The sequence below is a fragment of the Hevea brasiliensis genome, chromosome 15 (assembly GCF_030052815.1).
Source record: "Hevea brasiliensis isolate MT/VB/25A 57/8 chromosome 15, ASM3005281v1, whole genome shotgun sequence".
Taxonomy (NCBI): domain Eukaryota; kingdom Viridiplantae; phylum Streptophyta; class Magnoliopsida; order Malpighiales; family Euphorbiaceae; genus Hevea; species Hevea brasiliensis.
Genome location: NC_079507.1, coordinates 6,675,117 through 6,747,205, shown reverse-complemented (window position 1 = coordinate 6,747,205; position 72,089 = coordinate 6,675,117).

Genomic DNA, 72,089 nt, shown 5'->3' with positions numbered 1-72,089 from the left:
CAATGAGGATAGAATCCCCATTTTCTCCAATTTTGCAATCCTATCTTCTGCAACATGACCTAACCTTAAGTGCCAAGTATATTTTGAACTTGAGTTGGTTTTCACCATGGCATTGCTTTCATTTAGATTGCTACACTCTGGCCAGTGGAAACACTTTCTTACTGGCAATGGAAACACTTTCCTATTGGCAGTGGAAACACTTTCCTTTGCCTCCATCAGCTTTAGTCTTACTTTTCTGTTTAGCTATTTTCTTGGAAGGAGAAGGAATCTGAGGTTTCTTTTTCTTATTGCCTTTCTTCTTGTTGGACTTTCCAGAAGAAGAAGATGCAACCAAAGCTACCTCTTTTCCTTTATTGCCTGGCATATTCTTTTGGGCAATAACCAACATGTTGAGTAATTCAGCTAAGGTGCATTCCTGTTTAGTCATATGGAAATTTGTCACAAAATTCCCAAAAGACTCGTGAAGGATCAAGGATCAAATCCGTTTGTAGTTGGAAATCCATGTTGAAGTCAAGATGTTCCAACTGCTCAATCAGCCGAATCATCTTGTGGACATGATCCCCAACATTCTGTCCCTCAGACATCCTCATACGGAATAACTGTTTAGATATCTCATACCTAGCATTCCTGCTGTGCTCACCATACAACTCTTGTAGGTGAAGGAGGATCTCACTAGCACTCTGCATGTTCTCATGTTGCTTCTGTAACTCATTACTCATGGAAGCAAGCATGTAACACTTAGCTCTCATATCATGCTCCTTCCACTTGTCCAAAGTATCATGTTCCTCTTGTGTGGCCTCTGGAGGTAAGGGACCAGGAACATTTGAATATAGAACATATCCTATATGTTCAAGGTTCAGGACAAGTTTCAAATTTCTTAGCCAATCGCATGCATTAGGTCTGTCAATCTGTTGTGATCAAGTATGCTTGCAAGGATATTGGATGGTGGTGGTTGTTTTGTGCTCATTTTTATCAGAAAATTAACTGCAGAAAATAACCAGATTAATTAGTAAATGTATCATGTAATTAACCAAAATGATTATGGTCTTTTAATCAAATTGGTCCTCCCACTAACTTAGCGAATCCTACACTTCCAAAGTAGAAAACGGAAATCCTAGTTGGATGGATTTCTAGTGGGTGATTGAATTCTTATAATTCTATTGATCATCCTCAGGTACATCCATTATTGGAATTACAATAAACTATAAGTGAGCAACTCTTTGCCCATCACATCTCATGTGAGGTTCAATCCTTTACCTAGCCCCTAATGCTCAAAATCTCAGGTACATCCATTATTGACTTATCTTGCATTAGTTAAGTTGATCCCATTGAGCCAATAATTATGCAAATAATTTTAATGTCCTCAGGTACATCCAATATTGGCCACTAAACCATTTACATATTTACAACATCTCATGCTTAACAATTATTCTTAAGAAAATCTCTTAAATTAATTGCATCTCATGCAACTATTTAAAATTTCTTAAAATAATTGCCCCAATGGAGGGCCTATGTTATAATTACTTTAATTATAGCATTTCCAACTTAATCATTTGTTTGGAAGATTTTATGGTCATTCTAATTACTATTAAGGTCTCACTTTGCACATTATCCATTTAGCATGCATATATCATATAATTGCATACATTCCCATACATCTCATGCATTCATGGATAAGCAGTAAATATGGTATGATCATGGACTTTCTAAGGGATTCAATTCTGAGCCACCAAGAATTGAATCAGGGCATTCCTAGGTGCATTTCATTCATTCATTTTACAAGAGTTGCTGAAGGAGTACATAATCAACACTTGATATTGAATTCCTCCCACTGGTCCCACCAATGCTCTTGACCTCCTTGAACTTCTTGCAATCCAATATTACATAGTAATCCTTGGCATACCAAAGCGAATTTACAAGAACTTAAATAAATGAAATTACAACCCAAAAATTATTACAAACTTAATAATACATGCCCAAAATAAATTAAAATAAATTAATTAATTTACAATCCCAAAGAAACATAAAAGAAATAAATCCAATCACATTGGTCTTTTATAGTCCATGATCATCCATCATGCATATCACTATTTAACAATTAAATAAAACATACATACTTATATTAAATTGAATATCTCATATTCAACTTAAAAATCCAGATTTGAATATGATTCAAATAAATTTAAAAATTCAGATTTGAATCTCATTCAAACAAATTTAAAAATTCAGATTTGAATCACATTCAAACAACTTCAAAAATTCAGATTTGAATCACATTCAAATATTTTTTAAAAAATCAGATTTGAATCACATTCAAATATTTTTAAAAAATCAGATCTGAATTTTATTGAATCAATTTTAAAAAATCAGATTTAAATATGATTCAAACAACTTTAAAAATTCAGATTTGAATCACATTCAAACATTTTTTTTAAAATTCTGATTTGAATCATAATTTAATTGTGTGATTAAAACAACTAATTAAACACTTTAATTAGTCAAAGAATAGGCCTTAGATCATACAACAATTGCAGAATTAAAAGCCAAACCTTGAATCACGCATGGAACCATTGTTGCCGCCACCATTGGTGGCTTCACCATGTGTGACGCCACACCTCTTAATCCAACCAGCAATGAATCAATCATCTTATGATCAAATCACACAATTAAATCATATAATCAACAATCTAAATGGCAAATATAGTGGCTCTGATACCAATTGAAGGCAGGCGTGAAAAACACAAGATTATACCATTGAATTCAAAAATTTTCACCTAGGGTCACAAGCACCATGCAAGATTTATTTTTATCTATTTGATTTCAATGATAAACAACATATTAAAACTCTTTTAATATGTTTTTGGATCTGTATTTGCCATTTAAGATTTTAAAATTAATTAGATTAATTTTAGAACCCTAGATTAAATCAAGAACGATTACACTAACCTCTTGATGTCTTTGCAGCGTGTCTGCGCCTTTGAGATTCGTCTTCAGGACACCAGATGTTGTCCCTCTAGCTTGTCCACACCAAGAACACCTATGGCAGCCCTTGAACAGCTTCTAAAGCCTTTTCTATTAATTAGAAATTCAAGTTCTGCCTTTTAAGAGATTAGAGATGCAAACAGGACACTAGAAACAATTTCTAGTGTTCTTAATTCAAGAGATTGATGGCTAATCTCTTTGAATTGATGAGAGATGAAGAGAAATAGCTGGAGGCTAAAAGTGGCGTGACATATGAGAGGAGAGGCTGCTGGTTATGTTTTCTTTTCATAACCACACTTAAATAGCTAGGTTAACACATTAAACCCTAGCCACATGTCACCTTTTGATTAGCTCTAGGTTTAAGTGACCCAATCACATTGTGCCAAGTGTCAAACCTATATTTAATCTTGATTTTAATCATCTTACATGATTAAAAAAAAACATTTGGCAAGCTTATGTGTTATGCCATGTGTCACCATCTCATGGTGCCACGTGTGACAATTTGAAATGACCATAATTCGCCTGTGTCTTAATTTTGAGTTCTTAACCCAAAATAATTATTTTCTTCTTCTAATTAATTTATATCAAATATAAATTAATTAATTAATCTCTATTAATTAATTTCTCATCAATTAAATTCATATTTAAACACTTTAAATATAAATTTAATTTATACTACACATCCAATAATCTAGATTTGGTTTCAAGTCATGCTAGGGACTTTGCAATTTAATTGCAAACCAAATCTATTTAATTAATCAATTAAACTCTTTAATTAATTAATTAAATCATATTTAAATAGGTGATAACTTGTGTATGTGTGTGACTTACTAGGCTCATCACTAATTGGCAATGAGACATGATATCAACTCTTAATATCATCGAACTCTTTCTTACCATAAATGATTTCTCTAAATCATTTTATGAACCTCATAGACCATGGTTAACACCTAGCATAGCATGCCATGGCCACCCAATTAGTAATAAGGTTTACCTTAAATGAACCTATAATCATATGTTACCATGCACTAGAATCTCTCTGTTACAAAATCCCAACTCAAGCTGGAGTCATGGTTTATGTCAAACTCCATTTGCTATGAATGTTATGTTCTCTTTTAATTCAGTTCTTGATTAAAAGATTTTCTCATCGAAACTCTTTTACGAATAAATCTATCTGTCTGGCCAGAACTTGAAACATCAAGAACAATTAAATGAACATAGGATTTTAACTCTATTTACTTAGAGGAACAGATTCTATCTTGATCAACACCTACCTCCATATATAACTAGCGTGAGCCAACACATGCCCATATACCCATACATAGTACAAGTATGAAAGCGAGATCAAACTCAAACTACCTATATACAAGATAAGCATGCTATCTCGGGTCTAAAGATTATATGCACTGATATGATTTATGACAAAACATTGACAAGAGTAAACTCCATGTGCTTGTCATAAGCGTCCAGTTGGCCTACTTATCATTTATAAGTGCCTATCAAGTTTGTTATATGGCATGAGACTCACCATTCCATCTTATTTATATCTCATATAAATAACTTGGGAACAAACATGAATACAATCTTTCTGGATAAGTCATGTCCTTATTATGAAGTATCCTCGATTGTGAACCTATTTATGATACTTTGTGCTAGAAATATTGTCACTCATATTCTTAACAACTTAAGAATAATATTTCTAACAAAATATCAATGGACCTTTTCTATTACACATAAATATATTATGTAAACGGAAAAGTGGAAATGCCTTTTATTAATAAAATATCTACAAGATACATACTAAATGATATGCTCTAGGGCATACTACTAACAATTCGGGCCAGAAAGCTACTTGGGAACGAGAGGAGGACATGAGGAGACAACACCCACAGCTGTTCAGAGATTAATACCAGGTAAAATTTCGAGACGAAATTTATTTAAGATTGGGAGAATTAAAATACCCTCGTTTGCATAGCCTGGTAGATCTCACTGTTCCGGTGATCGGTGTCGGTCCGGATAAGTAAGGGGATTAGAACCATACTTAAGATAACTAGAGAAGCCATAAACACAAATAATTAGTAATGTCCAATTAGTTAAGTATAAACACGAAAAACAGAACATAAGAAGTTAAACGAGCCAAGAGTCACAGCGATGGGTAACCTTCTCGGGAAGGACTGCGAAGTCGTTTTAAACTCAAATTTCGAACCGTAAAATGTGACGCTACGGTCCTTAGGACCCTTACGAACATAGTGGAAAAGAGAAAATCACGAAAAAGAATTGTTAAGCTAGTCAAATAATTAGGTCAGGGAGCCGGAAGAAATATTGAATTATTTGCAAACCGGGATGAACCGGCGAGGGGCAATTTGGTCAATTGACCCCGAGAGCTGACTCCTGACCTAACTGTCAAATAAAATCGGACAAAATAAAATTTCAGAATCGAGAATTAAATTAAAGAACTAATAGAAGAATAAATAGAAAAAAAAGGAGAAAATGATAAAGTAAAATGGTGATGACATCATGCATGATGCCATAAAAGTAATAATTAACATATTTAATTAAATGGATTTTTGCTCTTATTAAGACATAAAAAGACAAGAGAAAAGGAAAAAAAAAAAAAACAAAGGTCATCTTCTTCTTAGTGTTGCCGCCCCATCACTCCCACCTCTCTCTTTCATCCCTTTTCCACCATTAACAACCAATTCAAGCTTTTAAAAGCTTGATTTTATTCTATATATACCCTAACTCCCTTGAGTAAATTTTGTTCTTGGATCTTGACAAGTATCTTGTGCATAGAAAGGAAGAAGAAAGTGGAAGAATTGAAGTTTTGGGAATACTTCCTTAAAGGTTAGTCAAGAATCCTCTCAATTCTCCTTATATTCATGAATTGCACTTAAAGTGAACTAGTATTGATGAAAATAAAATAAAGACAACATATTTAGGAATATAGTGAAATTCAGCCAGCTTAGAGGTAACTTGAAATTGATGGATTTTGATACAATTAAAAAGGTAGGCAAGCTTGATTGAAGGTGTAGTTGAGGTTTATATAGTTTAATTGCATGAAATGAGCTAAACATGGAAATTATGGTTTTGGACATTAGGGTTTAGAGACAAAAAATGTGAGAAACTTATAAATGGTGTCTTTGACCTTATGTGAAGTGAGAAAAGGTCATTTGCGACCTAATTAAGTGTGCTAGAAGTGTTGGAATTAAAGTCAAATTCGGAGGGAGTGTGGTCATGCTGCTGGCAGCATAACCAAATCAACTTTGATGGACCGAAAATAAAATTTTACAAGTCCAATTGGTATGGGAGAAATTGGGACTGAAAATAGGCACTAAATGACACAATTTTCATTTGGGAAGCATGCCCAAAAAGTGACCAAAACCTACTGAACAAATTGACCAATGTTAGAAAATTGCAGGCTGCCCTGTATAAACTGACTAAATGAATAGTGTTGGTTCATTTGGTCATAACTCAAGCTTGGTAGGTCAAAATGTCCTGAAATTTTACCAGTGGTTAGATGAGATATAGACATAAAACTTTCTTGAAGAACACAAACCCAAATTATGCCCTTAACCCAATCAAATTACTGAACAAATTTGAACCACTGAATCTGCAGAATTGCCATATGAACAATAAAGTTTCAATGGCTATAACTCTCTCTAGAAAACTCCGATTTAAGCGAATCTTGAACCAATGGAAACCTAAGACATAGTAGAACATTACATATGAAGAAGATTAGACTAAATTATGGACTTAACTTGATCAAATTACTGAGCAAAATTAGATCAATAAATCTGCCATAACTAAAATCTGTAGCATGAACAGTAATCGTATTTTGGACATAACTTGAGCTAAAAAACTCTAATTGGAGTAATTCAAAAAGGAGAATAAACTTAAGGCATTAGGGAACATTTTCTATGAAGAAAGTTTTGCCAAATTCCAACAGTAAAGTGACCAATGGAATAGTGCAACTTAAGACTCCAAAACTGAAAATTGGTAATTTTGCATAAAAGACCTAAGTTTTGAGAAAATAACCAAAACCAACAAATTTAGTGACCAAAATGTGGTATGTGGGTGAAGTTGGAATTCCCATACCTATTAAGCCTTAGAAAGTCAACAATTTGACTTGAATAGTGTAGTGAATAGTAACCCAAAAACACAAAATTTCAAGAACATCGAGTTTAGCACGTTAGAGCTAGGTAAAAGTGAAGTTAAATTTATTTTTGGATTTATGCTAAGTTATGGTACTGAAACACTGTAAAATTGTGTGTTTCAGTTGAAAAGAATACCGAAAAAAACCCAAGGAACCGAGTCAAGGCCAACAGGCGACTCGCTTGAGGTTTGTGCATAACATCACTATGCTTTAAAATTCATTGATAAAGTGAATGAAATATGCATTTTACTTTTGCTTTGAATTGTTGAAAGTTTATTGTGACCTTATTTATGATGTTTTGATTTAAATTGTGAAAGTTATTGTGTATATTTGAAATGATAATGTTTAGCAAATTATTAAGATAAGTTTTGAAACCACAGTGTCATGACCATATATTTGAACACCTCAATAGCAGGACTAGTGGGGGTAATTAGTTTTGAATTTTGATTCCTTCTCTGGAGAAGTGTTGAGGTGTGCCAGTAGAAGAGGATGTGAATGGATATCCATATATTTGAGCTAGCTAGCCTTGTGATGTGATTTCTCTTTAGCCTCTGGCTATTGAGATTCTATTTGTTTCGAATGGCATGATCTAACTGTGGGTTTTATGAAATATGATTTGATACTTCAAAATGAAATTATTTGGGATTAAAATCTCATAATGCATGATTTGTATTTAATTCTCTTGTTCAGTCAAATTTTTGAATAAATGTGATTTAAGTTTTGCATAAAGATTATTTTAGTATGTTGTGCACCACTGAGTCCTAGTAATCAGCGATAGCTTTTATTGCTGTCGCAGATTTAGAGATTAGAGGAGCAGCAGACTGAGCTGCTGAGGTGTGAGGATCTATCAGCTTGAAGTTATCGAGTATAATTTATACCCTGACTGTAAATATTTCTTTTGATGTATGTATTGCACATAAATGTATGGACATGTAAATTCGGTCTTGAGCAGTTTGTACAAAGTTTGTATAAAGTTGTAACAAAATTTAGTTTGAATTTTCATACTGTAGATTTTGGTATGATGTATATATATATAGATTGTTGTCTTTAATGAATGGAAATGTTTTATTTTAATTTGAATGAGATTGATAGATATTATTTTACTGATGATTGAATTTTAGAAGTTGAGAAATATTGACTGTTGAATTTTGAAATTTGAGAAATTGTTGAGATTGATTGTGAAATTGAAGTAGTGGTTGAGAAAATTTATTGGAAGTGCTTTTTACAGGTATTTAAAGAACTGTTTTCTCAAAATATAAATGAAACTCTGTCAAAATTTTTATAAAATTTGCGAAAAAATAAAATGGCCCAAAAATATTAACTAGTCTTAAGTTTAACTAAATGTTTTAAATACCTATTAATAAATGCTCACCACTTGTTAAAAATAAAAAAAAATTGTTTTAAAATCCCTTGTAGGGTACTTAATGAGTTATCGATAGGTGAAGTTCGGTAGTTCATTAGGTATTCTATGGGATCATGTTATGCCTTACAGAGGGGTAAGGTGTGACAGCTTCCACTAACTTGGTGAAGTCTATGATCCCCAAGGCAGTGATCATTATCTTTATGTTATCATTTAGTCTCTCTTCAAATCTTTTACACCTTTCGGCCTCATTAGGGACTATCTCCCTTTCACAATGGCTCAGTCTGATAAATTCCTTTTCATACTCTGCCACTGTCAGCTGTCTCTACCTCAAGTTAATGAATTCTCTTCTTTTCACTTCTAGGTATACACTACCCACATACTTCTTCTTGAACTCTGAGAAGAAGAAGTCCCAAGTTATTAGTTCTGGCTGCACTTCACTAAACACTGTATCCCACCATTGATAGGCATCATCTTGCAGCAGAGATACAACAGCTTCTATGTCACACCCTACCCCTCTGTAAGGCATAACATGATCCCGTAGTATACCTAATGAATTACCAACTCCGTCTACTGATAATCCATTAAATACACTACAAGGGATTTTAAAAACTTTTCTTCTTTTACAGTGGTGAGCACTATTTACAGGTGTGAAAGACTTTGGTGAACTGAAGTGAAACAACTAACTCATTTGATTTATTTGGAGTATTCAGAAAATTTTGGCAAGGTGCCATTTGTATTTTGGACAAAACAGTTCTTCAGAAAACCTGTAAAAAGCACTTCAATATATTTTCAAATCTCAACTCCAACATTTTTATTAACACAACACATTTCTCAAGTCAAATCCACAGTGATTTTCAAAGACTAAGATACAAAAATATAACACAATTTTTACAAGCCAAATAACTCATAATTATTTTACAACTTTATTGTACAACTTAAATTTACAACTGCTCAAAACCAAGAACAAAATATACATACAGTGAATATACATTACAAGACAAAATGCCACATATGGTATACTCACTATACCCAAAATCTCTCATTGGCGTACTAGCGACCTAGTCTCACGCCTGTCTATCTCTCTACTGCGACAAAGAATAAAGCTATCATTTGAGACAATGTCTCAGTGGTGCACAACATTAAACAAATACAATTTTAAATCACAATTCATAAATCATATCATTAGTGGATACTTAAAACCATAGTTGATTTCAAGACAATGAATGTCATAAGGAATTTAAACTCCAATTCACAAATTATCAAAATTCATAATAACACAATTTAGTCAAATAGCTTAAGAATACCGTATTGCCAATTCATACACAATTTGATCAAATTATGAATAACACGATTTTTTCCAATCAATGACACAATTTGATCAAATAATGAATAATATCGTTTTGCAAATCAATAACACAATTCGATCAAATAATTGAATAATATCGTTTTGCAAATCAATAACACCATTCGATCAAATAATGGAGAATACAAAGGTTGCCAATCAATATCACAATTTAAGTCATGACACAATTTTTTCCATATATGCCGTGTTGTACACCACGACAAGACATACTCACCCCAATAATCGAAATCAATGAGGGAGGAAGCTAGCTATCTAATGAGTACTCATCCATACTCACCTCAGACTGGGAAGTCAAAGAGGGAGGAACATAATCATACTCACCCTGCATCGATAAGTCAAAGAGGAGGAATAATCACACTCACCCCATTAATGGAGGAGGAACATATTATCGATGTCATGCCAATTGTGAGTCAAAACAATTCCAAACATTTTATTCAAATGATCCGTAAGAATCCAATAAATTTCCATAGTTATTATTTCATTCAAAAAATTGAAACACTATTCGTAATTCACTTCAATTTCCACAAAATCTTTTTTAATTGCTTTTCAATCAATAAGTATCCATCAAATACCATTCAAACAATTTTTCACAGTTTCAAACCATTCACAATGTTTTTCAATCAATAAGTGTCCACCAAACACATTTCCACAATTTAAAACAATGATATGCAAATAGTCAATATTTATTTCCATTGAAAATAATTCAAAAGAAACATTTGTTGTGCACAAACACAATTTAAAACAATAATATACAAATAGTCAATATTTATTTCAATTGAAAATTCAAGAGAAATAGTTGTTGTGCACAAACCTCTGAGAGTTGTCTCTGGTTTTGACTCGGTGTTTCTTTCCTTTTCGAGTCCTTGTTAACTGAGAAACACAATTTGAAGTGTTTCAGTGCTAATTTAATTTGCCTCTAACGATGGTGTTTAGTAAATAATGCACTGAACTCAATTATTCACTTAATCACCTAATATACCGACCCTCGTTGCGTTTTAGGTAAATTAGGTTTTAGTGTCGTTAATATGTCACATTCGATAGGGTTTTAGGTTTGGTACGTTTTGCCAAACTCGTTTCCTTGTTTAGTGCATTTTAATGCAACTTTAAGGATTTCGGGATACTGGTTTGACCTAGCTGGACGCCTAGTTCCTCGGTTTTCGGCCGGTCAAAACTACAAACTTGTAGATCTATGTCTTATTGCACGCGGGCAAAATTTTAGGTCAATCCGAGTTAAGTAGACCAAGTTATGGTCATTACACTATTGCTGGTCAAATGGTATCAATTTAGGTCAATTTTTGGTCAATTTGGTCAACTCTGGTTCGGCCAGTTTTGGACCCGAACTTGTGCAAGCTTTTGACTTGCTTATGGTCATTTCTGGGCTTTGGTATCTTCATAAGACTTGTAGGTATGGGTCTTAACTATTCATGGTTAAAATTTCAGGTCAATTGGACCTGTTTTGAGTGAGTTATGGCCTAAACACTCACTGCTGCCCAAATGGTCAGTTTTTAGGTCTCAAGTGTACCTAATCCGAATTGGTCATTTTTCACATCACCTTGCAAGCAGAATTTTGGTATGTTCTCTCAATGAAAGTTGGCACATTTTGTGCCTAGTTTCACCTCCAATTGGTCTCATACCAATTGAGGTTACACATTTAAAGTTATAGGTCTATTTGCACACTGTCCTCTATGTGTCTTTCAAACCCCAATTCAAACACACATTTAACTTGCTCTACCTTAAATCCCCATACCCAATTCTGATGTTATACCATTCCATATTCATTTATCACTTCTTACTATGGTCAATTTGGACAGAATACAAACATTCTCAATACATCAATTACAACCCTAAACCACAAAGTCCAAATTTAGCAATATATGTACATAATTACACCTAATCATTACATATAATTTCCACTACTAATTTACATACACATTCATCAATTCTTCTATGTCAACATTCTGCCAATACTTCCATCAATACATACAATTATTCAAGGGTCCCCAAGCTGCCGAAAACCTTCTTCAACATCAAAGTGCCCTACAATTTACCAATTCCCATCCAAGTGCATAAATCACCATATATATGTGAAATAATCCTCTAGGATATTAAATCACCATGATCAACATTATTTCTCATCAATTATATGCATAAATATCTCATCAAAAACGTGACTCCATGGCTGTCCAAAATGAAAACAACAATAACTCTTCAAACTCAAAATTTTCCTTCACAAAACCAACACCCATAACATGCACACAAAACTTAACAAAGCTATCTTCAAAATTATGGACTTACCTTATGCTTGGAGCTTGTTAAACCTTGCTTAAACTTCTCAAATTTAGTATCAAACTCTTCCTTGTGATGAGTAGACAAAGTTTCATGAAGGAACCCAAGTGAATGGAGTTGAAATGGAGGGATGGATCAAGCTTGCATGAAAATGTCCATGGAGTTTCCTCTCCCTTCATTCACGGCAACTTTGGTACAATGGAGAAGATGAAGTTTCTGCCTTGGATAATGGATGTACACCTGCCCCACTATGTCTTTAGTTTATTCCTTTAGTGGCCCACTCACATTATTTAACCATATTATAAGTTTAATGTGTTATTTACACCATTTCCACTCCATTTTTGGCTATTTATTTTAGGTACCACTAAACAAATTTTTCATTTCATTTTCTAAGTGTAATATTATTTATTTTTAATGGAAATTTAGGTCAAAAGACAATTCGGGATGTCAAATGACCATAATGCCCCTGTTCGGGTGGCATTCCCAATTTTTCGGTAACACCGTATTTTGTCTGTTTTTCGATGTCTCACTTTTCTTTGTACTAATTATTTAATTTTTCTTTGATCTTTCTAATGATATTTATTCTTCAATAAGGGTCTATTTAAGTCTTAAAATGTTTTCCGTGGTTCCCGCATCCGTATTAGTCAACGGTCCACTCAGTGACTTCTCGGTCTGATCACCCATCGCTAGGTTTCCCGACTCACTTATTCGGTTACATTTCTTTGCTATGATTTTTCCTTTGTTTTTCTTGTATTTTCTTTTTTTGTATTTCATTATTTATGTCTCCTCTCTCATAACAAGGTGTGGTTCTAGGCATCCTAGCTGTCCGACAAAGACCGGTCACCAATGAGAACGCACTACCGAACTTAGGGGTGTTACAATTCTCCCCCCCTTAAATAAATTTCGTCCACGAAATTTTTACCCAGTAGCCATAGCTCAATTGGTAAGAGGCGAAGCAAACTCGTGAGGTGATAAGGGTTCGAATCCTAGCTCTGCAGGGCGAAGGGATTGAACTCCACCAAAGCGGACAGTACCGATTTGAGTCGCATCGCCGGCCTCTAGAGGGGTACGCCGGCAAGATGGCCACCCATAGAGGGGCTTGAGCTGGGGCCCACTAAGCCGGGGTGTGACATTCTAGGTTTTGCTCTAGAGTACAGTGGAGTTGTTTTAAAACCCTTCCTATTCTGTTCAACCAGTTTTTGGCTGCAACAGAATCATCTTCTCTCTTGCCAAAGAAATCCACTACTCCAAATTTTCTTAATCTTTCTAGATGTGATTTCTGTTGTGGAGGTGGTGGTGGTGGTGGCATTACCCCAGCCATTTGTCTGAAGAACTTGGCCATTTGCTAAAACATGGCCTATGGAGGATGAGCAGGCTTTGCTGGAGCTGGTGGAGTAGGTTCTCCCCTACCCCCAGTCTCAGCTGCTGTAGGTGGAGCATGACTCTCCTCTTCCACCTCAACTACCCTCTGTAACATGGGGTCCATATCCTAATCAAAATAACAAAGACAAACAGATCTGCATTAGTGTTACCTCGACTCTTACAAATGCAATGCATGGTATGGACTCAATCTAGACTTAGAAACGCCTAAACCGTGCTCTGATACCACTAAATGTGACACCCCTTACCCGTCTACAGCATAGCCGAGTAAGATATATCACACAGTGTACCGGAACACCATATTTTATTTCAATCATTTTTATTCTTCCTTAATTTATTTTTTTCATAGTTATGAAATACAATTTGTGAAATATAGTTTATTTAAGTCATTTATTAAAATTATAAATTTATTTGAGGTTTCACAAATTTTATAGAAAATCTGGTAGAGTACTGGCTAAAAATAGAGAAAACAGTTCTTCGGAACCTATAAAAAACACTTCCAGTATGTTTTCAATCATTCCCAAACTCCATTATATAATCAAAGTCTCAATATTTCTCAATAATACTTTTATTTCTCATGCATTCATTTCACATGATAATTATACACAAATCATAAATAAATACTCAATTTTTCATTTATAAACACAAATTCCAACTATTTACATTAATACCAAAATACAGTATATGAGTCTTAATTATACATGAGAAAATAAAAGCTTAATTACAAAATACCAAAATGGGACCTATTGTCCTACCAATGCACTGAAGTCTATGAGGTGACACGGACACTATGCAGAACTGTGGACGGCCTCACCCAGTCTATGGTCTACTGGGCTCTCTGTCAGTTTCTCTAGAACCTATGCGTGGCAAAAAGCAATGCGCTAAGCAATAATGCTTAGTGGTGCCAATAATAAAATAAAAAAGAACTAAAAGTAAATAAATATGCAGTGAATGTATTGATGTTTCATGCAGATAAATCTTTTATAATTATTTGCAGTCTTAATTATTTGGTACTTGTTATATTCATTTTTCATTAAATTTATCAAGTTCCATTTTCGATTGCCCAAGTAACTTATATTGGATGACTGAACTGGATAAACGAGTAAACTGGCACTGGGTATCAAGTACCTCGGGCCGTCACACCATCGGTCACATATGTATCTCCTTGTGCAAATGTAACCGCCGATAAGTCAGAATAAATATTAGGCACAAGGCCAAGTATCACCATAATTTCAAAATGGCTAAAAGCCATAAAATCACAGAATGGCATAATGCCATGTGCAGTACTGCTAACTGAACCCTATTGGCATGCCAACCTATCCAAACCAATCTTACTAGGTGGACTAGGACATGTTACACTTTTAAATTTTACAATTCTTGAGATTGAAGTTTAAGTGTTACTACTCATTTCATTAGTCAACTAAAATGTTGACTTTTGCATAGACAAGAGGTACATTAGTTCTAATATTCCCAACATACCACATTTTGCATTCTAAAGTTATTTGTATTGGTTGCCAATACCATTTCTTAGCTTAGTGTTAGTTATTCACAATTTTCATATTTCAAGCATTAAGATTACTGTTCCATTGGTCATTTGTATAATAGGAATTTGGCAAAATTGTCTTCATGAAAGTTGTTCCTTATTGTGTCTAGTTACATTTTTTTTTTTGAATCACTCCATTTGGAGTTTTTTATCTCAAGTTATGGCCTAAATACCATAACTGGCCGGATTGCAAATTTTCTAGATTTTCTGGACAAAACCAAATCTATAATGTTTTGTACACTGACTGCAGGTCACTTTTTGAACAATTTATGATCAAAATTTGGGTTTGGTTTCTTCATGAGAGTTGTAGGTCTATGTCTCAGATATCTGTTGGTAATATTTCAGGTCAATTGGACCTTTCTACCCTGAGTTATGACCAAATGAATAAAAACTATTTGTTTAGTTATTTTGTCTAGGCAGAATGCAAGTCACCCGGATTAGGGCAATTTTTAGGTCAACTTGGTTTGGTTTCCTGGGCAGGGTTTCTTCACCAAAATTGTGCCATTATGTGTCTAGTTTCATATCCAATTGGCCTTGCACCAATTGAACCTATAAAACTCCATTTACAGCTGCCCAAACCTGCTGGACTCATAATTAGTCCTGCAGGTCACCAAGGGCAGCATGCCTAAGGTCAACTTGGTTATCCTTACTCACTTCAATTCCACCTCAAGCACATTCAAATGGTCACTAATTGACCATTACAATGTTAATATACTACTACATGAGCAAACCTAATGTTGTTCAAATGTCCAAGTTTTCAAGTTCATTCATGCACTATACTTGCATTTCACTTACACAAACATGTTCAATCACTCATCTAATACTAAGGGCAGCCATGAACTACTTTGCTTCAAGTAAATTCATCAACCCTAACCAACCCTAAGCTGCTGAAATTATAGGGAATGAATACACAAATTTTATTTTGTTTTTGTTATATTTTCTACTTATCTCATGGTATTAAGCATGAAGTAAGTAAAAATAGTAAGAGTTTGGACACTAACCTCTTTGAGCGGAATTTCAATCTAACAAAACTTCCTTTTTCCTTCTTCTTTTGGCTACCTAGTGGTGATTTAAGATGTGAGGTTCAAGTTTAGTGTAGAGCTTGAGTCGTTTTATGGTGAGATTAAGTGGGGTGTGAAGCTTGGAAAGCTTTTTCATGGAGGTTGGGTTATGGGAGAGGGAGATGGCTGGAATGTTGAGGAAGAAGGTAGATGGATTTTTTTTTTTGACTCAATTATCCTCTTTTTAATTGGTTTTTAATAGCTTGTTCAAATGTGATTGGTGGGAGCACTTTTAATGACCTCATGGTGATGTCATAATTGACATTTTTTCTCATTTTCTTTTCTTTTCTTCTCTACTCATTTTCAATTTAATTTTTAGCAATATTTATTCATATTTTATGTCATAATAATTATTTACTTAACTGGACAAGTTGGCCAAAAATCATCTCTGAAGACGAAATGACCAAAATGCCCTCCGTTTGGCTTAACAGACTAAAATTGTATGTACCGATTGAAAATTTTTTCTAAGCATATTCTTGGCATTCTAATGCCATAGAATCCTCAATGACTGTTCTATGGAGTCCTAAAAATTACTTTTATGAATTTTCTCCCAGGTCTAGGGCTCCTAGTTGCGAGAGCCGTAACTTCCCACTGGGTTACCCATCGCTAGGGCACCGGCTCATTTAACTTGATTGTATTTTATTTCTAAAATTTTTTCTAAATTTTCTTATTAATATTTGAGTTAATTATGGTTCCTCACTTTAGTTTAAATATTTTTCCAGACGTTTTAACTGTCTGGATCGACACCGGTTACCAGAACAGTAGAATGTATGGAATTGCTACAGTGAGGGTGTTACAGTTTCTAAAGGACTATGATTGTGTGATTGATTATCACCCTGGGAAGGCAAATGTGGTAGGTGATGCATTGGGTAGGAAGCCTATAATGGCATTGAGATCCTTGAATGCTCTCCTGTCTTTAGCACAAGATGGGGCTATTTTGGCTAGGTTGCAAGTGAAGCCAAATTTGCTACAGCAAATACAGGAGGCACAAAAGCAGGATGAAAAGCTGATAACCATCATGGGCCGAATTAAAGAGGGGAAGGAGATAGGATATGAGCTGAGAGGAGATGGGTGCCTATACTATAAAGGGAGAATATGTGTACCAAATTATGAAGAATTGAAAAAGAACATTGAAAGAGGCACACAACAGTTTTCATGCTATACACCCTAGTAGTACAAAGATGTATCATGGGTTAAAAACACACTATTGGTGGCCGGGTATGAAGAAAGATATTGGTGACTATATGGCTAGATGTTTAACATGCCAGTAGGTTAAAGTTGAGCATCAGGTTCCATCGGGTTATTGCAACCCATATCCATACCAGAGTGAAAGTGGGATTGCATCACCATGGACTTTGTCACTAGATTGCCACTGACACAGAAGAAGCATGATACCATCTGGGTGATTATTGATAGACTAACAAAGTCAGCTCACTTCCTACCAGTTAGAGCCGACTATTCATTGGAGCATTTGGCAGAGATATGCATAGCTAAGATAATTCGACTGCATGGAGTATCGACATCGATCATATCTGATCAAGACCCGAGGTTTACTTTGACATTTTGGAAGAAGCTACAGGAGGCATTAGACACTCAACTGCATTACAGTACAGCTTTTCATCCTCAAATGGATGGACAGTCAGAATGAGTGATTTAGGTAACCTCAAAAGACTTGGTGAATGATTATGATTGTTAGAAGAATGATAGTGATGACATGAATTATATGATAGGTGCTTGAGGATATGCTTCGGAGTTGCATTATTGATTTTGAAGAAAGTTGGGAAAAGTATCTTCCGTTGGTGGAATTTGCATATAATAACAGTTACCAAGCAAGTATAAGGATGGGTCCTTATAAAGTGTTATATGGGAGGAGATGCAGGACCCCATTGTGGTGGACAGAACAGGGTGAGGACAAGAATGTGGGGCCAAATCTTGTGAAACAAACTGAGGAGATAGTAAAACTTATCAGAAAGATTTGAAAGCCACCTCAGATAGGCAGAAATCAGATGCAGATTTGAAAAGAAAAGATATAGAATATGAAGTGGGAGATAAAGTGTTCTTGAAAGTATCATCATGGAAGAAAGTGCTAAGATTTGGGAAGAAGGGTAAGCTAAGCCCTAGGTTTATTGGTCCATACGAGGTCATTGAACGTGTGGGTCCAGTAGCCCATAGGCTAGCTTTACCACCTGAGCTGGACAAGATTCACAATTTATTTCATGTCTCGATGCTGAGAAGGTACAGATCAGATCCTCCACATGTTATATCGGCAGAGAAGATATATGTATAGCCAGATTTGAAATATGAGAGGAACCAGTGAGAATCTTAGCACAAGAAGTTAAAGAACTTAGGAATAAGAGAATTCCACTGGTGAAAGTACTGTGGAAACATCACAACACTGAGGAGGCGACATGGGAGAGTGAGGAGACGATGAGACAGTAGTTTCCTCAGCTATTCAAATTAGGTAAATTTCGAGGATGAAATTTTTATTTAGAGGGGAAGAGTTGTAACACCCGAATTTTTCCAAGCTCTGAATAGTACCATTTTTAAGTCAGTGAATAGTACTATTCAAAGCCAATTTGAGGACTAAAAATAAGATGAAAAATAATTGAAAATAAGCAGAATAAAAATCAAGTAACCATTGGATTATGGAAAATATCGGTATTAATGAAAAAGATAGACTATAACCCAATGAAGGGCATTTTGGTCAATTCACCCCTAGAGTTAATTTTTTACCAAAATATCAATTAAATTAAGTAAAATTAATGTAATAAAAAAATGAAGAAATTTTGATAAAAATTTAAATAGAAATGTGTAATCAAAAGAAGAAAAGAAAGAAAAAAAAATTAATTAAAATTATGACATAAGCATGATCAAATTAAAAATAAAATAAAAAAAGAGAGGAAAAGTATATAAGTAAGAGACAAACTCTAAAATGAAAAGCCATCTTCCTTCTCTCCCTTCACATGTACCACCCCACTCTCCCTCTTTGTCTCCCTCCATTTTTAACTCTTACAAAGCCTGATTCTTTGCATTTCTTCCATATTTTCCCAAACCCCAAACACAAAAACTTGTTAATTGACCGTGATTTAGTGATTAGAAGTAAAAAGAAAAAGAGAAATTGAAGATTTGGAAGCTTGAAGAATTGGGCAAGTGAGGTTAGTGCTATCTTTTTTCTTTCTTCTTCTAACAAATAAATTGAGTTGAATGGTGGGGAATTGCATGAAAATTTGAAGAGATCATGCATGAATGGAAGAGGGGAAATTTCAGTCAACCTAGGAAATTTGGAGACTTTGATATTTTCAAGAAGTTAAGCATGATTCTTAGTGTGAAATGAAGTATATGTATGAAAAGTATGTTGGATTGCATGGAATTAGGGTTTGGAAATTTTGGGAGAATTAGGGTTTTGATGTCATGAAGTGTAATTAATATTTTTGAGGCCAAATATTGACCAAATTATGTATGTTGAGTATGAAATTAAATTGGTTGTCGAGTGAAATTAATGAATTTGAAAGTTGGTCAATTGCTGGAATTTCGGACCTCTGAGTCCAACATCTTTGGATGAGCATAAGTTGAGATACATAGCTCCAATTGGTGTGAGGTCAATTGGAGATGAAACCTAAGACATAATGTCACAATTTTCATGAAGGAAGCCTACCCAGAAAATGACCATAGGTTGCCCTAATTCAACCTTGAATCCGAAAATGGCAATTCTGGACCCTACAGAATGACTACGTGAACAATAATTTTAAAATTATCATAACTCACTCTAGGAAACTCTAAATGACATGATTCTTGAAACTATGGTAACCTAAGACATAGGAGAACATTTCATATGAAGGACTTAAGGCCAACTTATGAATTTAACCCAACCAAATTGCTGGACAAATTTGGATCAGCAATTCTGCTCTGTAACAGAACTAAACCTAAAATCTTAAATTTTGGATACCTGACCAGTTTTGGTAAAAATGACATAAATCAAGCTCCAAAACTGCAAATATAGTAATTCCAAAGCCAAAATTCTCATAAGCTATAGAACTAAAACTTTTCTCTTTTGACCAGAACCCAGAACTTAAGCCAACTTAGAGAAATTGTTAAGACAAGTTAGTAGTGACAAAGCTAGAATTCTGAAATCTAGCAGACTTACCTCATGACCTCCGGATACTTAATAGGTCAAAACTTCTTCTAGAAAGCTCCAAATTGAATGATTAAAAAAGAGAATTAAACTTAAAACATAGGGGAACAACTTTCATGAAGAAAGAATGGTCAAAAGGATTCAACATCTTGGCCAAATTGCTAAGGAAATTTAATGCATCAATTCTGAAAATTTATGAAACTTGAGTAAATGACTTGCATTGTGATTGGCATTGAACATAAATAGTTTAATGCACACATAATACATGAGAATATATGATTGTGGCTTATGTTCCCATTGTGAATGGGATGAACATGCTACAAAGCATGAATAACACATGTGATACAATATTGAGATTTATGAACACTTAAATGATATAAATTGCCCTTGTACGCCTAGACATATGTGTATGAGTTGGATCAATTGACATATCAATTTGGGACTACAGATGCAGTACTACCCATAGCTTTTGAGCCTACTTCATGAGTGATCGTTGATAGACAATGTATGTCTGATATGATTATTCTTCTAGATTTTATGCTTGCCCGTTGGCTTTATGCCCTACATGATTTTACTGGCTTCATGCCTACCCGCTGGCTTTATGCCTGACAGATGTATACATGAGAGGCACATGGGGTGTCTAACTAGTATACTCCCATATATCTAGTTTTTAACAGTCTGTTATAGGTTGCTTGGGCAATGAAATGAGTTAATTTAACTGAATATTAAACAAATAAATGGAAAAGACTAATAAACTGTAAAACACTTGTAAATCATGAAATGAATTCCTATTATAGTATCATACATATGAAACATGTATTTCTATTTATTTAGTTTATTTTTATTGTATTATTGCACCACTAAGCAATATGCTTAGCACGTTGGTTTTCCACGCGTAGGTACTGGATACGGAGCCTAGTAGTGATTTGATCTACAGTAGGAGAGTGGTCATCTCAGCTATTCATTTTGGTAGGGCCCAAGGAAATCAGATATATGTATTCATTTTGAGCATTATAAATAGGAAAGTTTATAATTAACTTTGAGATTATATAAGTTATGTAACTTATGTACTTACACTTTATAAATGAAATGAGATGATTACTACATGAATGATTATGAAAAATTTATATGAGTGGATAAAGGCATGATGAGATATGAATTGAAATGATTGAATTAAACTATAATGACATTTAAGCTAATGATGAATAAGAAAAGATAAGATAAGATGCTCTGACATAGAATGTGATATCCTTTGCTCAGCTATACTATGGACCAGGTAAGGGGTGTTACACATGTTCATCACTCGATTGACAGCAAACAGTCTAAATTTAATCCTGCCCCTATCCTCTCTGTTCATGGGCCATAAGGTGGCCTTAAAGCTCATAAGGAACTCAAGTGTGGTGTCTTGATAGGCTGAGAATTAAAGTTAGGTGAATCTCGTCCAACCAATGCTATCAAGCAACCCATCAATCTCCTCTCACAGTTCGAGTTATTCCAGCAACCTGAAATCCATATACTTTATGGAGATAATTCTCTTATTGTTAAGCTGTGTGCACAAATCTCAGTGGGTGGAATCGCAGAATGGCCACACAATGGAAAATTTTGATTGTGCTAGCTGTGGTGGAGGTGGGTGAGGTTGGGGCATAGCTTGCAGCTGTGGTTAAAGTGCTTGGGGTGGGGCTTACTGTGGCTGCCTTGTTCTTAGGTGTTGTGGTAATGGCTGGTGTGGCGAGGGATAAGAGTCACTACCTTGTCTAGAGGAGGAACCGATTCTTCGTACTGGGCATTTAGCAGGAGCCATTGCTATTTGGGGAGGGAGAAAAAGTTAGGGTTTGTGAAGGGAGAGGAGATTTGATAGGGTTTTTAAAGAGGAAGAGGCGTAGAGAGGAAGAATGGAAGTTGAAGGGGTGTCAGGAGAATTTAAAGGGGCGTTTGTCCCTTCGTTTCCCATGTTTTCACACCCCTTAGGTATCGAGTCTGTGACTCAATACACGAGTCGTGTATCAGTACACGGGTCGCATTCCGTGGACCTGTGTAACTTTCTGTCCAAAAGTTCCCTTCTTTTCCAGGTTACACGGCCTGTGTAAATTTGTTTGAGGACCCATATAACTCTCTGTCTCCCTTAAACTCAGAATTTTTCTCTCCATTTATGAAACACGGGGCGTGTAACATTACACGGGGTCAACTCGTGTAAGTTTCTGGTACTTATACAAGTGTGTTTTGAGGTTCCAGGTTGTTACACGGGGTGTGTAAAACTATATACACGGCCCGTGTAAATTTCCTGGCTTTCATTTTCTCTCTTTTATATATTTTATTCATGCTAAAGTATTCTTATTTATATGAATGAAATGAATGCAAAGATTAGCAATAGAGTTACTTTCCCGATTTTGTGTAATCTTCTCTTGTGTGGTTTTGACTTAATGTTTCCACTCCTCCCTCACTTTTAGTTCCTTGCTATTGCAGAATTATATTTTGGGGTACCTTCAAAAATTAAAGGACATAAAGTAAAATAATGAAAATCAAAAGAAGGGTTACAAAAGTGTTTGGATTGCCTCCCAAAGAGCGCTTGTTTATAGTCATTAGCTGGACTGTTCTTCAGCTTCATTGTTGAGGTGGAGGGGTGCTGCAGGATTGGGTTAATCCGTCTTTAATTTTATCCCCCGGGAAGTATGGCTTCAATCTCTACCCATTAACCTTGAAGGCACTTGAGAGTTTGCTCCATACTTTTACCACTCCATGCAGGAAGACATGAGTCACCTTAACAGGTTCAGACCATCTTGATCTCAACTTCCCTAGAAAGAGTTTTAATCTTGAATTGAATAGTAGGATAAGATCTCCTTCTTTGATTTCTTTCCTTGATATGCGTCTATCATGCCATATTTTGTCTTGTCCTTGAAGATCCTAGCATTCTCATAGGCATCCTACCTGATTTCTTCCAGCTCATTGAGCTGTAGAAGCCTTTTTTCACCAACAGCCTTTAGGTTAAAATTTAGGGTATAGATTGCCCAATAGGCCTTGTGTTCAAGTTCGACTAGGAGGAGGTAGGATTTTCCATAAACTAGGTGGAAGGGTGTTGTTCCAATGGGAGTTTTATATGCAATGCGGTATGTCCACAATGCATCATCCAACTTTATAGACCAGTCTTTCCTTGAGCGATTGACTGTTTTCTCAAGGATATGTTTCAGCTCCCTATTTGAAACTTCTACTTGACCACTGGTTTGAGGATGGTAAAGGGTTGTCACTTTGTGAGTCACTCCATATTTCTTCAATAATGTCTCAAATTATTGATTGAAGAAGTGGCTTTCTCCATCATTGATTATTGCCCGTGGTGTACCAAATCTTATGAAGATGTTCTTCTTAAGGAATTTTGTGACCACTCTGGCATTATTTATTGGTGTGGCTATTGCTTCTACCCATTTTGACACATAATTAACACCAACCAGAATATACTTGTTTCCAAAGGAGGTTGGGAATGGACCCATAAAGTCTATTCCCCACACGTCAAATAGTTCTATTTCAAGTATACCGTACAGTGGCATTGATCACAAGCCAGTAAAAAGGATCTCACATCATTAAATAGATTTGGCTAGAAAAACCTTGCTTGCAAAATCTTGGCTACTGTTTTTGTGGTGTTAAAATGTCTTTCATATAATGATGAATGGCAGTGCTGCAAAATGCTTTCTATTTTTCCCTTTGGTAAGCATCTTCTTATTAGCCCATCATTGCATCTCTTGTACAGCAGAGGTTCTTCCCATGTGTAGAAGTGCCCATAATGCAAGAATTTTTTCCTTTACTGATAGGACATGTTTAGCGGTAATACCCTACATACAAGATAGTTGATAAAGTCAGCATACCATGGAGTTTAGGAGAATGTTAGTAATTACTCATCAGGGAATGAGTCATTAATTGGTAAATCCTCAGTGTCTTTCTATGTCTTCCTGTTTCAGCCTTGAGAGGTGGTCAGCTACTATGTTCTCGAATCCCTTTTTGTCATTGATTTTAAGGTTAAATTCTTATAGGAGTAAGATCCATCGAATTAGCCTTGGCTTTGCTTCCTTCTTGTTTAAAAGGTACCAGATGGCAGCATGGTCTATGAATACAATGACTTTTGATCCAAGTAGGTAGGATTTGAATTTGTCAATTAGAAACACCACTACTAGGAATTCCTTTTCTGTGGTAGCATAGTTGATTTGTGTGTCATCAAGCGTCTTGCTGGCATAGTAAATGGCATGGAGCTTTTTATCTTTTCTTTGTCCGAGTACTGCTTCAACTCATAATCACTTGCATCACATATCACCTCAAATGGCAACTCCCATTCAGGTGGTTGCATAATTGGTGCTGAAATCAAGGCTTCTTTGATCCTGTTGAAAGAAATAAGACAATTCTCATCAAAATCAAAGGGAATGTCTTAACTTAACAAGTTAGTTAGTGACTTAGCTATTTTGAAAAAATCTTTAATAAATATTCTGTAAAAGCCAACATGTCCCAAAAAGCTTCGCACTCCCTTGACTGATGTTGGTGGTGGCATCCTTTCAATGATTTCAATTTTTGCTCTGTCAACTTCAATTCCTCTTTCTGATAATAGGTGCCTAAGAACTATACTTTCCCTTACCATGAAGTGACATTTTTTCCAATTCAGAACCAAGTTTGATTCTTCACATCTTTGCAACACTTTGGATAGATTAGCTAGGCATTCATTAAAAGTAGCTCCATAGATAGAAAATAAGAACTTCCATAATATTTTCAATATAATCGGAAAAAATATCCATCATGAATCTTTGAAAAGTAGCAGGGGCATTACAAAGACTAAAAGGAATTCTTCTATATGCGAATGTTCCACAAGGGCATGTGAATGTGGTCTTGTCCTAATCATCTGGGTGTATAGGAATTTGAAAAAATCTGAATACCCATCTAGATAGCAAAAGTAGGAATGTTTTACTAACCTTTCTAACATTTGATCTATGAAAGGGAGAGAAAAATGGTCTTTTCTGGTGGCACTATTCAATTTCCTATAATCTATGCACATGCGCTAATCAGTGACTACCCTAGTAGGGATTAATTCATTGTTTGCATTTTGAATGACAGTTGTCCCACCCTTCTTAAGCACTACATGCACTGGACTAACCCATTTGCTGTTAGAAATTGGTATATAATACCTGAATCTAATAGTTTCAGAATTTCTTTCTTAACTACTTCTTTCATGTTTGGGTTCAGTCTCCTTTGATGTTCAATAGTGGGCTTACTGTTTTCCTCCATAGGTATCCTATGCATGCAAATTGAAGGACTATCCCTTTTAGGTCTTCTATTTTATAACCTATAACCTTGCTATGGGTCCTAAGCACCTTTAGTAAATTTTCCTCTTATACGTTTGATAGGCTAGCATTTATAATAATAGGGCATTTAGGGTTTAAATCCAAGAATGTGTACCTTAGTGTGGAGGGGAGAAATTTCAGTTCTAACTGTTTGGTGTCTTCTTGTGACTTGCTTTTGGATTGCTTCTCCTTTAGCTCTTCCACATGGAGAGCTTGAGCTAAGGGTAGGGATAGGTTGGCTTCTAAAAATTATGCACAGGCTATAATTTTCGTGTTTTCATTATTTGCTGTGTGGCTGTGCACTATGCATGCTTTAAGAGGATATTCAGGATGTGTTTTGTGCAATTCCTCTTCAACTAGCTTGTCAGTTATGTCAACCCTTAAGCATTCATTAAGTTCAAGTCTATGCTTTACTTCTCTGAACAGGTTAAATTCCACTTCTTCATCTCCTTCCTTGAGAGTTAACCACCCATTTTTATAATCTATGATAGCTCTAGTAGTTGCCAAGAAAGGTCTTCCCAGGATGATAGGAATTTAGACATCCTCTTCCATTTCCAAGACAACAAAATCAACAGGGATGAAGAATTTTCCCACCTTGATGAGAATGTTTTCTAGGATGCCCACCACGTATTTGACAGACCGATCAGCCAATTATAGTGAGATTATTATGGGTTTGAGCTCTCCTACATCTAGCTTCTAACATATTGATAGGGGTATCAGACTCACAGTTACACCTAGATCACAGAGTGCCTTATCTATCTTCATGTTGCCAATAAAATAAGGTATGTAGAAGCTTTATGGATTCTTGATCTTTGGTGGTAGCTTGTTTTGCAATATGGTACTACATTCCTCTATAAGAGCAACACTCTCATAATCTTCCAACCTTCTATTTTTTGAAAGAATCTCTAAGGAACTTAGCGTAGGATGGCATCTGAGAAAGTGCTTCCATGAAGGAAATGTTAATGTAGAGTTTTTGTAAAACTTCTAAAAACTTTCCAAACTATTTATCTAGTTTAGCCTTCTGGAAGCTCTGGGGAAAAGGTAGAGGAGGTTGATATGGCTCTGGTAACTTCTTTTTCTTCTTTTTTTCCTCTTCTTGTTCCTTTTTAGCTTCTCCCTCCTTCTCCTCTATTTGGTTAGCAGATTTATCAGAGGTTTTCTCAATTGATTTTTCCTCTAATGGTTGTTTTTCTAATGTCCTGCTGCTTCTCAAGGTAACTGCTTTACAGTGCTCCTTAGGGTTCATCTTTGGTTGACTTGGCAGTTTACCAGCAGCCTTGCTTGGAAAACTTGCCTATTGAGTAATTTAGTTTTCAAGCATCTTATTGTGGGTGGCTAGTTAGTCCATTCTGGAAGCTAACTGCTTTATCATTTCATTCTGCTGTTGTTGGATTGCTAAGAAGCCTTCCATCATGGATTCCAAGTCAACCTTGGTTCAGGCTGTTGAGGTTGAGGAGGTGGTGGTGGCTATGCAAGGTTTTGTCCTTTGTTTTGAAAACCTGGAGGTACTAGTGGTCTATACCCTTGTTATTTCTTCATTGGCTAATTCTACAAGTTGGACCATAAGAAGTTAGGGTGGTTTCTCCATCCAGGATTGTAAGTGCTTGAATATGGATTGTTGACTTGCCTTTGATTAAAGTTTCCTCCGTTATTTAATGCCACAAGTGCACGGATCGCTAACAAGTAATGAAGTAGTGAGTGAAGTATCGTCCCATGAGGAATTTAGTTTGTAAGTACCAAACTACACATCAGTTCTAACTATTTAGGCTACCGAATGTGAATGAAGAGTGTATTAAACTTATTTTTGATGCTGAAAATAAACTTTGAATAAAACTATCTATTGAAATAATTTCAAAATTAAGATTTCACACTGTAATCTTATTATGGATTTTAATCTTGTCTATTTATTAGATTGAGGATCATCACTTTGATGGAAATTAATCCTAAGATATCTTAGGTCCTCTCTCAAGGCACCTAAGGTGTGTTCCAATTAGAGCCAAACCCTACTTTCATTGGTGATTAGTCCTAATAAAACCCTTTAAGATCTATGATTAATTTTGAAACTCCACAAAGGACATCAGCCTATCTCTAGATCAGATTTCCTAGGTTCAAAATCTTGATTTTCTAATATTAATTTTCACCTTTCAGTTCTTCAATTAATATTTGTAATCAATACTAAGTGGATACTAACACATAGCATGCATTAAGATCACAAGAAATTGAATCAAATGGCAAAACTCAAATCCAATAAATAAAACTCAGTATTTGTCCATAATAATAATTACAAGCATTACTCTCCCAATTCCAGAATTAAGGATTTACTCACTCATGGTGAGTTTAACAAACATAATAAAAATTAAAAAAAAAAATAATATGAATGGTCTTAAAGAAATAGAACAAAAGAACCGATGAGGATTTTCTGTAGCCTTGAACTTGTGGAACTTCAGCTGAAGGCTTTCCTCTTGTATTGATGATCTACTCTCTAATACGCCTATGAAGAATGTGTGTAACACCCCTATATTCGGTAGTGCATTCTATTGTTCCGGTGACCAGTGTCTGTCCGGACAGCTAGGATGCTTGGAATTATACTTAAATGTTAGTGAAGAGAAATAACAAAATAAAATACAATAGAGGAAAATACAAGAAATCAAAGGAAAAATAAGAGCAATAAAATGTAATTTGGTTAAACGAGCCAAAAACTGTAGCGATGGGTGATCGCACGGGGAAGTTGTGGCAAGAATGGTTGACTAGCCCTGGACTGCAGGGAACCTTGGAAAATATTTTTGAGACTTAAATAAACATCTATTGAGGTATAATTGACTTAGGAAATGTTGAAGAAAATTTAATTAATTAGTACAAAGAAAAACGAAAAATCGAGAAATCGACAAAAATCGGTGTTATCGAAAAATCGGGAATACAAAACAAATAGGGGCATTTTGGTCAATTGACACCCTGAGTTAACTTTTGACCTAAGTGTCCATTAAAAATAAGTGATATTAAATGTGACACCCCTTACCTGTCTACAGTGTAGCCGAGCAAGTTATGCCACTCAGTGTGTCGGAACACCAATTCATGTTTCAATTTCAATTAATCCCTTTTTATTCATTTATTTATAATTTTTGATAAATCTAAATTTTTTCACAAATTTTATAGAAAATCCGGCAGAGTGCCGGCTATAAATTGGAAAACAGTTCTTCTGAACCTGTTTAAAAACACTTCCAATATAATTATAATCTCAATCTCAATCAACCACCAACATTTTTCAACAATTTCTCAAATCAATTCAGTATCTCAAAATTCACATTCATCTCATATCACACCCAATTCAATGGGAAATACTCATATATATTTTTGAACACAGCTCATGGGTAATTACAACAAAAATATGATTACATGAGTTTATAATATACATAACAAAAGTTTACAAATACAAAAGACTTAGGTAGCCCAATGTCCTACCAATGCACTGCAATTGTGAGGTGACTTTGAACTCTGAGTGCAGATATGAAAACTCACCCTGTATGAGGTCTGCTGGACTCCCCAGCTATGTCTACCTGCGTGTGGCAAAAGTGACACGCTAAGCAATTCTGCTTAGTGGTGACAATATAAAATAAAATAAAAACATGTATGCAGAATGTATGTTTACATTTTTTGGGTAGACTTAATTTCAAATATTTATTGCAATATTATTCGATTAAAGTTTGGTAAGATTTATTAACATTGCTTGAGTAACCTATACTAGTTGACTAGACTGGATAAATGGGTAAACTGGTACTGGGTACTAAGTACCTCGGACCATCACACCATCGGTCACATTGTGTCTCCCGGTGTGCAACGAAATAGCTAATAAGCTGTAATAATTATCGGGGATTAAACTCGAGTATAACAACTCAATATCATAGCCAGAGGCTATTATGTCACAGAATGGCATGGAAAGCCATGTAATACAGAATGGCATGAAGCCATATGCAGTACTGCTAACAGAACCCTATTGGCATGCCAACCTATCCAAACCAATCACATTAGGCCTACTGGGGCATTTAACACTTTTCGTTTATGTAATTCTTTGAAATTGAATTTTTATGATTACTATTCATTTCATTGGTCAACCAAAATGTTGACTTTTGTATTGGAAATAGGTAAATTAGTTTAAATATCATCAACATACCACATTTTGCATTTTAATCTTGTTGGTATTGGTTGCCAATACCATCTCTAAGCTTAATGTGAATTGGACAGAATTTTCAGTTTTCAAGCTTTGGGTTTACTGTTCCATTGGTCACTTTTGCAGTGGGAATTTGGAAAAATGATAAACATGAAAGTTGTTTCTTATTTTGTCTAGTTGAATTTCCTTTTTTGAATCACTCCATTTGGAGTTTTGTAGCTCAAGTTATGGCCTAAACACCATAACTGGCCGGATTGGACAGATTCCAAAATTCTGGGCAAAACTGGTTCTGCCAAATTTGGTAACCTAAGTTTGGTTGACAATTTGACTAGGTTATGATCATAATTTGGGTCAGGTTTCTTCATGTAAAATTTCAGGTCAATTGGACCTTTCTACATTGAGTTATGGTCAAATGACCAAACACTGTTCATTTGGTCATTTTGCCCAGGTAGATTGCAGGTCACCCGGATTAAGCAAACTTTTGGTCAACTTGGTTTGGTTTTCTGGGCATGGTTTCTTCACCAAAGTTGTGCCATTATGTGTCTAGTTTCATGTCCAATTGGCCTTGTACCAATTGGACCTCTATAATTCAAGTTATTGCTGCCCAAACCTGCTGGACTCATGTCCAATTCTGTAGGTCACCAAGGGCAGCCACACTAATCTCAATTCCCACTATGCAAACCACTTCATTTCTTGTTTACACATCACTAAATGGTCACTAATTGACCATTAAAATTCACTTTCACCATTGCATGTTCAAAGTCTTCATTTTATACTCAAATCCTAACCCTATCATCTCCAATCTTGCATTTAACTAGCATTTCATCATTTTACTTGAGAGACTATTGTTAAGGCAGCCCTATTATCATTTTAGCTCCATGAAAATCATCAAAACCTTACCACATCCATGGCTGCCAAAATTATAGGATGGGCATACACATGATATTTATTAAATTTCTTTGCACTTTTACACTCAATCATGCTCCTTCAACATGAATTTAAAGAGAAAATCTAATTTAAGTCACTAACCTCTAATGGAGTGAATTTCCCACTTGCTCAAATTCTTGTTTTCTTTTTCTTTTTGTCTCCACAAGAATCACCAAGATGATAGAACAAATTTTTGTGTTGACAACTAGGGTTTTTAGTGAAAGAAAGCTAGGGAAATGGAGGTTGAAATGTTTGTTAATGGTGGAGTAAGGAGAGGTGTATGAGGCGGCTTGAAGAAGAAGAGAGGGCTGCTGTTTGGGTTTCTAGAATTCTGCCTCCTTTCTCTATTTTTATTGTATTTTAATTGTCTTGCTTTAATTTCATTGGCCATAGCATTTTTAATTACCTCATGCTTACATAAGCATGAGGTAATAAATCCCATTATTTTCATTTTCTTTTCTTTCATTGCCTATTCATTTTAAAATAAATTTTCATTAATATTTGTTCATATTTTATGTCATATAATTCACTTTCATAAATGGACAAGTTGGTCAAAAATCATCTCTGAAGACGAAATGACCAAAATGCCCTCCATTTGGCTTACCGAGCAAAAATTGTGTATACCGATAGAAAACTTTTTCTATGTATTTTCTTGGCATTATAATGCCATAAGAACCTCAATGACCCTTCTCTAGAGTCCCAATAATTATTTAAAAATTTTTCCCCCTGGTCTAAGATTGCTAACGGCCTTCACCGTCACTTCCCTTTCAAGTTACCCATCCCTGGTGTTTCGGCTCGTTTAACCTTAGTGTATTTGGTTTCTAAAAATTTTCCTTGATTTTTATGAGCATTATTTAGTTTCTTAATAACTCCTCACTCTAGTCTATTTATAATTTCAAATATTCTAGCTGCCCGAACCGACCTTGGTCACCTGAACAGTAGACTGTACGGACTTGCTAAAGTGAGGATGTTACATTAACCTTTAAAAATGTCAAAGAAAAATAAGAATTTGATACATAATGTAAATAGTGGAAGTTTGTGGTAAATTTGCAAATTATGGAATTTGGAAATTAATAAATTATAAACTAAGCTTAGTGGAGCACTAACCACACATTATGGGACATAAATAAATCTACTTGAAGACAAAATTATGCCATTCAGCATCTTCTTCCTCATTTCATCTTAATGCTGCCGAAACCATTTCATTCCAAAGAAAAAAAAAACTCCATTGCTGTCCCATGTGTGGAGCTTCATCCACTCAAGATCAAGCCATGGAATCATCAAGTCTTCTTCATTAAAGTTGGAGTACACATCTTGGGAAGCATTTTGGGAGCAAAAAGTGAGAGATTTGAAGAAGTTTTGACAAGTTCCACTTGAGGTACATGTCCAATTTTCTTTCCTTTCTTTGTTAAAGTTTGTGTTAGTGTTGAGAGGAGTTGATTTATGGAAGAAATTGGAAGAATTGATGAGTTAGGGAGGTGTTCCATTTTCGGTAGCCATGGATATTGAAGAAGTTTGAGTTGTTTCTACTTGAATTTGATGGGTAAGGAGGTTAATTATAGTGATTAAATGTATAAGTGTTGATTACCATGTGTATAGTGTGAATTGTGAGTTTGTGAATTGAAATTGGAAGCTTGATGTATATGTGTAAATTTGGATAGCCTTGATATGCTTAGGAAGACCTTAATTTCATGATATTTAATATTGATTTAAGAACAATGGGCTGTATATTATTGATCTTGGTTAGTTGGATTAGGTTTGAGCAATTGAATTGTTGTTAGATATGGATTTGATTAATTGAATGTAATGGAGACTTACTTGAGTTGAATTGGTATTTGGACATTGATTAAATTGCTGGACACTTGATTAAGTATATTGTGGCTGGATATTAGTTCTATTGAAGTATTGTTAGACAATTGACCTAGATACAATGTGTATGGTGTTCATAAGAAATGTAAAATTTCAATGCAAAGTGTGGTTAATTGCGACAGTAAGCAATTTAGCTTATAACCCTAAATGTGTGACCCCAATTGGTATGAGGCCAATTGGAGGCAAAAATAGACACAAAATGTACTAACTTTCATGTTGGGAGCATACCTAAATTTTGTTTATAAGTGACCTAAAAGAATGCCTAAATCTGGATTTGTAACCTTTCAAAACCTGAAAATTTACCATTTGAACAGTAGTTACGTAATTAGCCATAACTCTTTGTATACAGGTTCAAATGACCTGAGATTTATATGGTTGGAAAGCTTAGACATAGGGCTACAATTTTGGTTAAGACCATTAAACCCGAAAATGACCATAAGCAAGTCAAAATACTTGTACAAGTTTGGGTATAAAACCTGCCAGAATTGGAAGTGACCTAAAAATGACCTAAGTTCACAATAAAAAGGCAATTTGACCAGCAATAGTAAAATGACCATAACTTGGTCCAGAAAACTTCAAATGACATGAAATTAGCGCCAAAATGTCACTAAGACATAAATCTACTATTTTGCTCTTTTGACCATAACCTAAAAACCAAGGCAAACAAGACATTTAGTTAGAGCAATCTAGCATATAAAATCTAAAAAATGACAATAAAATGCAATAAGCTTTAAAATGAAATTGGTAACATATACCAACACTTAGAGACTGTAAAATGTGATATATTGGTAACATTAAAATTGATTCACCTAATGTATATTAAAGGTCGACATTATAGGTTGATTAATGAAATGAATTAAAGGGAATAGTACTAAGAAAATTTAGATATTGGATTTTATTATTAGAAATAATTTAACTAAGTACTGAAACACTTTAAATTGTGTGTTTCAGTTGAAAAGATTATTAAGAAGCATAAGGAACATTGAGTCAAGGCCTAGAGGCGGCTCAAATCAGGTCTGTGCACAATATTTTTTATATTCACTGCTTTTACTAGAAAATTTATTTGGAGAAATGAGTTATGAATAATTTATTATTATTTTGGCCTTGAGAATTTTATTTGAAAAATTGTGTGTTGCCTATGTTGTAAATAGAAATTTTGAGATAAAATGTAATTTGTGGTTTGTATGAAACATTTAAATATTGTCATTTAAATTGTTTTGATTCACACTTGGCATGGCAATATCACTATGTTCCTCCTCCATTTATGGGGTGAGTATGACTATATTCCTCCCTCTCTGACTTGCCAGTCTGAGGTGACTATGGATGAGTACTCATTATCTAGCTAGCCACTTCCCTCATTGATTTCGATTAGTGGGGTGAGTATGCCTTGTCGTGGTGTACAACACAGCATGTTCGGAAAATTTGTGTCATGACCTAAGTTGTGTTATTGATTGGCAATATTGTGTTATTCAATTGTTTGATCAAATTTGTGTTATATGAGCTTTGAAAAATTGTGACATGAAATTGTGAATCATTTGAATTGTGAATTGTCAATAAATGTTTTATATACCACATTTTTAATTTTTATTGTGCACCACTAAGTAAATTTTACTCAGCGATAGCTTTTTCATCGTTGTCGCAGGTAGACAGACAGATAAAGCAACAGAGTAGGCTGTTTGTGACTTCGCTTTGGGATTTTGCCGGGTGTATTAAGTATACCACTTCCTTGTAATTTTTGTTATAATGTATGCGAACTGTATGTATATATTGTACTTGGTCTTGAACAGTTATAAACTAAAGTTATAAATTATTTTGGCCTGTCAAAATGTTGTATTACAATTCTCTTATTTTAACTTTAAATACTCAGTTATTTTGCACTTTATCTTTGGAATTGCTGAAAATGATATTGAATTGAGTTTGAACTGTGTTGAAGACACTGATTTGAGTTGAGCCTATAGGGGTGGGGCGTGAGGCGAAATATCATCCATTAAAATTATATAAAATGCACCAGGTAATGCCCAGGAAAGATGGTGGAGTCACAATGGTCTCACTTAAGTACCACCTCCTTAGACAGCATTTCCTAGACATACACTTCATACAATCCTAATAGAATCAAACCATTGGTAAGTACCGTCTTCCTATGACACTACCACGGCACTAAGGATTTATGCCACGAAGGCATAGATAGACAGGAGTCGCCACCCGAGTAATAACCGGGACATATTCAGTGTTTCATCCGAGGGTCATGGATGGCAACTTACTCCTTGCAGAGTTTCCACAACCGTCATTACCATAGCCCAATGTCTAGGTTCGGGATAGTGGGTACGTAAGGGGAAGGTGTTAGGCACCCCTTACGCCTGGTCTAACCTCGTTAATTCGAGTGCCAGTCCTCTACTAATGTTTCTAGAAGTTTTTTTTATATTCCTTTATTAAACTTTATCCTAAAAATGCAATTCTAATCCTACACATGCAAGTAATTCACAAAAGGATTGTTGTTTACACACAATTTTCATGCACAAGTAATTCCTATCTATGGGGTTGCTAATTATTTAAATGATATTTACCAGATGACTAAAATTAATTTATTATTGAGAATTTAATTTACAAACAAATTCAATTTCAAATAACCCTACGTTTCTATTTAACATAATTAATTAATTTTTACCAAGTTACCCTAAGGATAATTAAACTAAGTTAATTATGTGCATGTGTAATTTATTCTAATATCACATAAGGCCCAAACAATCACAACCTAATAAAGATTTCTAACATGCAAATTTACTTTACAATTACCAAATATTAAATTAAATTTATTTGCATGCCAATGTTAGTTTAATTTACAAACAAGATTAATTTTAATTTACAAAGTATTTATTTAAATTAATTACATGCAAAAGCCAGTTAAATTAAAAACAAAGTTAATTTTAATTTATCAAATAAAAGTTCTATTATTACTACAATTTCATGCTAATGGTTATTCGAGAAGTCTAGAGCTACTTACCTGTTGGTAAATGCAGTTGCCATTGGGGCAAGCTACCCTTAAAAAAGGGTCTTCTCTTCTAGTATGGCAATGATATCCCTGGCTTACTCCCGTTTAGCTCCATATAAGCTCCACGCAAATGCCCTCTTTGGTACTTACCTTAGGGCTACTTACCAATTTTGTTTGTAATAAAAAATAAAGAAAATAAAAGAAATAAAGAAAATATTAATAACAATTTACATTGGATTCTAACTCTAGTCTCCTAAAGGGTTAAGACTCCCAATTAGTTACAACTACCTAATAGTCTAAGTCTTCTAACATGATCCAAACACTTCATAACACTTCTTGAATTAAAAGAACACAGAAAAATAGATCAAATATCAATTAAAACCTAAGAAAATACAAGAACATGCATAAATATACAATTTTTAAATTCTGGCAGATTAACGCTAGCAAGAAATCCGATTTTTTAAAAATAGTTATACATGCCTAAAATCATAAAAAAATTACAGAAGACAGCCTACATATCATAAAAGATCATAAAATTTATAAATCAAACAAAACCCTAGCCGAATGGTCTACATAAATCGTAACTTTTCTAAGTGATAGAATCGTACTATTTTTTTTTTTAATTCATAACTCATTAACCACAATAGATATAAATGCAAAGCCAATTGGAAAAGATTCATAAGATTCTAAAGTTAATTTTAGACACTAGATTTGCACAAAAATATTAAGGAACAAGGGAGATATGGGCTCCACAAATCGGATATCCTGCAAATCAGATTTTACAGGAACCCTAACTTCAAACAGCCATAACTTACAAAATATTAAAGCTTTTTTAGTGATTCTTGAGCCTAAAATTAATGGAATTTCGTGTAGAATATGAATATAATTTTTACAAATTTTTTACAAATTAATAAAATAAAGAAAAATAATAAAAATACAAGAGACAGAAACTAAACATGTGCAGAGTTGTATATCCCCTCAAATTAAACATGATTGCATGATCAATATGAACATATAAAATAAATTGAAGACAAGGAGCATAGAATTAAAATATTGTGTGTCATAGATCTTGAAAAGAAAACAATAAAAACTGACCTTCCAGAAATCTTGTATGAAAATCTTCTTGAAGAAAAGAAAAAATAAGGAAGAACTCAAAGAGTCTTGAATATCTCTAAATTTCCTATAGCTCTAAATTTTCTCTTCCTCTTTCCTCCCATCCTCCTTTTTTTTTTTTTTTATCAGTGGGGTATTTATAGGGTTTTGGGAGAGAGGTGTGATAGGGTTTGGAGTCTTAGGGTGATAAAGTTAAGTAACTTAAACAACTAGGATTGCAAAATTTGGGTGAGACTGAGATATGGATGATGTGTTTCAACCAATAGGAAGAGAGGGAAAGGGGGCAGCACCAATAGGGAGTGAGAAAGAGGTGTGGTAGGGTTTGAAGTCCTAGTGTGATAAGGTTCAGATAACTTAAACAACTGGGATTGAGGAATTTGGGTGAGACTGGGATATGAGTGAGGTGTTCTAACCAATAAGAAGAGGGGGATAGAGAAAAAGATATTTTCTTATTTTAATTTTCAAAAAAATAAATTAAATGGGTCCTATTTAAAATTCCTAACTAGGTTTTCTTAGGCCCATGACGCCCAATTAAACTCAATTAGGTCCATTTACGAACTACCCATATCAAATTTAAACAAAAAAAAAATTTATTTAAATTAAATTAATTTCCTAAAAAGCGTATTATTTTTTTTTTCAAGATCATGCCACGAAATTAATAATTCAGTTCCATGTCTTCACTTATATCTTACAGTCATACAATTTTTCATCATCGGGTTTCCCACGGCCTCAATGCACATACTCATCACAAAATAAGGGTCTACAGTTTGCCCCCTACTTTGGCGAAAGTTGAAATCAATGCGAAAGCATTGCTCAAGTTTCGTCAAAGTGAAACTCAAATTTCTAATAACTATGAAACATTGGTTATGAGGTTCAAGTATATCTTGTTCGGTCGACATACTCTATGTTAAGAGACTAGCTACGGTCTCGTAACAGTAATAACTGTGTCATGTGAAAAATGAGTGTATCTTGCTCTGTCGATACACTCTATGTCATGAGACTAGCTACGGTCTCATAACAGTGATAATTGTGTCGTGTGAAAATTGAGTGCATATTGCTCTGTCGATACACTCTGCATTATGAGACTAGCTACGGTCTCATAACAGTGATAACTTTGTCATGTGAAAATCGAATGCATCTTACTCTGTCGATACACTCTGCATCATGAGACTAGCTACGGTCTCATGATAATGGCAACTCTGTGATTTGAAATGTTGTGGGTTCGTATTTAGGACCACAGTCCTAAACTACCTACGTATCCTCCTCGCTATCCTGAGGAAGAATCAGACCCCCTCGTAGTTCGACACTTGAAACTGTGGTGATGCATGCTATTCTATGCCTTACACACCTACAGGTGACATGTTGATGCGTGTTCTTCTACGCCTTACACAACTATGCCATATGCCCTAAACAATGTCTAAGGACTTACCAAAAAACATCTGTCATGAAATATTGTGGGTTCGTATTTAGGACCGCAGTCCTAAACTACCTACGTATCCCCCTCGCAATCCTAAGGAAGAATCAGACCCCCTCGTAGTTCGACACTTGAAACTGTGGTGATGCATGCTATTCTATGCCTTACACACCTACAGGTGACATGTTGATGCGTGTTCTTCTACGCCTTACACAACTATGCCATATGCCCTAAATAATGTCTAAGGACTTACCAAAAAACATCTGTCATGAAATATTGTGGGTTCGTATTTAGGACCGCAGTCCTAAACTACCTACGTATCCCCTTCGCTATCCCGAGGAAGAATCAGACCCCCTCGTAGTTCGACACTTGAAACTGTGGTGATGCATGTTCTTCTACGCCATACACACCTACAGGTGACATGTTGATGCATGTTCTTCTATGCCTTACACAACTATGTCGTACGCCCTAAACAACGTCTAAGGACTTGCCAAAAGATATCTAATTCATGATTTGAAAAAATTGGGATGACTGGGTCTCAAAATTCTCTCTGATTTTTATGCTTCCTGTATGCTACTTCCTATCATGGGCATGCTAATTTTACTAGAGATTCTAAAAAAACTTAGTCCTTTGGGGGACCTCTTTTTGCAAAAACTTTCTTATAACCTTAAAATTTTTTAGAAGAATTGTTCACTAAAAAAAAGACTTCCTTAAGGTCACAATACAATTTTCCTCTGATTTTTCTTTTTCTTCTCTCTTCCCATGCTTCATTATTCTACAGCTATTTCAAAACTTTTTCTGCCTTGAATCCTTTCTCTTCCATGAACTCAATTTTTTGTGCCCTAACTTTTGCCTGAAATGTCCCTTTGGATTTTCATCTCAGCGGGCTTGCTCTAACTTTTGCCTAAGCAGCCCTTTCGGGTTTTCCACCTAGCGAGCTCCTTTTTTTTTTTTTTTTTGAAATTAGACCATTACCAGGGCATTCATATCAAGCACCTAACTTGTCATGCTCAGAAGACATAGATTAGATCAAAACAATGCAGTTTAATTACTTAATCATTTGATGTATCCCTCAAGACACAAACATTCGCGATCATAATTAAATAAAACCTATTCCTGATTAATGCAATAAAAGCTTCTTTATTTATTCAGGTACACCATTACTCCCTCTTACATTTAGTTTTGCCAAATTTCTAACCTTTCAAAGTTAGAAATAAGCTTTATAACCTGCCGAATGGCCTTTTCAAGTTTTCCATCCAGATCTTCTCTCATCTCTCCTTTTGCCTAGACTGCCTTTTGCAGGTTTTCAATCTAGCATTTTTTTCTTTTCTTTTCTTTTTTTTTTCTTTGACCCTTACTTTTGCCTAGACCATCTTTTGTCAGTTTTCAGCCTAGCGGGCCTATCTCACACAAAGTACCATTTGAGCCTGTCTAAATTGACTGGTTCTTGAAATTCATTCCCTTCCAAGTTTAATATTCTTACTGTGGTAAGATCTTGTTGACTATGTATGGACCATTCTAGCTTGGGTAAACTTTCCTCTTAAATCAAAAGGGATGGGCCGAGCTTGTTTTAAAATCATGTCTCCCTCTTTGATCTTTCTTAGCTTCACCTTTTTATTAAAGGCTCTAGCTATCTTCCTCTGATAAGCCTGCATATGATACAAGGCTCACATCCTCTTTTCATCAATCAAAGCTAGTTCCTCTTATCTCTTCTAGGCCCGCTCATTTTCTAGGATCTTAGTTTCTAGCATCACTCTTAAGGATTTGACCTCTTGCTTAATGGATAGCACTACTTTACTCTCATACACTAAAGAGAATGGGGTTACCCTCGTGGATGTCCTTGTAGTGCTACGATAATCTTAAAGAACATAAGGGAGTTTTTTTTCAGACCAATCCTTATATGTTTCGAACATTTTTTCCTAACTAGAACATTTCCATTCATTTGGGGACCACACATTTCCTGCATGTATTTCTTTCATTATTTGCTCAGCCTATTTTTCTATCAAACATAAGAGTTTGTAGAATTGCCCCCCAGCTAAAGTAAGTTGAGTAGCTAATCTATGAATTGTTGCTCTATCTCTTTTGTAGGCTTATTGTGAGTATTCTCTCACTTCCAGAGACCTCCTTATGTTTTCATATCATTTTCCTTCTCCCTCTAGGTCCACATGTGCTACTACTAATCCTTCATAGCATAAAATTTTACTCCTCATTAGGATAACTAGCTAAGTCAACTTTTGATCACTCTTTTCCTATAGGGACACCAGTGTGGCTTGGGAATCGGCCATCTGATTTTAAGCTCGAGGCATGTGCTTCTTGGTACTTTGTTAACAAGGCTATAAATTTATCTCTTTCTTCTTGGGTTAAGTCTTCAGCTAACTTAATGTCTTTAGGATTATTTGGTGTACCCAAATTAATAGAGATTGATTTTGATGCATTAACAAAAATAAATTCTAAATGATTATGAATGCCATGCATATGCCCATTAGAATAAACATCAAACAAGTAAGCAGAAGGATTGGGAATGTTATTGATCTTTGCCTCAAAATCTTTATCAAGCATATCAGAATTGGAAACATCAGTATCACTACTGTGAGCATTACAAAAAACAAACTCAAACTTAGGAGTATAACTTTAGGTGCTTAGCTTTCCATGCAGTCCTTAGATCAATGGTCCTGATTTTCTACTTTAGCACTTTCACATGTAGTAACCCCTAATCATATGTCTAGGTAATTGCCCCTCTCTTTCAAGAACTTAGGAGGTTTTGGCTCTTTTTCCTCTTCTGTTGGCTCATAGCCCAAACCATGACTCGTGATCCGCCCCTTCATCTCAAGAAAAGTCACCAGGCCATCTATACTTTTTCCTAGGCCCATGCCAGAAAAAAAATTTTTATCCCTTTCTTCACAGTAACCACTTTTGGATCCATCAAGTTTTCATAGATCCCAATAACTTAAAAATCAGACAATAGTGGAACTGAATCATCTAGTTGTAATGCAACTATCTCCTCATTAGAATCAGTCCAGACATCCAAAGGACCCTCATCATAGCTAGAATTATCACAAATGTCAACAACCATTATAGACTGAGGTTCATTAGGCTTTTCGATGGGTTGGATAGGTTCACTGGGCTTTTAAATGGGTTGGATAAGTTCATTGGGCTTTTTGGATGGGTTGGATAAAGTCAATAATTCTGTTAGGGTTATTTGGGGTGATGGAGATCATGTAAAGACCTAGTGTAGGTAGAAATTTTGGCTAGGAATGGGGCTTTTGGGTTGATTTTCTGGGTCAATTATTCTTTTAGCATCAATTATATCTTAGATATCATGCTTAAGTTGAAAGCATCAGTCAGTGTCATGACTATGGGCTTGGTAGAATTGGCAACATTGGTTGATATCATAGCTAGGTGGGAATGGATTTGGTAGTGGTCTGGGTGTTAAGAGCTACAGGAGGTCTTAAACTTTGAGACACTCCAAAATTTCATATATGGGTTGGCTGAATTAGAAAAATCTCCTTAGGGTGAGAGACACAATTTGAACCTCAATAACTTTAATGCCACTTAATTATTCTATCTCGGGGCCTCTTTCTAAAGTTGACCACAAATTTCTCTTCTAGCTCAAACATCTTGGCGTTTAATATTTCATCAAGCATGGCCTTAGTTTCTTCCATCTTAAGTAGTACAGGTGAAATCCTTACTAGTCTCTTCCCTTCCCTAACCCAAGTGACCTGATTGGAAGTCTCTTTGGTGTGTTTTGAGGCTATGTTTGCTCAAAAAAAAAAAAAAAAAAGGATTTAAGGTTAACCTAAGCATGCTATGTACATGAATGCAGTGCATAAATGGATCATTTTTTTTTTTTGCCTTTACTTTTATAATACAAAAACCAAACCATACCAATAGAACCAAAACTGAACCAAAACCAGACCATATAAACTGAACTAACATCGGACCAAAGACTGGATCAAAACCAAAAAAAAAATCTCTAGAATTAATTCTTCGCCCCCTTATACCTTCAACTCTCACGTGCAGGGTAAGAAAAAAAATTCTATCTTAGGCTGTGATACACTAGACACACCAACAGGGGGTGGTCCAGGACGATCTTTCCCTCACAAATAAAGGATTTATATCCTTAAAGTTTAACCATAAGTAAGCATCCTCTTGCTTAACATGGGTTTTAAAATGGACTTAGGCCTATACACACATTGGGTTTATGCATAGGCCTAGGTTCATCTCAATTATCGCTAGAACTTATGGTTTGAACAGTAAGGATACGAATCCAGCACAACAAAAATCTACGGGGTACCGAGGGTTGAAATCTATGGCTCATGGGCTTTATTGGGTAGGAAAAGGGTCACCCATGCGAGAACTTGTCCATTAAGCACAACGGCCGGAGTTGTGGCTCTTTTATATACTCGAAGGTACGGGCATGGGGTGCTAGCATTCACCAATTCGTCATAGCTCGAGTAGAACCATGGTCTCCTTGGCTAGTACTAACGAGGCTAAAAGGGTAAGGGTGATCCGTGTGATAGTGTAGTGCAATGCAAAAAGTTTAACAAAGGAATAATATTAGACTAATAGAAACATATTGGAGTAACTATCCATTTAGTCCCCAGTGGAGTCGCCAAACTGTAGGGGTGGGGCGTGAGGCGAAATATCATCCATTAAAATTATATAAAATGCACTAGGTAATGCCCAGGAAAGATGGTGGAGTCACAATAGTCTCACTTAAGTACCACCTCCTTAGACAGCATTTCCTAGACATGCACTTCATACAATCCTAATAGAATCAAACCACTGGTAAGTACTGTCTTCCCATAACACTACCACGGTACTAAGGATTTATGCCACGAAGGCATAGATAGACAGGAGTCGCCACCCGAGTAATAACCGGGACATATTCAGTGTTTCATCCGAGGGTCATGGATGGCAACTTACTCCTTGCAGAGTTTCCACAACCGTCATTACCATAGCCTAATGTCTAGGTTCGGGATAGTGGGTACGTATGAGGAAGGTGTTAGGCACCCCTTACGCCTGGTCTAACCTCGTTAATTCGAGTGCCAGTCCTATACTAATATTTCTAGAAGTCTTGTTTATTATACCTTTATTAAACTTTATCCTAAAAATGCAATTCTAATCCTACACACGCAAGTAATTCAGAAAAGGATTGTTGTTTACACACAATTTTCATGCACAAGTAATTCCTATCTATGGGGTTGCTAATTATTTAAATGATATTTACCAGATGACTAAAATTAATTTATTATTGAGAATTTAATTTACAAACAAATTCAATTTCAAATAACCCTACGTTTCTATTTAACATAATTAATTAATTTTCACCAAGTTACCCTAAGGATAATTGAACTAAGTTAATTATGTACATGTGTAATTTATTCTAATATCACATAAGGCCCAAACAATCACAACCTAATAAAAATTTCTAACATGCAAATTTACTTTACAATTACCAAATATTAAATTAAATTTATTTACATGCCAATGTTAGTTTAATTTACAAACAAGATTAATTTTAATTTACAAAGTATTTATTTAAATTAATTACATGCAAAAGCCAGTTAAATTAAAAACAAAGTTAATTTTAATTTACCAAATAAAAGTTCTATTATTACTACAATTTCATGCTAATGGTTATTCGAGAAGTTTAGAGCTAATTACCTGTTGGTAAATGCAGTTGCCATTAGGGCAAGCTACCCTTAAAAAAGGGTCTTCTCTTCTAGTATGGCAATGATATCCCTGGCTTACTCCTGTTTAGCTCCATATAAGCTCCACGCAAATGCCCTCTTTGGTACTTACCTTAGGGCTACTTACCAATTTTGTTTGTAATAAAAAATAAAGAAAATAAAAGAAATAAAGAAAATATTAATAACAATTTACATTGGATTCTAACTCTAGTCTCCTAAAAGGTTAAGACTTCCAATTAGTTACAACTACCTAATAGTCTAAGTCTTCTAACATGATCCAAACACTTCATAACACTTCTTGAATTAAAAGAACACAGAAAAATAGATCAAATATCAATTAAAACCTAAGAAAATACAATAACATGCATAAATATACAATTTCTAAATTCTGGCATATTAACGGTAGCAAGAAATCCGATTTTTTAAAAATAGTTATACATGCCTAAAAATCATAAAAAAAAATTACAGTAGATAGCCTACATATCATAAAAGATCATAAAATTTATAAATCAAGCAAAACCCTAGCCGAATGGTCTACATAAATCGTAACTTTTCTAAGTGACAGAATCGTACTATTTTTTTTAAAAATTCATAACTCATTAACCACAATAGATATAAATGCAAAGCCAATTGGAAAAGATTCATAAGATTCTGAAGTTAAATTTAGACACTAGATTTGCACAAAAATATTAAGGAACAAGGGAGATATGGGCTCCATAAATCGGATATCCTGCAAATCAGATTTTACAGGAACCCTAATTTCAAACAGCCATAACTTACAAAATATTAAAGCTTTTTTAGTGATTCTTGAGCCTAAAATTAATGGAATTTCGTGTAGAATATGAATATAATTTTTACAAATTTTTTACAAATTAATAAAATAAAGAAAAATAATAAAAATACAAGAGACAGAAACTAAACATGTGCAGAGTTGTATATCCCCTCAAATTAAACATGATTGCATGATCAATATGAACATATAAAATAAATTGAAGACAAGGAGCATAGAATTAAAATATTGTGTGTCATAGATCTTGAAAAGAAAACAATAAAAACTGACCTTCCAGAAATCTTGTATGAAAATCTTCTTGAAGAAAAGAAAAAATAAGGAAGAACTCAAAGAGTCTTGAATATCTCTAAATTTCCTATAGCTCTAAATTTTCTCTTCCTCTTTCCTCCCATCCTCCTTTTTTTTTTTTTTATCAGTGGGGTATTTATAGGGTTTTGGGAGAGAGGTGTGATAGGGTTTGGAGTCTTAGGGTGATAAAGTTAAGTAACTTAAACAACTAGGATTGCAAAATTTGGGTGAGACTGAGATATGGATGATGTGTTTCAACCAATAGGAAGAGAGGGAAAGGGGGCATCACCAATAGGGAGTGAGAAAGAGGTGTGGTAGGGTTTGAAGTCCTAGTGTGATAAGGTTCAGATAACTTAAACAACTGGGATTGAGGAATTTGGGTGAGACTGGGATATGAGTGAGGTGTTCTAACCAATAAGAAGAGGGGGATAGAGAAAAAGATATTTTCTTATTTTAATTTTCAAAAAAAATAAATTAAATGGGTCCTATTTAAAATTCCTAACTAGGTTTTCTTAGGCCCATGACGCCCAATTAAACTCAATTAGGTCCATTTACGAACTACCCATATCAAATTTAAACAAAAAAAAATTTTATTTAAATTAAATTAATTTCCTAAAAAGCGTATTATTTTTTTTTTCAAGATCATGCCACGAAATTAATAATTCAGTTCCATGCCTTCAATTATATCTTACAGTCATATAATTTTTCATCATCGGGTTTCCCATGGCCTCAATGCACATACTCATCACAAAATAAGGGTCTACAGAGCCATATTGGAGTTTGGAATTGAACAAATATATTGGAAGTATTTTTTACAGGTTTTTGAAGAACTGTTTTGCTCCAAATATAGATGGCACTCTGTCAAAATTTTTACAGAAATTATTAATACTTCAGTTTGTTATTTGATTTCACTTCAGTTAAAAAAAAAAAAGTTAACATCTGTCAAAAGTGCTCACCACTTTAGAAAGAAATAAGAAAATGTTTAAAATCCCTTATAGTGTATTTAATGGGTTATCAGTAGACAAAGTTTGGTAATTCATTAGGTATACTACGCGATCATGTTATGCCTTACGGAGAGGTAAGGTGTGACGTGTTTTAGTAGTATTAGAGTCTGGTTTTAAATTCTATTTTGACCTATAATTTGAATATTTTTCCTTCATAGTGCAACTGCTCAATGTCATGGTTTGATACATACAGTATATTACATTATAAATATGCACTAACAGGAGGAAATCTCTTTGTGTTATTTGTTCAGGAGGTATGATATCCTTTAATTAACTATGGAAGAAGGGGACCATTCAGGCAATCAATCAATAGAGGCTGAGGTATAAGGGGAAGCCCCAGCCCTTCAAAATGTGAGTGGATCAGCTGCACCAACCCACTCAATACCACAGTTCTTTTCTCAATTTGATCAACAGATGGGTGCGATATTCCAACAGATGGCTGGTAACATGCCCACTCAGGCCCCACTACAGACACCAGTAGTGCAACCACAGCCTTCAGCTAAGTAATACGACAAGCTGATTAAGTATGAGGCTATTGAGTTCAAACGGACAGTGGATTCGCTAGAGACAAAACAATAGTTGGAAAGGATGGAAAGAGTTTTTAGGAAGCTGCACTGCACCGATGAGCTGAAGTTTGAGTACTCAGTCTCACTTCTATAGGGGGATGCGTATGACTGGTGGAAAACTATTCCCCACAGATTGGTGGAACCCCCAGTACTGACATGGGATGACTTTCTCAGAGAGTTTAGACAAAAATATATCCCAGATGCCTATGTGGAGCAAAAGCTATAGGAGCTTTTAAGCCTGAAGCAAGGGAACAGAACAGTGGCAGAATATGAGAGAAACTTCTATCGATTGAGTCATTATGCAGGAAGCCTACTTAACACTCCTAGAGATAGATGTAAAAGTTTTGAGACCGGGTTAAGGCCTAGTCTAAGAATGCAAGTTGTGGGCTTTCGACACCAGAATTTCTCAGAGCTAATATCGTAAGCCCTGAAACTAGAAAGAATTGAGAATGAAGAAACAGTTATAAAGGGTACATAAGAAAAAGAGAAAATTAGAAAGACTACTGATCAAGTTCCTGATAGTGGGCCAGGAAAAAGAAAGCACTTTGGAGGATCTAGCTCACATGAATTGGGTAGAGATAGATCTTCTGGACAGAAACCACCCCAATCGAAATAGCAAACTCAGCAGAAACCCAGAAATGCACTGTCGGATCGACTTTGTGAAACTTATGGTAAACCACATAGTGGGGTATGTTATAGAGCCATAGGAGCATGTTTTAATTGTGGACAGACTGGTCATTTTGCTAAGGATTGTATAAATCCACGCCGTTCTGGATCATTTACTATGTCAGAAGGATCAACCCAAGTTTCTACCCTAAAGAGTTCACCATCAGTTAGTAGAGGCAAAGGAAGAGGTAGGGGTAGTACACCTGGAAGTCAGAGTACTGTGAATCAGCCAGAACAAGGTGATGTTCTAGCTAGAGTATACACTATGCGGTAGAGGGAAGAGGCTGAGACTTCTGACATTGTTGCTAGAACTTTCTCAATTTTTAACTAAGATATATATATATATATTGTTTGACCCGGGGTCTGCATACTTTTATGTTAGTGCCAGCATTGTTTGCCTTCCTGCTGTCCCTCATATAAAAATAAATTTTGATATGTTAGTGACTAGTCTTTTTGGAATTAGTTTTAGAAGAGTTTACTAGCAAAAGACATTCCCTAGAATATGATAAATTATTGAAAATCAATAGATAAAAGAGTTGTGAAAGTAAAAAATTTGAACAGTTATTTCAGACGTAACAAAGAAATGTTACGAATATGAGTAAGATTGTTGACTAGAATGGTTAGAAGACCAATGATTAGAAAAATAATTCTAACAAGACCTCAAAGGTCATTCAATAAGGGAATATGAATCGAAATATTAGATAGAACGATAGTAAGAAAAGATTAGTGTTATACAAATAAATTAAATGTTGTATTAGATTGTTAAAAGTCTTACACAAATTCAAAGGAAAGAAGATTATACGATCATATAGAAAGGAGAAAATAAACGTATGACTATGTAAGACGGCTATTGGGTAAAATTTCATGGACGAAATTTATTTTATGGGGGGGAGAATTGTAACACCCCTATATTCGGTAGTGCATTTTACTGTTCTGGCGATCGGTGTCTGTCCTGACAGCTAGGATGCTTGGAATTATACTTAAATGTTAGTAAAGAGAAATAAGAAAATGAAATACAATAGAGGAAAATACAAGAAAACAAAGGAAAAATAAGAGCAATGTAATGTAATTTGGTTAAATGAGCCAAAAACCATAGGGATGGGTAACCGCACCGGAAAGTTGCGGCGAGGACCGTTGACTAGCCCTGGACTGCGAGGAACCCTAGGAAATATTTTTGGGACTTAAATAAATATCTATTGAGGTATAATTGACTTAGGAAATGTCGAAGAAAATATAATTAATTAGTACAAAAAAAAATAAAAATCAAGAAACAGATAAAAATTGGTGTTATTAAAAAATCGAGAATACAAACCGAATAGGGGCATTTTGGTCAATTGACACCCCGAGTTGACTTTTGACCTAAGTGTCCATTAAAAAAAAGTAATATTAAACTTCAAAAATTTTAAAGAAAAATAAGAATTTGATACATAATGTAAATAGTGGAAGTTTGTAGTAAATTTGCAAATTATGGAATTTGGAAATTAATAAATCATAAACTAAGCTTAGTGGAGCACTAACTACACATTATGGGACATAAATAAATCTACTTGAAGACAAAAATATGCCATTCAGCATCTTCTTCCTCATTTCATCTTAAAGTTGCCGAAACCATTTCATTCCAAAGAAAAAAAAAACTCCATTGACGTCCCATGTGTGGAGCTTTATCCACTCAAGATCAAGCCACGGAATCATCAAGTCTTCTCTTGGGTAGCATTTTGGGAGCAAAAAGGGAGAGATTTGAAGAAGTTTGGACAAGTTCCACTTGAGGTACATGTCAAATTTTCTTTCCTTTCTTTGTTAAAGTTTGTGTTAGTGTTGAGAGGAGTTGATTTATGGAAGAAATTGGAAGAATTGATGAGTTAGGGAGGTGTTCCATTTTCAGCAACCATGGATATTGAAGAAGTTTGAGTTGTTTCTACTTGAATTTAATGGGTAAGGAGGTTAATTATAGTGATTAAATGTATAAGAGTTGATTACCATGTGTATAGTGTGAATTGTGAGTTTGTGAATTGAAATTGGAAGCTTGATGTATATGTGTAAATTTGGACAGCCTTGATATGCTTAGAAAGACCTTAATTTCATGATATTTAATGTTAATTTAAGAACAATGGGCTGTATGTTATTGATCTTGGTTAGTTGGATTAGGTTTAAGCAATTGAATTGTTGTTAGATATGGATTTAATTAATTGAATGTGATGGAGACTTACTTGAGTTGAATTGGTATTTGGACATTGATTAAATTGCTGGATACTTGATTAAGTATATCGTGGCTAGATATTGGTTGTATTGAAGTATTGTTGGACAATTGACCTAGATACAATGTGTATAGTATTCATTAGAAATGTAAAATTTTAATGCAAAGTGTGGTTAATTGGGGCAGTATGCAATTTAGCTTATAACCCTAAATGTGTGATCCCAATTGGTATAAGGCTAATTAGAGGCAAAAATAAACACAAAATGTGCCAACTTTCATATTGGGAGCATACTTAAATTCTATCTATAAGTGACCTAAAAGAATGCCTAAATCCGAATTTGTAACTTTTCAAAACCTGAAAATTTACCATTTGAACAGCAGTTACGTAATTAGCCATAATTCCTTGTATACATGTCCAAATGACCTGAAATTTCTATGATTGTAAAGCTTAGACATATGGCTATAATTTTGGTTAAGACCACCAAACCCATAAATGACCATAAGCAAGTCAAAATACTTACACAAGTTCAGGTATAAAACCTGCCAGAATTGGAAGTGACCTAAAAATAACCTAAGTTCACAATAAAAAGGCAATTTGACCAGCAATAGTAAAATGACCATAACTTGGTCTAGAAAACTTCAAATGACATGAAATTAGTGCCAAAATGTCACTAAGACATAAATCTACAATTTTGCTCTTTTGACCAAAACCTAAAACCAAGGCAAACAAGACATTTAGCTAAAGCAATCTAGCATATAAAATCTAGAAAATGACAATAAAATTCAATAAGCTTTGAAATGAAATTGGTAACATATACTAATACTTAGAGACTATAAAATGTGACATATTGGTAATATTAAAATTAATTCACCTAGTGTGTATTAGAGGTCAACATTATAGGTTGACTAATGAAATGAATTAAAGGGAATAGTACTAAGAAAATTTAGATATTGGATTTTATTGTTAGAAATAATTTAACTAAGTACTAAAACATTTTAAATTGTGTGTTTCAATTGAAAAGAATATTGAGAAGCATAAGGAACATTGAGTCAAGGCCTAGAGGCGACTCAAATCAGGTCTGTGCACAATACTTTTTATATTCACTGCTTTTACTAGAAAATTTATTTGGAGAAATGAGTTATGAATAATTTTTTATTATTTTGGCCTTGAGAATTTTATTTGAAAATTTGTGGGTTGCCTATGTTGTAAATAGAAATTTTGAGATAAAATGTGATTTGTGTTTGTATAAAATATTTAAATATTGTTATTTGAAATTGTTTTGATTCACACTTGGCATGGCAATGTCATTATGTTTCTCCTCCATTTATGGGGTGACTATGACTATATTTCTCCCTCTCTGACTTGCCAATATGAGGTGAGTATGGATGAGTACTCATTATCTAGCTAGCCACCTCCCTCATTGATTTCGATTAGTAGGGTGAGTATGCCTTGTCGTGGTGTACAACATGGCATGTTTGGAAAATTTGTGTCATGACCTAAGTTGTATTATTGATTGACAACACTGTGTTATTCAATTGTTTTATCAAATTTGTGTTATATGAGCTTTGAAAAATTGTGACATGAAATTGTGAATCATTTGAATTGTGAATTGTCAATAAATGTTTTATATACCACATTTTAAATTTTTATTGTACACCACTGAGTAAATTTTACTCAGCGATAGCTTTTTCATCGCGATCACAGGTAGACAGACAGATAAAGCAGCAGAGTAAGCTGTTTGTGACTTCGCTTTGGAATTTTATCGGGTATATTGATTATACCACTTCCTTGTAATTTTTGTTATAATGTATGTGAGCTATATGTATATATTGTACTTGGTTTTGAGCAGTTGTAAACTAAAATTGTAAATTATTTTGGCCTGTCAAAATGTTGTATTACAATTCTCTTATTTCAGCTTTAAATACTCAGTTATTTTGCACTTTATCTTTGGAATTACTGAAAATGATATTGAATTGAGTTTGAACTATGTTGAAGACACTGATTTGAGTTGAGCCATATTGGAGTTTGGAATTGAACAAATATATTGGAAGTGCTTTTTACAAGTTTTTGAAGAACTGTTTTGCTCCAAATACAGACACTACGCTGCCAAAATTTTTACAGAAATTATTGATACTTCAGATTTCTTATTTGTTTTCACTTTAGTTAAAAAAAAAAAAAAATTTCACATCTGTCAAAAGTGCTCACCACTGTAAAAAGAAATAAGAAAAGGTTTAAAATCCCTTGTAGTGTATTTAATGGGTTATCAGTAAACGAAGTCTGGTAATTCATTAGGTATACTACGGGATTATGTTATGCCTTACGGAGGGGTAAGGTGTGACAATGTGAGTGGGAAGGTGAGATTAGGTATGGAATTAAGATTTCTCTCCTAAAACTTCAAAACTAAAAAAAAAAACTTTGATTGAAAGTATGAAAGTATTAGCAAACAAGTTATAAGTGCTTGAATATGGATTGTTTACCTGCCTCTCTGATTGAAGTTTCCTCCATTATTCACATAGTTTAGCTGTTCTATAGAGGGTTCATTAAAGTTGTTGCATTCTGAAGTCATACACCCTCCTCCATAGCTGTCGCAGTGGTGGTTGCTCATCCCTATAGCATTGGCTTGCATTCTGTCAAGCCTTTTGGTGGGTTGGTCAAACTGAGCATTTATCATGCTTAGGGCGTCCACTTTTAGGATCCCTGCCATTCTTCTTATATCTCCCCTTTCATTTGTCCACTCATAATTGTGATAAGCGACCCTCTCTAGTAGTTCAAGAGCTTATGTTACTGTTTTCTCCATCAGGTCTCCTTCTACAACTGAATCTACTGTGCTTTTTGTAGAGGCAGTAGCCCATTATTGAAATTCTGAACTAGGAGCCAATCATTTATGCCATGGTGTGGACATTCCCTCTGTAGGTCTTTATATGTCTCCCATACATCATAGAGTGATTCACCTTCCTTTTGCTTGAAGGTGTTGAGTTCAACCCTCAATTTTGCAGTTTTCGCTAGTGGGAAATACCGTGCCAAAAAAGCCTGCAAAAGGTCTTCCCAAGTGGTGAATGTTCTAGTTGGTTGAGAACATAACCACTTCCTTTCTCCATTAGGTCTCCTTCTACAACTGAATCTACTGTGCTTTTTGTAGAGGCAGTAGCCCATTATTGAAATTCTAAACTAGGAGCCAATCCTTTATGCCATGGTGTGGACATTCCCTCTGTAGGTCTTTATATATCTCCCATACATCATAGAGTGATTCACCTTCCTTTTGCTTGAAGGTGTTGAGTTCAACCCTCAATTTTGCAGTTTTTGCTGGTGGGAAATACCGTGCCAAAAAAGCCTGCAAGAGGTCTTCCCAAGTGGTGAATGTTCTAGTTGGTTGAGAACGTAACCACTTCCTTGTTCTATCTCAAAGGGAGAATGGGAATACTCTGAGTCTTATAGCTTGATCAGAGACTCCATTCATTTTAAATGTGTCACATAGGGCAAGAAAGCACTACAGGTGGTAGTGTGGATCTTCTGTAGGTGAACCTCCAAACTGAGTTTATTGAATCATCCGGAGCTATGCCAATTTTAATTCAAAATTGTTGGCTTCCACTATAGGTCTCGTAACACTGGGCTGAAATCCTTGGATAGATGGGGCTCCGTAAACCCTCAAGGGTCTTGGCTGGTTATTGTTGTTAGCCATGATAGGAGTTTCTAAATTTTCTTGATCTCATTCTTGATGTCTCCTTTCTCTCCTAATGGTTCTTAGAGTCCTATCTATCTTGGGGTTTAAGTCCAAAATCTCTTCCTCCAGATTTATTTTGGTAATGTACCAAACCAAATACCTGAGAGAAAGTAAAAGAATAAAAACAAATTAAGTAAATTTAAATAGTAAATGCAAATGCCTAAATTAGTTAAATTGCCTATCGCCTAATATTACTAAAAGTAAATTCCCCAATAACAGCGCCAAAAACTTGTTTGCTAGTTTTACAACCCCGCAAGTGCACAGATCGCTAACAAGTAATAAAGTAGTGAGTAGAGTATCATCCCACGAGAAATTTAATTAGAAAGTACCAAGTTACATGGCAATTATGATTATCTAGGCTATCGAATATAATGCAAGAGTGAATCTAATTTATCTTAAACACTAAAGTTTAGGAGAATAATGAATTTAAAATGAAACAATATATTAAAACAATTCCAGAATTAAGATTTCACACTTTAACCTTATTATGGATTCAATCTTGTCTATTCATTAGATTGAGGATCATTGCTTTGATGGAAATTAATCCTAAGATATCCTAGGTCCTCTCTCAAGGCACATGAGGTGTGTTTTAATTAGAGCTAAACCCTACTTTCATTAGTGATTAGTCTTAATAAAAATCCTTTAAGATCTATGATTAATTATGGAATTCCACGAAGGTCATCAACCTGTCTCAAGGTCAGATTTCTTAAGTTTAATACTCTGATTTTTCAATATTAATCTTCACCTTTAAGTTCTTCAATTAGTATCTTATATCATGTCTAAGTGGGTACCGGTACATAGCATGCATTAAGAACACAAAATATTAAATCAAACAACAAAACTCAAATCCAATACATAAAACTCAATATTTGTCCATAATAATGATTACGAGCGCTACTCTCCTAATTCCAGAATAAAGAAACTACTTACTCATGGTGAGTTTAGCATACATAATAAAAGTAAAATAAAAGAACATGAAAGTAGCCTAAAAAAATAGAACAAAAGAATCGAAGAGAATCTGCAGCTTTTAACTTGTGGAACTTGATTCCTCCTTGATGCTGATGCGCTATTCTTAAAGATGGCTTAGAGAGAAAGATAAAGATGTATGTGAATGAAGATGTGTATGTGAAGATGCTCCCTTATCTATTTTCTACTGCTTTTATTTATACTCAATGTCCTAAGGTTAGGTTTTTAGAGTCCCCAAGGCATTAGAAGTCTGTTCTCTATGTAAAAGCTAGAGCTGAAACTTAATCAGGAAACTGGTTGTCGGCTGATACACGGCCCGTGTGTCACTACACAGCCTAGGGCTGTGTAACTTTATGGAGCTTGAAAGTTGCATCTTATGTCAGAGCAGAAGGTTAAACAAGCCTCAACTAGTTAGACGGATCCAATTACACAACTCATGTTTTGCTATTCTTCTGGAAATTCTTCAAGCTTTGTCAGGCAAAATATTACACGGGTGTCCGCTGTTTACTCGGGTCGTGTTACACGTCCCGTGTACTATGACTCCTCTTTGATTTCATTAGTTATCTCCTGGCAGTAGGTTACATGGGTCTGTGTTATGTTTACATGACTTGTGTATCATATATCAATAGCAATGCTCTTCATCTTTAGTTTTTCCAAGCTTTCTTCTTTACTCCTATGCTTTGGAACTTCCTCAAAACACCTAAAATTATGCAGAAAACATAGAATTTAGTGCAGAGTAATGAATTTTACAAAAGTTAATGAGTTTGATGATTATGCATGAAATTACCTATCTAAATGCCATAAATGCTGTGCAAATATGCTTAAAAATATCTATATAATACAAGTGTATCATCTCATATGTTCATAACAGTCATGTATATGTGATACATTTGAGGGTGATAATAACTTTGCACATGTTTCATTTCTATCACTTCATTTTTAATTAATTTTTATGTCCTACTTCGGAAAAAATTTTATAAAAATTATATTTGTAATCTTCATAAAATTATGATAATTTTAGCCTCAAGAATTGTGAAAAAAGCTATTAAATTGAATAAGTTATGATTGTCTGTGAGCACCACATTTTGGGCCGGTCTCAAGTCACGACTCACATTTCAGTCGATCTCCCTAGTAGGCATTTTACCTGATCTCTACCATTTACTTGACCTCAAGTCATTTTCTCTGAATCCACAATAACTTGTTTCCAGATGAATAGTAAATCCAGAGTCTATCCGATCTCATGAACAAATTAAGTATTTTTCAATCCCTATGTTTATTCGACCTGTTGTCGAACCACCAGAATTTGCATTGTGTTTTCCGATCCCTTAATCCCAAACTTTAGGTAGTTTCAGGATTAGGTCTCACTCACAAATTAATATCTTATCCGATCCGTAAGTGATCCTGAACCTAGCAAAATTGGACTGAGACCTGGTCTCAAATCATTTATTTTCAAAAGTTTTCTTATCTATTGGGCTTAATGTTTACCGAGCTCTTTTTGGACTTATCCAATTAATTAGGAATTGAGTTAATTCTCATTCGTTCTTAATTTGGTATTTTTCTGATCTCATCAAGAACCGATCACTGAAGAAATTAAAATTCATTCCAAAGAAAATTATACAAAAGTTATTCGGTAGGAGGGTCTTCCCTAACCTGCTCTTCAGTTACATTTTCAATCTCAACATTCTCTTTCTCCTCCCTCTCAGGCTCTTTCTCACTCTCAGGATGAGCTCCTTCATCCAGGAGAAGTCTTCTTCAAGATAGCGCTTCACGAGTTCGGCCAAAAGATCGCCATGGGCATTCACATAGGCACCAGCCTCTCTCGCCAGGGCCTCTTCCTCTTTTGCCTTGATCTCTTCAGTAAATTGAGCGAGATCGATAGATTGGTAGGCTTGAGCATCTTTAAGTTCCTGCTCTAGTTCATCTATCCTTTCTTCATAAGACTTCACCCGATCTTCTATCTTAGCGATGTGATCATTGGCAATTGAGAGTTCGGCTTTGGTGGCTGCTGCGTCCTGGACCACTTTCATAATCTCTCGTCTTAAGAGATGAGCCATTTCTCTGATCATATGCTGGTTCACAATAGTCTCCAAACCCAAGCTCATCATCTGAGTCAGGAGATCGTCAATGCTATCCTGGGCCATCCTATTCTGATCTTCTTGAAAATAGATAGTAACGCCCAGGACCTTAGTGTTAGTAATATGCTCTAGAGTATATCATTTAGTATGTATCTTGTACATGTTTTATTAATAAAAAAACATTTTCACTTTTTCGTTTACATAATATATTTATGTGTAATAGAAAAGGTCCATTGATATTTTGTTACAAATTCTATTCTTAAGTTGTTAAAAATATGAGTGAAAGTATTTCTAGCACAAAGTATCATAAATAGGTTCACAATCGAGGATACTTCACAATAAGGACATGACTTATCCAGAAATATTGTAATCATATTTGTTCCTAAGTTATTTATATGAGATGTAAATAAGATGGAATGGTGAGTCTTATGCCATATAACAAACATGATAGGCACTTATACATGATAAGTAGGTCGACCCAGTGACATTTATGACAAGCACATAGAGTTTACTATTGTCAATGCATTGTCATAAATCATATCAGTGCATATAATCTTTAAACCTGAGATAGCATAGTTATCTTATATATAGGTGGTTTGAGTTTGACACTGGATTCATACTTGTACTGTGTATGGGTATATGGGCATGTGTTGGCTCCTACTAGTTATATATGGAGGTAGGTGTTGATCAAGATGGAATCTGTTCCTCTAAGTAAATAGGGATAAAATCCTATGTTCATTTAATTGTTCTTGATGTTTCAAGTTCCAGGCCAGGACAGATAGATTTAATCAGAAAAGAGTTTCTGATGAGAAAATTTTTTTAATCAAGAACTAGAATTAAAAAAGAATATAATATTCATAGCAAATGGGGTTTGATATAGACCATGACTCCAGCTCGAATTGGGATTTTGTAATAGAGAGATTCTAGTGCATGTTAACATATGATTATAGGTTCATTTAAGGTAAACCTTATTACTAATTGGGTGGCCATGACATGCTATGCTAGGTGTTAACCATGGTCTATGAGGTGCATAAAATGATTTAGAGAAATCATTTATGGTAAGAAAGAGTTCTATGAACAGCCCTAGCATGGCTTGAAACCAAATCTAGGTTATTGGATGTATAATATAAGTTAAATTTATATTTAAAGTGTTTAAATATGAATTTAATTAATAAGAAATTAATTAATAAAGATTAATTAATTAATTTATATTTGATATAAATTGATTAGAAGAAGAAAAATAATTATTTTGGGTTGAGAACTCAAAATTAAGACATATGGGTATTTTGGTCATTTCATAGGGTGACATGTGGCACCATGAGATAGAGACACATGGCACTATACATAAGCTTGCCAAATGTCTTTTAATCATGTAAGATGATCAAAGTCAAGATTAAATATAGGTTTGACACTTGTCACAATGTGATTGGGTCAATTAATCCTAGAACCAAGCAGAAGGTGACACGTGGCAAGGGTTTTAAGTGGTGACCTAGCTATATAAGGAATATGATGAAAAGAAAAAAATATAAGCTGTCATTCATCTCTTTATACAGCCACCCTTGGCTGCCTCTTCCTTCTCTTCTTCTTCATCTCTCATCAATTCTAGGAGATTAGCAAACAATATCTTGAATTAAAAACACTAGAAATTGTTTCTAGTGTCCTGTTTAAATCTGTAATCTCTCAAAAGGCAAAACTTGATTTTCTAATTCATAGAAAAAGCTTTAAAAGCTGTTCAAGGGCTGTTATAGGTGATCTTGGTGTGGACAAGCTAGAGGGACAACATCTGGTGTCCTAGACGCATCCCAAAGGTGTCAAACACACTGCAGTGCATCAAGAGGTTAGTGCACTTATTCTTGATCTAATCTAGGGTTTTAATGAATTAATCTGATTAATTCTAAAATCTTAAATGGCAAATGTAGATCCAAAAAACATATTAAAAGAGTTTTAATATGCTGTTTATCATTGAAATCAACTAGATAAAAATGAATCTTGCATGATGCATGTGACCCTAGGTGAAAAAATTTTGAATTCAATGATATAAACTTATGTTTTTCATGCTTCCGCTCCTTCAATTGGTATTAGAGCCACTATATTTGCCATTTAGATTGTTGATTATATGATTTAATTGTGTGGTATGATTATGAGATGATAGATCTATTGCTGGTTGCAAAGGAATGGTGGCGGCATGGTAATGAACACCATTGGTGTGCACACTTTGTGGTCTCCAATGGTGTGCGCAAGGTTTGGTTTTTGAATCTACAATTGTTGTATGATCGAAGGTTCATCCTATGACTAATTAAAATATTTAATTAGGTGTTTTAATCACACAATTAAATTGTGATTCAAATCTGAATTTTAAAAATTGTTTAAATGTGATTCAAATCTGAATTTTAAAAGTTGTTTGAATGTGATTCAAATCTGAATTTTTAAATTTGTTTGAATCATATTCAAATCTGAATTTTTTTAAAGTTGTTTAAATGTGATTCAAATCTGAATTTTAAAAGTTGTTTGAATCATATTCAAATCTGAATTTTTTTTAAAGTTGTTTGAATGTGCTTCAAATCTGAATTTTAAATTTGTTTGAATGTGATTCAAATCTGAATTTTTAAATTTGTTTGAATCATATTCAAATCTGGATTTTTAAGTTGAATATGAGATATTCAATTTAATTTAAGTATTTATGTTTTATTTAATTGTTAAATAGTGATATGCATGATGGATGATCATGGACTATAAAAGACCAATGTGATTGGATTTATTTCTTTTATGTTTCTTTGGGTTGTAAATTAATTAATTTATTTTTGGGAATGTATTATTAAGGTTTTAATAATTTTGGGTTGTAATTTCATTTATTTAAATTCTTATAAATTCGCCTTGGTATGCCAAGGATTACTATGTAATTGGATTGCAAGAAGATCAAGGAGGTCAAGAGCATTGGTGGGATCAGTGGGAGGAATTCAAGATCAAGTGTTGATTATGTACTCCTTTAGCAACTCTTGCAATATGAATGAATGAAATGCATCTAGGAATGCCCTGATTCAATTCTTGGTGGCTCAGAATTGAATCCCTTAGAAAGTCCATGATCATACCATATTTATTTTTTATCCATGAATGCATGAGATGTATGGAAATGTATGCAAGTATATGATATATGCATGTTAATTGGATAATGTGCAAAGTGAGACCATAATAGTAATTAGGACGACCATAAAATCTTCCAAACAAATGATTAAGTTGGATATGCTATCATTAAAGTAATTATAACATGGGCCCTCCATTGGGGCAATTATTTTAAGAAATTTTAAATAGTTGCATATGATGCAATTAATTTAAGAGATTTTATTAAGAATAATTGTTAAGCATGAGATGTTATAAATATGTAAATGGTTTGGTGCCCAATAATGGATTTGCCTGAGGACATTAAAATTATTTGCATGTTTACTGGCTCAATGGGATCAACTTAACCAATGCAAGATAAGTCAATAATTAATGTGCCTGAGATTTTGAGCATTAGGAGCTAGGTAAAGGATTAAACCTCACATGAGATGTGATGGGCAAGGAGTTGCTCACTTATAGTTTATTGTAATTCCAATAATGGATGTGCCTGAGGATGATCAATAGGATTATAAGAATTTAATCACCCACTAGAAATCCATCCAACTAGGATTTCTGTTTTCTACTTTGGAAGTGTAGGATTCGCTAAGTTAGTGAAAGGACCAATTTGATTAAAAGACCATAATCATTTTGGTTAAATATATGATACATTTACTAATTAATCTGGTTATTTTCTGCAGTTAATTTTCTGATAATAATAAGCACATAACAACCACCACCATCTAATATCCTTGCAAGCATACTTAATCGAAATAGGTTGACAGAACCTAATCTATTTGATGAGCTAAGAAATTTGAAACTTGTCCTGAACCTTGAACATATAGGATATGTTCTAGATTCAAATGTTCCTGGTCCCTTACCCCCAGAGGCCACTCAAGAGGAACATGAAACTTTGGACAAGTGGAAGGAGCATGATATGAGAGCTAAGTGTTACATGTTTGCTTATATGAGTAATGAGTTACAAAAGCAGCATGAGAACATGCAGAGTGCGAGTGAGATCCTCCTTCACCTATAAGAGTTGTATGGTGAGCACAATAGGAATGCAAGGTATGAGATATCTAGAAAGCTATACCGAATGAGGTTGTCTGAGGGATAGAATGTTGGGGATCATGTCCACAAGATGATTCGGTTGATTGAGCAGGTGGAATATCTTGACTTTAACATGGATTTCCAACTACAGATGGATTTGATCCTTCAGTCCCTTCCTGAGTCATTTGGTAATTTTGTGACAAATTTCCATATGACTAAGCAGGAATGCACCTTGGCTAGTTTACTCAACATGCTGGTTATTGCCCAAAAGAATATGCCGGGCAATAAAGGAAAAGAGGTAGCTTTGATTGCATCTTCTTCTACTGGAAAGTCCAACAAGAAGAAGGGCAATAAGAAAAAGAAACCTTAGATTCCTGGTCCTTCCAAGAAAATAGCTAAACAGAAAGGGAAGATAAAAGCTGATAGAGGCAAAGGAAAGTGTTTCCACTGCCAGATGGATGGGCACTGGAAAAGGAACTGCTCAGAGTATAGCAATCTAAAAGAATACAATGCCATGATGAAAATCAACCCAAGTTCAAAATACATTTGGCACTTAAGATTAAGTCATGTTGCAGAAGATAGGATTGCAAAACTGGAGAAAATAGGGATTTTATCCTCATTGGGCTCTGAGACTACTCCAATTTGTGAATCCTGCCTTCAGGGAAAAATGACTAAATCACCCTTTATAGGACAAGGGCTAAGAGCTGAAAATATTTTGGAACTAATACATAGTGATGTATGTGGCCCATTTAAAGAAATGGCTAGAGGCGGTTTTCATTACTTTATTACCTTTATTGATGATAAATCAAGGTTTTGGTATTTGTATTTGATGAAATACAAATATGAATCCTTTGAAAAGTTCAAAGAATTTAAATCTAAAGTAGAAAATCAAACAGGAAAAAGTATTAAAGCTCTTTGATCAGATCGTGGAGGTGAATACTTGAGTACTGAATTTGATGAATACTTGAGAGAGTATGGCATTGTTTCCAAGCTGACTTCTCTAGGAACACCATAGCTGAATGGTGTATCTGAAAGGAGAAATTGTACCCTATTGGATATGGTACGTAGTATGATGAGCTATACTGATACGCTAATCTCCTTTTGGAGATTTGCATTAGAATTAGCTTTATATATACTGAATATGATTTAATTAATTAATTAAAGAGTTTAATTGATTAATTAAATAGGTTTGGTTTGCAATTAGATTGCAAAGTCCCTAGCATGACTTGAAACCAAATATAGGTTATTGGATGTATAGTATAAGTTAAATTTATATTTAAAGTGTTTAAATATGAATTTAATTAATGAGAAATTAATTAATAGAGATTAATTAATTAATTTATATTTGATATAAATTGATTAGAAGAAGAGAAATAATTATTTTGGGTTGAAAACTCAAAATTAAGACACAAGGGTATTTTGGTCATTTCACAGGGTGACACGTGGCACTATGAGATGGTGACACATGGCACTACACATAAGCTTGCTAAATGTCTTTTAATCATGTAAGATGATCAAAGTCAAGATTAAATATAGGTTTCACACTTGGCACAATGTGATTAGGTCAATTAAACCTAGAACCAATCAGAAGGTGACATGTGGTAAGGGTTTTCAGTGGTGACCTAGGTATATAAAGAATAGGAAGAAAAGAAAAAATATAAACTGCCATTCATCTCTTTGTGCCGCCACCCTTGGCTACCTCTCCCTTCTCTTCTTCTTCATCTCTCATCAATTCAAGGAGATTAGCAAACAATCTCTTGAATTAAAAATACTAGAAATCGTTTCTAGTGTCCTGCTTACATCTATAATCTATCAAAAGGCAAAACTTGATTTTCTAATTCATAGAAAAAGCTTTAGAAGCTGTTCAAAGGCTGCCATAGGTGATCTTGGTGTGGACAAGCTAGAGGGATAACATCTGGTGTCCTAAACGCATCCCAAAGGTGTTAAACACACTGCAGTGCATCAAAAGGTTAGTGCACTTGTTTTTTATCTAATCTAGAGTTCTAATGAATTAATCTGATTAATTCTAAAATCTTAAATGGCAAATATAGATCCATAAAACATATTAATAGAGTTTTAATATGTTATTTATCATTGAAATCAAATAGATAAAATGAATCTTGCATGATGCATGTGACCCTAGGTGAAAAAATTTTGAATTCAATGATATAAACTTATATTTTTCATGCTTCCGCTCCTTCACTTAGCCAGATCAGGATTGCCCTGAACTAAGCGATTCCTTTCCAGAGAATGAAGAATGACCTGAGCACCTCAGGAGAGCATCCTAACAGCTAGTTCAAAAGGCCCCCCTTTTGCACTTTAAGATACTAGCGAAGATGGAGGTTCAGCCTATTGAGGTGGAGAAAGAATGACCTCTACCTCTGAGGTTGGTTACTCTGGAGGTCAAAACGGAGAGCTCAGTACTTTTACCAAGTCCCACTTCAGCGTCTAGGCAGTAGCAGTAGCAGCAGCAGCAGCTTTCATCTATTGTACTTTCCGGGCGAGCTCCATCTTTCGCTTACGGCTTTCCTTTGCAGTCTTGTCTCCCGCCATACCTGCACAAAGAACAAGTTAGTGAGATTACTAAGTTTAAGAGACTAAGGGTCTAGATTATAATGATCCCGGGGCTGAGATCAGAGAGTTGCAGCTCATAGCCCTCACGGGTGATCACTCGCATCATCCACCATTTCAGTTCGGCCATAACCACATCCAAACATGAATACTTATGAGAGGTCGTTTGATCCTTCAGCTTCTTCACTATGGCATCCTCGTCTTTATTCAGGGCGATCTTCTTCAGTACTTTAGGAACTAAATACTACCAGCTACGTGGAATGCCCTCAAAGCCATTTGGATCCTTGCTCCTCAGTATGAAAAACTTATCTTTCCAGTTTTTCAGTGAGGAGGGGAGATCAGTGAAGAGCCTGTAGTTCGGCTTGGCTTAGAAAAACTAATATTCGTCATCTTTTCGCTGAGCAAACCTAGGTAATTTAGCAAAAACCTACATTGTGGGCTCAAGCCTTTTAGCTCGGCATAGACCTCTTAAGGCCACCAGGGTCCACCAGGAGTTCGAATGCACTGGGCTATATAGACATGGTGGAACTTCAGAGCGACTTTATAGAATTCATCTAGGGGAAATCGAAGCTCAGCATTTAATTGCTCTTCATACACCATGATCAGGTCGTTTTTATCAAAGAAATGATCATCCTGAAGATCACCATGGCATCTGATAAGTTCAAAAGAGCCAATTAGAAGATTATACTCTTAGCTAATAGACTGGAGATCAGTCTCCCCGAGGACTGATGGCAACTCATCCATGGGTAAGTTCTCTTTCCTTGAAGTTGAGGCATGTTTTGACCTAGTCACTTGACCATGGACCAGGATAATGGCTGTGGAAGGTTCAGGTCATTCATTTGGTTTGACCACATCACCTTCATTCGATGTCCCTAAAATGTGAACAGAGGGAGGGCTCGTAGCTCTCTGACCTTTAGTACCTCTCATTTTCAAAGATAAAGATAAAATTGATCGGAAAAAGATTAAAGCTCTTACCAGAGTGTAAATCAGTGCCAAAAAACTTTAGAAAATGAGGGAGAGCATTGTAGTTACTCAGGGAATCTGAAAATGGCATAAGAGGGCAAATGGCCAATACTCCCCCCTATTTATACTTGCCCGAGCATTGAATGCTCACGAAGCCCCAAGTGACGTATCGATTAGCGAAATTTGATCGTTTCGATGACTCATCAAAAGAGAATTCCATAAACATGGCAGAGAGATTGGATAGTTAATGGTCTATTATGAGAGATCGGTCGATGAGTGTGAGTTGTGAGATCAGATCGAACATAGTTATAAGAGATCAGGAAAAATAATGCAATCATAAAACAAAATAAACAATCAATTTTGAATAAACCAAACTTCATTTGGTTTCCAAAAGGTCAGATTACATCATTTGGGCGATCTTTCAAGATCAACAATTACAAATTTCCCTTTACTACATTCTACCTATCTTGCTCCTACGGTTCGAACCACTCCTAATTCCAAGATGTCGTTCGAGAGATACATTGAGATCGAAAGGGTAGCTCTCGTTAACTATGGAAAAGACTACAGGGAGCTCTGTGTCTTCGTCGATGTCATCGACTAGAACTGAGATACGATAGGGACCCCTGATATGGTTAGGAGCCAAATGAACTTCAAGAAGCGGTCACTGATATCAAGATTGAAATTAGCAGTCCCCTTATCAAAGATCAGTCTGTAGGTTATACCGGTAAACTGATCCAAGATCAGCATGGTAGTCAATTTCGACCTTGATCGGTCAATTAGTCCAGTCCCTTCACCGTTATTAGACGATGCCCTCATAAGTCTCAGATCACCGAAATTGTCCATTTTTAGGTGACGGGCAAGGGAAAGATTTGGAAAAAGATCAAGGTGGTTGTCGTGAGGAGAATTCTCGATGTAAAAGTCAAGAATAGAAAGGTAAAACATTAGAAATTCACCAAAGAAGGGAGAATGTGAGTGTGTGAAGGACGAAATTCCTTTGCACATATATAGAGCCTTGGCATTTATTGCTTGCAAAACTCAAAGCGGTTCATCAATAATCGAAGAATTAATTGCTTTAGGAGATGATAATGGGATCGAAAATTAAGATCGGGAAGAAAAAAGATCAGATGCAGAAAAAGCCGAATTGAGAGATCGAAACAAGAGGTCTTAAGTCTACCAACCATAATAGAGATCAACTAAACTGAGATAAGAGGGCTTGGAGAATCAATCATGACCCTCAAATTTGTAAGATTAACTCATCACCATAGGATCTCAAATAGTTAAAATAGCTCAGTACATCTCAATTTACACCGTTGATCACACTTATAAGGAAAGATTTGAGACCTTCAGATCAAAAGTGAATAACTGATTCGGCACCTTTTGCTCCCAGCCCTTGAATCCATTCTGTAAGGCAGAATTCCTAATCGTTAGATTAAAGAATGAAAGGATAGGGATTCTAAACCAAATCCTAACCCTCAATCTTGATTCTCTTTAATTCTAAGATGTCGGATCGTGTCCTTTTAAATTCGAGCCCTCCATCTCTTCCTACTAAAATCCTGACCCTCTATTTTGAGTACCTATTCCCTATAAATACTTGCACGTAATACTATAGTAGGGGGCAATTATCGTCAAGAAACCTCTGCATTTTGATATAGTTTTATTGCCTTTCATTCTGAAACCCTTGAAATTCCTAGAGACTTTAGAAACAAGTTTTTTAAAGGATCTTTTCACTGAAGTTACAGGTATTACAATTCATACCCTTAGTAACCATGCACCATCTTGGAAGCCCAATCGTAGTTCGTCTTTAAGGCCTCATTGTCATCTCTTTTGGTAGCTTAAAGTCACTTCGCATCTCAGTTATAGCAGCTCCAGAGTCCGCAAAGCATCAGTATTGATTCAGCTCTCTACAGGTAAATGTTTAACTTGCCTATCACTAAATATCATTAGTTTGTGTTCATGGCGTGAGTATTCTTAAGGTGTCTTGTCTAAGAATAGGGACGTATAAAGTTTGACTTGTGTCACAAATATTACCTTTAGCCTCCAATTATTTGTAAGCATTACAATTTGCAATTCTTTTTTATTTCGTAAGAATGAAAGTTCGGGTTGATAACGCTTCGTAACTACCGTGAGGAGTATGAATAAAGGTGACAACTTAGAAATTTTTGACCTGAATAAATAAAGAAAATAGTTAGGAGAATATATGTGTTCTAGATCGATGTAGAAGGTTTGGATGAGTTGTGAGGTCGGAAACCGAGATTAGCTCGGATAAGTAAATTATAAGAGCAAAAAGAAATGAAGCAAACCCAAGTGATAAGCTAAAAGAGCGAAAAATCAAGACAAACTTGGATCATAAGACACGAAACCCGAAATAGAAAAGTTCAGACAATAAACTATATGGGCAGAAACAAAGGAATTCGGATAACATAGAGGTCGTGGAATTACGAGGAAGATCAATGAAGAGTTCAGATTGACATTCGCAACTTTTAAATTCACTTTTCAAAATGGGAGTTCAGGAGAGAGTTCTTTCCTGAATTCTCTTAGCTAAAATCCTAATAAAACATTTTAAAAGTTCGGGAGATAGTGCTTTCCTAAATTCTCTTAGCCAAAATTCTAATAATTACATTTTAAGAGATCGGGAGAGAGTCTTTACCTGAATTCTCTTAGCTTAAATTTCAATAAAATATCTTAAGAGATCAGGAGAGAGTCCTTACCCGAATTCTCTTAGCCAAAATTCTAATAAATACATTTTAAGAGATCGGGAGAGAGTCCTTACCCTAATTCTCTTAGCTAAAATTCTAATAAATATATTTTAAGAGATCAGGAGAGAGTTCTTTCCTGAATTTCCTTAACTAAAATTCTAATAAAAATATTTTAAGAGATCAGGAGAGAGTCCTTTCCTGAATTTCTTTTTTTAGTCATAATTCTAATATTCTAATACACACCATGCCCTCAGCTATTTGAATGTCAAGGTACATAATGTGTGAGCCGAGAGTCCTCCTCACTGGTTATGAATCTTTACGGACTAAATAACACTCTTTAGAATTAGAGTCCTAATTCAAAGAGGGAGAAATTTGATAAAATATTTAACAAATCAAATAAACTTAACACCAATTCACTATAGGGTCATCCCATATACCTGTACTCTTGGGAAACCCAAAATGGTGAAATATTAAACGTTCCTTTTAACAGGGATTGAAATTATGACTCCAACCCCAAAATTATCAATCTTAAGTTATGAAGTGCACGTCATTAAATTTGCTTGCCCTCGTCGAGGGACGAGGTGGGGTGCCTAACACCTTCCCCACCCGTAAACGGACCCCAAACCTAGAATCTCTGTTTTAGAAGTGGTTTTATAAATCTTTATTCTCAAAAATGGTTTCCTTTAATTTCCCTCAAAATTAAGGTGGTGACTCATCACTTTTTCCACTTTGGTGAGAATCGTCCAGCGACCGCAAAACCCTTACGACAGCTTGGAGACTCTATTGGGGACCGAACCAAAATAACCCTAATTTAGAAGCCCAAAAAGCAAATTTAATCCTGTGCTTTTATAAATTAAAATCGATAATTATGGGGGTTAACTTATAAAATCAAAAGCCTTAATATTTTGATTATTATTATTCTTTCTAACCATTTTGTTTGTTTTGATTACTTGATTTATTACAGTAATTCTTGTCTAAATTCTCCTGAATAAGGAAGAAGTAAATGTGTCCCTTCACACATCGATCACCTACACGATGTCCTCACACACTTTAGCCCTATACCCGGGCTCTCTTATCCTTTAGAAAGTAGGAGGGAGTTATGTAGCGGTACCCGTGGGTTTTACCCCATTAGTATCCATGAAGACACCTGCTCGGATTGGAACTTGTTTCACTTATTGTGATACCCATGGATTTTTCCCGTTAGTATCATAATGATGAAATAAGGCTCTAATGTTTATAGTAGGGAGAATTTGGGGACCTATGGCTTTAGAAAATTAGACTTCGAACTATACTTCGAGCTAAACCGTATCATTAGTCGAAACCTATAGTAAACCGTCCTTAAGGGTAGAACCATCCAATTAGATAGTACCTACCCAATGTTATGGCTCCCCTATTTTAGGGCAAAAAGGACGTACTTGCTTTCATCTTACTATGTTTATATCTTTAGACTTTTCTTTAATAATATGAGGGTAATTTTAAATCATAATGTCAGGATAGTCTAAAAACCTTCCTACTTTGATAGGTGTATAGTTATTATCATGCTAGCAGTATAATTCAAAATTACCTGAATCTATTTTGCTGACTTATTTTCTCTGCAGGTATTATAAATTGGTGTCTGCAGAGGGTAAGGAAAACTTTAAAATGACATCTTTTAATCAGTCAGCCTAATAGGTTTCAAAATAGAAATAGAATGCTCAACAAAGATCCAGATCAATCCATGGCTCGGAATCTTTATAGACTGATGAAGTAAAAGTAGAAACCCATCCATTGCCTCCATTTAATCCTAGCAAATTTGAGATCAGAATAGCCGGTCTTGATGATTTATTAAAAAGTTGGAAATTATTGCCAAATCATGCCCAAACGTAGTTCGAGGAAAAGTATGGAAAGATTACCTCTTTGACATGGGTCAGAGCACAAACTTTTGCACTAAATGCCATGTTATCTATTCGGAATCCCAGTTATAGAGTATTCTCTTTTAACGATGTTGATATGACACCCATGGTAAAGGAGTATCAGACACTGCTGGAGATCCCTTATGTAGCCCAAAATCGCATTTATCTCCATCTTGATCATAGACAGACATGGAAACGATTCACACACATAATAAGAGTCCTGACCAAAGAAGCAAAAATAAAAGAAACCATTAAGGGAAACTTGCATGGGTGGCCTTGGACTTACATTAAGAAACATTTGGACCAGCATATTCAGGGTAAGAGATGGGACAAGGCTTTGTCAGCACTAGCTCTGGGAATTTATGGACTGGCCTTATTCCCCGGACCTCTGGGAATTGTAACTCATAACGTCACGAAATTGTTTTGGGCAATAAAAAAGCAGAATGTCAATCCAATGCTTGCCGTCCTCGTTGAAACCTTTTTGACACTGACATAATGCTGGCAACAGGGTAAGGGAGTCATTAAATATTGCTTCCAGTTGCTGTATCTTTGGATCCTCAGCCATGTCTGTCCACTGGAAACTAAGGGTTTAACCTGGTACTCTGATAAGCCTATTATTGAAAAGATGGCAAAGTTAGCAATAAGTTAAAAGAATGAGCAATAATGGCAAAAACAGATTCTAAGCTTTAATAGTCGCAATTATTGCTGGAGGAAGTTATCGACTACGGGCCAACCCATCTTGATTAGTACAAGAGATCATCATTTTGTACCTTTAGTAGGGCTAAGTGGATGCATGAGTTATATCCCAGCTATGGTAATGAGGCAAATCGGCTTGACTAAATTCATTCCCAATATCGAAGAATTCCATCGAACTCATTTATATCATGAACCTGATAGAGAAAACGAACTAAAAGCCTTGCACAAATCCTGAGAAAACGTAATCTTGATGGAACAGTCACCTAAAGGGCTAAGTACAACAGAAGAGTATCTCCTATGGAGAAATAGGAGGGACAAGAAGTGTCAAGTCTCCAAACTGATAGGGTTTGAGGGTAGCATGTCTCACCAAAAAGTTCGCTTGGAAGAAGTTAATACCAAATTAGTTAGTCCTCTCCAGAGTTCAACCACCGAGAACCAACAACTGAAGGAACTCATAAAACAGTTAAAAGATCAACAACAAATCCTGAAAAAGGAGGTAATAAGGCTTAGAGAAGAAATGACGGCAAGGGAGGCAGAATATGAGGGATAGAAAACCCAATGGGAAAAAGAGAAAGCCTTGCTCCAAAGTGCAGTAAAAGAGGCGAGGATACGAAATGGTAAGTTACATGAAAGATTGGAAAACCATGAGATACTGGTGGAAGAATACAAACAAGAGAATAAAAGGAGGAAGCTTGAGCTTAAGGATTAGGCACAATTAATCAACGATATCTCGAAGGAATGTGCTAAGGAAAGAAAGGAAAAGGACAAACAAGCCACCCTCTATCAAGAACTGCGAGAAAATATTAACAGGTTAGAGAAAATGGTAGCACAAGGGAAATAAGAACTACTGGAATACGCTTTGAATATGTTCATTCTTGCGAAATAAGAAGCAAGATTATATAAGTACCTTAAAAGATGTCATTGTATTTTAAGGAGCCTTCCTGAGCCTAGGCAATAGCACAATACTATGTATACTTTATGAATAATAGAATCGTGTTTTGGGACCTTAAAATTTATGAATGAATAGTGTAACTCCAGTGGGATTAATCCTCGTTAGAGCTATGCGAAAAGACGTATGTGCCATATGAACAAGTATCATAGCCACACATACGCCTCGTCATTCACGGTTGGACTATCGAATGATGCCATTATAAAGATTGATATGATTCACCCTCGACAGACACCATTTTGGCAATTACTCGCTGCAGTATCCTTTAATCAATCAAGATGTTAGTCAGGATAAGATTACTTTAAGAAATAAAACTAATAATAAGTTTTCTCTACAAGAAACCAATATTGCTCCCAACAAAGCAAATCTGATTGAGCAACTAGTTGTACCAATAAGAGTTTAGTTAACAAGATCCGAAATGAAGAGGATAATGGAAGAGCAAGAACAAGTGCATAACTTGCAAGGACAAGTTTTAGAATTAAGGGAACAGATCTCAGAGCTAATGAAAATGATAAGGGAAATGTCCCAAAGTAAAGAAACCACCCAGCCGGCACCGAAACCAAATTGACTAGTAATTCCCTCACTTACAACAATAATTGATTCTCATGCCCAAAAGCTTCATGATCAGGCCTTAACTTCTTTCACCGTCCAAACTCCCATCCCTGACTTAAAAATCACCTTCAATCCAATATTCTCAAGCAGTGAATTACCTGTCTTCTACTATCAAGCTGTCCCGAATTTAGAATTTCATCCTTCAGCACCAATCCCTTCAGTTTACCCTATAAATAATCTTCCAACTAGGGGCATAGTTTATGCAACAGGGGGTGAAAATAGAGAGAAAGAGAATGAGAAGCTTTCTGCTCTAGAGGAAAGATTAAGAGCTATTGAAGGGTTAAATATCTATGGCTCAGTTGATGTGTCTTCACTGAGACTAGTACCAAATGTAGTGATACCACCGAAATTCAAAGTCCTAGAATTCGATAAGTACAGCAGAAACTCTAACCCTCGCATCCACTTGGCCACCTACATAGCCAAGATGTCTGCTCTCATAGAAGATGACAGACTCTTAGTACATCTCTTTCATGAAAGCCTCTCAGGAGCAGCCTTGCATTGGTGCATATAATTGGATAGGAGTAAATTATGCTCCTGGAAGGATTTGGCAGATGCTTTCCTCAAACAATATAAATTCAATTGTGATGTCACCCCCACACGGAGAGACCTCCAAAACCTAGTGCAGAAAGAAAGGTAGAGCTTTAAGGAGTATGCCCAGAGATGGAGAGAAAAGGCAGCTAAGGTTTATCCTCTGATGATGGACAATGAACTTTGTTCATTGTTCATTGAGACCCTGAAGGCCCCATATTTCAACTTGATGATTGGAAACACTTCCAATAGTTTCTCTGATATTATCCAGATGGGGGAAAGGATTGAAGCAAATCTTAGGTTGGGGAGATTATAGGAAGTAGTAAGGGAGAGTTCTGCGAAAAAGACTACTAATTTTGGGAAAAAGAAGGAAGGGGATGTGCACTCAATTTCTAAGTAGACTCACTCACCACCACAAAAAAATTTTCGCGCATACCCTGTAACACCCCTAAGTTCGGTAGGGCGTTCTGCTGTTCCAGTGACCAGTGCTGTCCGGACAGCTAGGATGCCTAGAACTACACTTCAATATGAGTGAGGAGACATAAAATAATGAAATACAAGAAAAGAAAATACAAGAAAAACAAAGGAAAAATAATAGCAAAGAAATGTGATCAAGTTAAGCGAGCCGGGAAACCTAGCGATGGGTGATCATGACGGAAGTCACGGCATGGACCGTTGACTAGCCCCTGGATCATGAGGAACCCTGGAAAACATTTTTAGGACTTAAATAGACCCTTGTTGAAGAATAAATATCATTAGAAATATCAAAGAAAAATTAAATAATTAGTACAAAGAAAAGTGAGAAATCGAAAAACAGACAAAACCCGGGAATACCGAAAAATCGGGAACGTAACCCGAACAGGGGCATTATGGTCATTTGACACCCCGAATTGTCTTTTGACCTAAATGTCCATTAAAAATAAATAGTATTACACTTAGAAAATAAAAGGAAAAATTAATTTAGTGGTACCTAAAGTAAATAGCTAAAATCATGGGTTAAATGTGGAATAAATGAACAATTAC